Source organism: Tamandua tetradactyla, chromosome 18 (assembly GCF_023851605.1).
Source record: "Tamandua tetradactyla isolate mTamTet1 chromosome 18, mTamTet1.pri, whole genome shotgun sequence".
NCBI lineage: Eukaryota > Metazoa > Chordata > Mammalia > Pilosa > Myrmecophagidae > Tamandua > Tamandua tetradactyla.
Window position 1 is genome coordinate 120,505 of NC_135344.1, and position 72,089 is coordinate 192,593.

A 72,089-nucleotide genomic window follows, 5' to 3' on the forward strand; every position below is an offset into this window, starting at 1 on the left:
CACATGTCTGGGAGTTTGGTGATCAAGAGCCTAGTCACTTATTCAGGGATTAGTTTTATCTATAAGTCATTGGACAAGTCAAGACTTCTAGCTTCTGTTTTGTTCCCTGCATAATGAAGAAATTAGTCTTGATTTTCATGTTTTAATTTTATTATTTCTTAAACATTGAGGAAGAATAGGAACTTAGGAATCCATGATTTGAAGAGAAATTTCTCTGGGAAAATTAATAAAACATATTTGATATCAAATATGCTGCATTAGATAGAAAAACAATAAGGGGTTAGAGGGACTTAACAATAAAGACAGAAAAGAAAAATGTTATAAGCGTATTCATTTTCTATGCTTCATGTGTATCTGTGATAAATGAGTTTAAAAGTCACCATTCTTTGTTACTCACTGCAGAGATGGTATAATTGGTCATTGACTTATGCTAAACTTATCTCTTATGAACTGACAATGCTCAAGATCTGAAAGTGTTATATGATGTGTTCATTAAAAATTATCATCAAATAAGTTACAACTCATTTTCCTATACTTTTACATATTAAAAATAGGTAAAAAATTAAATAGTTCAGAACTAGTATTTGTATTACTTTAAGGAAAATAAAAAATGACTATGTTTTAAAATTGTAGACATTCAGCATGTTTTGGATAATAAAAACAGAGATTCTGAAAGATGAAAATGATTTGTCATCTTCTGGTATCAGCAAGAGATAGTTAACCAAGTTTCCTATGTGCTGGCCCTCTTTAATGTGTTTTTTTCTTTTATTTTCAGGACGAACATTTCAATTTCAACAAATAGAAAACATGCTATCATCAGAGGGAAATGAAAGTGGGGCCAAATTCACCCTCTTGGGCTTCTCAGACTATCCAGAACTGCAGGTTCCTCTCTTCTTGGTATTTCTGGCTATCTACAGTATTACCTTTGTAGGAAATCTTGGAATGATCATGATCATCAGAATTAACCCCAAACTGCACACACCCATGTACTTTTTCCTCAGTCATCTCTCATTTGTGGATTTCTGCTATTCCTCCGTCACTGCTCCTAAGATGCTGGTGAACCTAGTTGTAGAAGACAGATCCATTTCACTTTTAGGGTGTGTACTACAATTCTTTTTCTTTTGCACCTTTGTGGTGACTGAATCCTTTTTATTAGCTGTCATGGCCTATGACCGCTTTGTGGCTATCTGCAACCCTCTGCTATACACTGTTGCCATGTCCCAGAAACTCTGCGTCCTGCTGGTGGTTGGATCATATACGTGGGGTGTAGCATGTTCCTTGATACTTACATGCTCTGCTTTCAACTTATGTTTTCATGGTCTCAACACAATAAATCACTTTTTCTGTGAGTTCTCCTCCCTGCTTTCTCTCTCCTGTTCTGATACTTATCTCAACCAGTTGCTCCTTTTCATATTTGCCACATTCAATGAGGTGAGCACACTAATCATCATTCTTGCCACCTATGTCTTCATTGTTGTTACCATCCTGAAGATGCATTCAGCCAGTGGGCGCCACAAAGCCTTCTCTACCTGTGCAGCACACCTGACTGCCATCACCATCTTCCATGGTACCATCCTCTTCCTCTACTGTGTGCCTCACTCCAAAAACTCTAAGCACACAGTCAAAGTGGCTTCTGTGTTTTACACAGTGGTGATTCCCATGTTAAATCCCCTGATCTACAGTTTCAGAAATAAGGATGTCAAGGAAACGGTCTTTAAGATAATGGGCACTAAAGTATTTTCTCATTAAGCATATTATATTGTAATATTTGTTTCTGTCTCGTAAATATATTGTGTTCAAAAAAGTTGCTTTTAAGAATATCTGTAGACAGTGGAACTTTCAAAATAAGAATATAAAAGAATATCTGTAGAAATCAATAAAGAGTTAATGTTTTACAATTAACATTAATTTTAGTTTACCTAGACGTTACTTGACTCTCTTACTTGCTGGAGAAAATCAGTAAACTTAATTTCTATCATTTTTTACTTTTTCATCTACAAAATTAGAATAACATGACATTGTGAATAGTCTGATTGTGAAAATTAAAAGAAAATTAAAATGTCTTGTGGGGCACCTTGAATAATCTAAATAGAAATTCATTTATTCCTCTTCTTTGAAGGTGCTGTCAATATAGTTGTTTCTCCATAAACCCACAAATTTCTCTTATAAAAGTATAAATTGCTGTAAAAGTAATGCATAGTCCTTGCCTTCAAAGAATACAATACCAGTGGCAATTGTAGGTCATATGCGAAAGTGGTTATTGTTTAAAGTAGAAATAACAGTATCATGAGAAGGTTTAGGAGAAGGAAAATTTTAATACATTTAAGGACATTAGAATTATATCTTCCTAAGATATGCTTATTGACTTAGCCTAAGAGAATGGGCAAGATTTTGCGAGATAGATTTCAGTGAGGAAGGAGTTTTTTAAAAGAGAATAGCATGAACAAAATTAAGGAAGTGAGAAGATAATAGTGAATAAATGATACAAAAATTTTTATTGAGTGAATAATATGTAATTATGCACACATGTGTATGTGTGTGTGAAAGAGTTAGGAGTACAGGTTAGTTAAGCATAAATGTAATTTTTGCATTACAAAAGATATTGACTATATCCTGAATGTGTTTTACAAAAGAACTCCAGTGTACCAGTAAAATAAACTGTAATATTCAACACCAGAAGCATAGAAATGGTAGATTGGACCTCAAAAAATCTTGTATGTGGGTGCATGGGTGGTTCAGTGGTTGAATGCTCACCTTTCATTTGGGGGATCTGGGTTCATTTCCCAGGCCATGCACCCTGAAATAAAAATAATTCTTTCATGCATAAAGCAGGTGTGAGTGTTTGACTGAACATGGAACAAATTGAATGAACAATGACCTCAAAGGTGGAACCGTGGAAGCTAAGACCTGAACAGATGAGATCTCATCAGGTCAAGAATGTGCACTCACCTATGTGTGTGGGAAGTTGAGGTTCACCCCTGTGTTTGGAAGATCAGGCCATATGTCCTCATTTTGGGGGGGCAAGCCTTGTTCCCTACTTTTCATGGAGAGTGCTGCCACATCAATGCTTAGAGAAGATGGAGCCTGTGTTGCAATCTCAAGGATTAGAAAGAGTGGGGACTTCATGTTATTGTTCAAGGAGAACCTGGCCACTGTGTAAGCATTTACAAAGGCTAGAGATGCCTCTGCATCAGGCCCTGAGGACAGACATCAATTCTTTGATGATTCTCAGACCTTGAAATCTAATGGAGTTTGCCCCAAATTGTTTGGGACCTGTGATTCCCTCATTTTATCCCTCATTTTATCCTCTACCTTCCCCTTTGTTGTATATTGGAAGCAGATGGCTCATTTACTTGATTTTCAAGTTCACAGTCAGTGGAGAATTGTGCCCCAGAAGAGATGACACTCATAGGCAATATTGATGGCACTTTGCACTTAGCGTTGTTATTGAGATGACTCAAGGCTTTTGGGATATTATGATGGGGAGAATGTATTTTGCATGTGGAAAGAACATGCCTTTTAGAGTCCAGAGGTCAAACTGTGGTGGCTTGGGTTTATGTACCCCAGAAAAACATGTTCTTAAACTTAATCCATGGTTCATAGTGTGGACCATTTTAAATAAGACATATTCAAGGTATTACTTTACATAAAGTATAGCTCAAATGAATCAGGTGGGGCTTTAATCCAGATTATGGAAACTTTTATGGCCAGATTGAAAAACAAACAGAAAAAAAATTCACAGAGTTCAGTCAGAAACTGAAGATCAATGAAACCTGAAGAGGTTAAAGCCAAGAGAGGCCACTACAGTCTTCCTGATTTTGGACATCTCTTAACCTCAAAACCATGAGCCACTAAATTACTTTTGTTCCAGGCAATGCATTGCATGGTATCATGTTTAATGGCTAAGGAATTAAAACAGCAAATATAGTAAGTGCCCAATTTTTATTTGTGTTATCCTTCTGCCATCCACCCCTCAAGCCATTACAAATTATTAATCATTATGATGTTTTTTCCTAAACTTGTTATAATCTCTAAATCCTTCTCCATAGAACTCTTATCCAATATTTAAAAAAGTGATTGGAGTTTCCAAGGTTTTAAAGATTAATATCCTTCAAATATTTACTGAAAATTAAATTAAAAAAACAAGCAGTCATTAGCACCAACAAAATTTAAATTGAAAAAGTAAATATTGCTTTAGATATTGTCTAATAAAAGAATGTCTTTTCTATTGAATTAACTTGTTTCACCAGGTTTTTATAAATAATTTATATTTTATTACACATCTGATACTAATACAGTTTTTAGTTTGTTTGAAAATAGAAAACTGGTACTAACCCTGAGTTGAACTAATGACAGTAATCCTATCATTTACATCTATGTATGTGATTTATGTAGTGAAAACTACAGAGTAATTTCTCTTGCTTCTCTCCTGCTTTGGTAAATGAAGATCCCAATGTGTGATAGAATTAACATTAACTCCCACTTTGCTTTCACTCTTAGGAAATTGAAGCCCATACAATTTATGTTACTTTTTAATGGTGTAAAAGCAATTGGTAACAGAATGATGGTATTCATGTCAGACTCCAAATACATCAGCAAGCACATTTTACACTATGTGCTAACATCAATCTCTTCTTCTTTTATTTTCAAATTGTGATTTTCCAGATTCTTTATGATACATCCTTGGCTTCTATGTACAATGTGATTTATATTAGTAGTTTTTCAGGGATTGAATCATGTCATCCACAAAAAACATTCAAGTTCTAACCTCTAGTCCTATGGGTATGACACCATTTGTAAATAGGACCTTTGAAGATTCAATTATTAGGTAAGGTATGATCAAACTGAATGAGAGTGGCCCTTAGTTCAATATGACTGAATCAAAAGAAAGGAAATTGGATAGAGAAGTAGAGACCAGAAGGAAGAGAAGCCAGAGAAAGTGATCACTATGTGCCAGAGGACTGGACTTATCAGAAAATACAGTCTTTGGAGAAAACAGGGCCTTGCCTACACCTTGATATAAGACAGTCTCCAAAGATATGAGTGAATGTACTCCTGTTATCAAATACTCTATGGTATTTTTCATAGCAGTTCTGGTCAAATAAGACCACTTTCTTCAGATATTTGGCCATATGCCTATAACTGATTTTTGAAAGGGCATACACTCCAAAACTTATTTTGACACATACTGTATTTCATGTAAGCTTCAGATAGCATATATATAGCATGTGATTCCCAACACATACCATAATTCATTTTAATATAAACAAATAGCATAATTTAAATAGGCTGATTTATATTTTTCCTTCAATTCATATTTCAATTCCACTTCTCCAAATGATTTTATGACTCACACTCTTTATTTCTTATGACCAAATGCTTTCTTTTAGGGTTGTCATATTGCCACAGCACCATCTTATCAACAGCTGCTTCCAACATGAAAAATTTTAAGTGGACATAACCCAAATACCCCTAAAAAGTGGGAGGAAGATCAAAAGTGATGCTGGAGTTATACAGAGAAGTTAGGTTTAACAAATGATCATGATTGCTGAATCATTATATTGATATTCTTTTTAGTCTCCAATATCTGTAAAGCAGTAGGAGTAAAAAACCTAAACTTGTGGAATTGTGACCCATATCAAACTCTTAAATCTGTTCTATATCTAATTGTTGTGACATGCTTTGAAATTTATTGCTTTTTTGAATATATGTTATTTTTCACAAAAAAAGAAAGAAAATATTTCTTTTGGCCTCCAGTGTTTTAGAGCAGCTAGGAAGAAAAATCTGAAATAGTGGAATCATAACCAATAACAAACTCTGAAATCTGCTCTGTACCTACTTCTTGAAAGGTATTTTGAAAATCATTGCTTTTTCTTTCTTTTCTTTGTATATATATATGTTACATTTAACTATAAAAAAGTTTTTAAAATATTTTTCTTGTTTATTAAACTTGTATTGTAATGACACAATAATAAATACACTGCTAATTAAGAAATGTAATTTTATTGTACATTTTAATTAAAATATGAGTATCAAAATTTAAAAATAGATATAGGGATGTTTATTTTTGTTAGAATGGTGAGTTCATTTTTTTCAATTAATTAGCATATTCATGGTAGGAGATCACTGTATTAGGATTCTCTAGGGAAACAAAACCAATTATATATATACATAGTTATTAATATAGTTAATATTATGAAATTTCCTAAGAGTTGTCTCATGTGACTACAGAGATGGGCAGGTCCAAATCCCATAGGGCAGTCACAAATTAGGAAAACTAATGAAATGTTTCAATGAATTACCAACGAGACATTGGCTGGTAGAAGTACAGATGGATATTCTCTATTCTTACTGATGAAATCATTTTAAAGCCTTCAAATGATGTGATGAGATTCTTTCATTGTTGAAGGCAATGTCAGGATTTCTTGTAGATATAATCAGTCATAGATGCAACTGACTTACTGATGGTCTAAGTACATGAAATATTTCCCAGAAAAAATCAGGTCAGTACTCGTTTGGCCAAACAACAGGACACCAAAATTTGGTCAAGTTAACAAATGAACCTAACTATCACAGTCACTTAATGCTAGAAGACAATAAGGTTTTGTATCAATTTTATTTACACTTTTATATACTAATAAAATATTGATAAGATTTGACCATATTAAAAGTAAATAGAAACCATGCTGAAGATTGTATTGTTATAGCAATGTCATTTTTAACTCTCTCCAAGTTACGTGCCAATTACTCTCATTGATTTTCAACAAAATATTATTTTTATGAATGTGTTGAACTCAGTCTGCCTTTCAATATTGCTGAAAGCCCAAAATTTGGAAATGATTTTCAACAAATATTCAGTAGCCTGTGTGTTCATTTGCAAATATGTCCTAGATTGTTCACTCTTATTTTTATTCCTGACCTTTGTCGATGTGGCTTAGTAGCCCTACACATCATGTAGTGAATTCTGTTTCCCCACTCCCTGAATGTATGAAATTCTTGCAATTAGTTTTGGCTGAGAGAAAGCGACATTGTGCCAGTTCAAATCTTTTAGAACACTAATAACTTTTACATCCTCTTGTAATCTTAAAAACCTGCCATTTTAACAAACATGGAATAAACTGAGAGAATATGAGAGACTCATGAACCACATCATATAAGCTGTCAATTAGCCAAGCAACAGGCTTAAGACTAAAGCTTTCTAACCATGAGCTGATCTCATTCATATGAACAGCCCAAGCCAAGATCATCCATCCACAGGGTAGATTAACAAAACAACACAGCTGCATGCAAGGATGAGAAATACTAAGAGTTTGTTGTTTTTAACCAATATGTTTTCCAATGGTTTGTTATGCAATCATTGGAGTCACTCATTCTCAATTTCTGGCAAGGTTTCCAAAAATCCATTTCCAAGATTTAATGTATGACAATTAAGGGCATCTGTTATTTTTCTGCATAGAGGCAATTCATTTCAACAATACAATAAGAAAATTTGGAAATATCAAAATATTGTTGACTCATTGAAACTTGCATTAAACTTTTCATTAAAATTGTGTGAAAACCTGAAAATGTAGGATGGTAACACATATCAAATTTTGATATCTGCTCTGTAACTACTTGTTAAAATGTACTTTGAAAATTATTGCTTTTTGTATTTATGTTATATTTCACAATAAAAGCATTTAAAAAAATTATATTACCTTATGTGCATTACATACATTTGCATTTAAAGGATATGGTTTCATATTTTGATTATTCAATTTAAATATAATGAACTTGAAATCAACTCCACTCAAATTTCTTTTTAATTTGAATCCATCTTAAAAAAAAGACCTCATAACTATTTCAATTTAAATAAAGAGACAGGCATGGTAGCTTTGGTGTGATTGAATTGCCTTGATGATATAAGCCATCAATGCAAACAGTGATTTTTAGAGTTGTTCTTATAGTTTTTCCTCTCTTATAGTTTTTCCTCTCTCCTTCAGGATAGATTCAGCCTGTGGCAATAGTTCAGGGGTACACTAGAAAGAAAAGGATGGTAAACAAACATTAGCAGCATGGTATTATTTACCTGATTTGTAAACATCATCACATCTGCTAAAATGTATATCTAATGCCATTCTTTCCCCTGGAAAGTGTCTTAGTTTGTCATCAGTTAAAATAGCAAACATATCATGGGTTGGCTTAAGCAGGCAGAACATACTTGATCATGGTTTTGTAGCTAGAAGAAATTCAAAATCAAGACATGAGCAAAGCAATATCCTCTCCCCAAAGACTGTTTTATTTTGAGGCCAGCCATCAGCAACACTTGGCCCTGGGAATTTCTGTTAGTTTTCTCTTCTTTGTCAAATTTCCTCTGCTTACAAGGATTTCAGCCAGGTTGGATTTCAGCCACCCTTGTTCAGTTTGGCCATATCTCAACTAATAACATTGTGCCAGTTTGAAACTTATGTACCCCAATTGTAAATCCATGTTTTAATCCTGATTCAATCTTGTGATGACAGATCTGTTGCTTAGGGTGGGAAACTGGATTTTTCCATGGAGATGTGACATGCTCAGTTGTGGGTGTGGACTTTTACTTAGATACATCCATAGAGATGTGGCACACCCAAATGTGGGTTTGACTTTTTGATTTGCTGTAGATGCAACTCCACCCATTCAAGGTGGGTCCTGATTAGCTTACTAGAGTTCTTAAAAGGGGAAACATTTTGGAGCAACCTCAGATGCAGATGCTTTGAGAATAGTTGCTTCAAAGCTGATGGAGACACAAATGTTTGGAAATATTTGGAGTGCCAACAGAAAGAGCAGATGCCTAGACACAGGCAGAGCCCAACAGACATCCCCACGAGATGCTAAGTAAGCCAGAACCTTGCATTGTAGATTACAAGTCTCTTTAAAGTTGTGTTTGTTGCTTCTTGTTTCATCTCCATGTCTTCCTTTTACCACTCTCTCCTGAGGTAGGAGCAGCAGACTGGTGTTCCAGTGGAGTTGTATATTCTATGAGAGCTCTGGACACTGCTGAGGACTGAACCATCCTCAGGGCTCAGAAACCTTGAAAGCCAGGAGCCTTCCTCAAAGGACTTAGCAGCTTCCTGGAGATCTTCTTCCAAGCTCTGACATTCTGATAACAACACCTCTTCCCTTTGATCTCCCAATCAAAATTTTTACCCTCAGTTAATAATCCTTAAATTAACTTAGAGAACTCTCATTAGGCTGTTGCAGCCTTACAACACCTAAAATGTCATGTATAAAATCTTTTCAGGGATTTGTTTCAGTGAGTAGACCCTAAATGATACAATACTCATGAAAATGATAAACCAACTCACAATTCTTGAATATAAATATAGTGCTCTAAGTTCATATACTAAGTCTGATACACATGCCACTTATTGACCAATATTTTTTCATTCATCCATTTAATAAAATAAAATGAAGAAAAACTATAAAATGCTGATATTAGTGAAGGAGAAAATGATAAGTAGACTTCAACTATTTCACTTAAATAGTCCTTAACTAAATTCTACCTTTGGTCAGTGAATTGTCATATGTCAAATATGTTGTCAAAATTTAATTTCAATATAATGTTGCAAGGTTCTAAGTATTATCCAATATCTAAACAAAAGGTAATAGAGGATTGGAGAGTTTAAATTACTAATCAAATAAGAAAATCATGGTCAAAACACCAACCAATGATTTCCTGAACACAAGCTCGTTGAATTTCTCACATAATTATTGGTAGAAGGAGAGAATCTTCTTTTTATAAAAGTAAATGTAATGTAGAAACTGACGCAAGACAAAATAGAAGTAAAGTTAAACCATCAATTAGTCATATTAATTGTACTGAGTGGCCAGCTGCAGTTAAGGCATATTGATAAAGGGTGAAGGTAGGGTAGTTCAGCAAGAATAGACACTTGGAAAGAATATGAGCAATGGTAGGTGGCATACCTATAAGATTTAGGGAGAATTTAATACACTATGGGTAGGCCATAGATTAAGTATAAAGACTAGAATTAAAAGATACAGTGAAAAGAAAGTCAGAAATGTTGCTACTGATAATAATCCAAACAGGGGATCCTAGAAATAAAGTTTATAATGTATGATACGCTTCCTTAAGTTTTCCATTTAAGTAATGGAAAAAAAATACTTATGCAAGATTATTAGCCCACAAGTTTTCACTTTGAATTAGCATATAATAGGGTTTCAGAAAGAATTCCAATGCTGAGAATAAATCAGATAGGTGTCAACCTGAGAATTAGGCACAGAGAAAAAGAAAAATTTGACAAGTGGAAACACATTTCATTATTAATATGTTTTAAATTTTTCTCTGTGAAATTTCTGTTGAAGCACTTTGCCATTTTTCCACTCAGTATTAACGTTATCATAATGATTTCAAAGAATTTTATATTTGAAGAACAATAATGCCTAAAGAATACATTTGAAGAAATTATCACAGTTTGGTATATGCAATTTAATATTATGTATAAGGTAAACCAGTTGATGTATAGATTACTTCTTATGTATTTATATCATTTTTTAATGATTTAAAGAATAAATGGAATGAAAATAAATTCTGCCTTAGTCTACATCTTACATTAAATTTTTATACCTTTTTGAACTCAAACATTAATGTCTTAAACATTGATTTTTTACTTGATTTTGCATGTTTTCTGAGTGATTTTTTAACATGGATAGGCAATGGGAATCAAACCCATCACACCACCCCTTTTCGGTAAGTTTTGAAAGAATAGGTGGGAAGGAGAACTACTATAGCTCCTCAATGTTATTTTCACTCTCTTTGAAGATCAATTTTAGGAATGCATTACATGATAATCAAGAATATGTGAACTGCTTTACTTGAAACTACTTTTGTTCATGTACACCTTGAAAATACTTTGTTGATACCCAGCCATACACAGACATAAGTTGGAAGTGGCTGAGCTTTATTGATATTTTAAATAAGAACACATCTAGAACAGATATTTGAGGTGGTGTCATTTAATGCCTACCAGGATAGGGGAGATTAGTTAGGAAAAATGCAGCTCCAGCACTGGCCCCAGTCATATGACTGGAAAAAACAAAAGCTTGATGATTAGACTTCTGCTTTGACCAAGTTGTACCTTTCTATGCCTTAGTCATCTCCTATAGGTGGATAAATAATGAACAATGATATCGTGTTCATATGTTGTGATGATTAAACTACTTAATCTTGCATAATATTTAAGATCTTTGGGTGGGATATTAAGAATATTAAATGCGCAGATACTTGGATAATATTTAGGACAGATTCAAGCACATAAGTACCAATTGTGTAAGCTATTAATTTCTGACAAGGAGGCTAATTGAATTTCTGATATTTGCAGAAATTCTGCTGTAGTTTCAGACTCTATAGCCTGCAGGAAGATAGGAGATTTTGTAATACTATGAGAAAGAAGAAAGAAGAAGAAATAATTATGTAATTTAAGAATGGTAATATGGCAATATGAGCTGTGGGTCATATGCATAATACTGGAATGTAGACGTCTATAATGAATAATATACCAAGAATATAGAAGGTGGCATATGTGGTTTTTTTTGACATATGTGGTTTTAAACAATCATTTCCCAAGTTATACTTTAAAAAACAAATTCCTGATACTGTCATAGAGATTAATTGTTTGCATCTTGTACCCTCCATAGAGATAGTTTCATTTATAATTATTTACTTACAGAGAATAATAATTGTTTTGAGACTTTAACACACACAGTTCCCTGGAGTTTAATTATGGTATAAAGTTTTACCTTTTTTGTACACATCCTGGCATCTTCAGGACCAAGGGAAAATGTCTATACATCAAGTTGTTTACCTATGAGAAGCATTTGGTCACCTAGAAATGGAAATTAATATATTTTCTGAAAAAAATTATTTTTATTCAGTGGTACATTGCTCACCCTCCATGTGGGAGACTCAAGTTCAATTCCCAGGCCATGCACCACCCCCAAAATTATTTTTAAATGTATGTCAAATTCAGCTTTTTAACTGAGAAATTTTAACAGAAACCTTATTCTCATATACTTATGGCATTAAATAATCTTTTGGAATTTGCAATATTATCAGTGGGAATTGGGATAATTTAATCGGAACACCAAACATTGGATGACATCTTTTAGCATGAGAAAGAATACAGATTTTTAAAAGGGATATATATTTTCCTTATGTCTTCCCTCTTTCTTCCTCCTTTCCTCTTTCATTCACACCAGTTTCCTTCATGGAATCTTAAATGAACATAGAGATTTCTAAATGTCACCTTAATTCTGAAGGTTGAATCAATGTGAACCTAATCTGTTCATGGAAAGTTATGGACATGTTAACTATCTTGTTCAAAAAGGAAATATCTTCTTTTGATCTTTCTATTGTGTTACCACAAACTACTTCCCTACTATCTGCCTAGAATATTTGAATGAAAACTTTCCTCTTTAGCTCTGCGGCAAGCAAATAACCCACATTTATTATTTTCGATGAAGTAGAGCAGAAAACATAACTTCAGGAACACCCATTGTTCCCATTTATTTAAAATCAGTCCTAGATATGGAGAAAATTCTCGAAAGATGGGATCCATTTGTTAATGCCTTAATTTGGACATTTTCACAGCCTTGGAATTGTAACTTGTAACTTAATAAATCCTCTTAAAAATCCAATCCACTTCTGGTATATTTATTGGCAGCTTTAGTAAACTGACATGGGTATAATTTGTACTCATATTTTGGTTGCTATCTTCTTTTTCTACCTTTTCTTCTGCAATGTATAATTATCAAGTTTATAAATTTTCTCATATCTAAAATGGAGATAATATTCTAAATATCATAAAATTGTCATGACAATTAAACAGCTTGCATGGTAACTTATTAATGCTGCATATGGCTTATTGTAATTGATTAAATAATTATCTGTTATTATTACTATTGTTTTAAACTTTACTTTGTGTTCTGTATTTTACTTTCATTCCTGATTACCCGAATAAATGATGTATTTGGAGTATCTAGAATCTACACTGCCCTTGTCCTTAGGGCTTCAGGAAAACACAGTATCTCATTAGTGTGGATAACTACCTGTGTAGTGCAAAAACCAGGAATGAAGCTGCAGTCCTCCTGGAATGTTCCACGAAGTTAGAACATGCTGAGACTAAGGATCCATAGTTTTGGGAAGCAGGTTTTATTTGCTATGGTCATAGGGCTCAGTGAGTAACCTCTGAAAGTCTGAGCCCCGAACAAAAGGCAACCTTAGCTTTTATAGACTCTTTGACATGTTAAAGACAAGGTAAACCATTGGCTGATTTAAGTTGAGAATGGCCCAAAGCTGAACAATTAAGAGAGGGGTCCCCACCCCAGAATGTCTTATCTTGCCTACTTGCAGCTTCACCAGTCCCTGAAGGCTAGGGGAGGGAGTTTCTATCCCAGGAATGTGTCTTATCTCACTTGCCTGCAATTTTACCCATTCCTGAAGGTCAGGAGAGGGGGTTTGGGGATTTTCCATAGACAGCACAGCTGAACTAGAAAGAGGGGGAGGCCTTCCTGCTACACCTGCCTCTTGATCCTTCTGAGATATGGGAGTACTAAGTATAAAGACTCCTTATTCCATTATTATGGTCTTAGGAAAAAAAGACAGTGTGCATTACATTCTGCTTCACAAAAAGCTTTCAAATTTCTCTTCGTAGGTAAAGACTTTGCTTTCTTGAGAATATGAATGAGCACTGAGAATTTGTCAAAGAAGGAATACATCTGTTCCTTCTTGGGTTTTTTTTAATCATCATCACCCTTTCCTTACAAACTTTAGGGAACAATATGCATTTCCCATTTCATTACAAACAGAATCTCAGCTTTCCTGAAGGGACCTGCACCTCTCCCATTTTCACTACAGGGCTCTGTCTCTGCATTGACTCTGGGTTTGGTCAAGTATCAACAATTATCTCCAAGAGTCACAGTGATTGGTTTCTGACAGTACAATTAGGCTAGTGAGTCAATTAGCTCAATTTTTCTGGAAATATTTAAAAAGAAAATCTTTCTGCCAAGGCAGAATCCTCAGGAAAGACTACAGCAAAATCAACAGCTAAGAAGAGGAGAGAATCTGCCTGAGAATTAAGTCATCAAGGAAGAAATGATAGTAAGAGCCATTGAAAGACATGTGCTTGATTTTATACTTTCATACAATTGGATTCCATGTTAACTTTTATATGTCCAGAATTTTTAATTAGAGCAACAATAAATTCCCATTTTTGCTTAGGTTATTTAAAAAGGAAATTGGAACCATAAGATGACAAACACAACTAATTGTAAATATCTTCTTTATCAGTGAATAAAGTTCATGTCCCTTGAGTCTATTTTAGTCTAAAACAACTATGCCTTTTCAGCCATATATATATATAAATCCATTAGGCAATCTAGTCTCTCTAAATTTAATTTTCACATCTCCAAGTCTGACCTGTTGTTTTTCTGTCTCCATGTAATTAATTGTTTTTTTCTCCCTTTCTTTTATTCAGTATTCTGTACTTGAAAAATTAATCATATCTAGCTCACATTATCCAACTTTTTTTTATACTTAGGACAGGGTCTCACCAAATGTGAATGTCATATACATATTGGTTGAATGAAGATTCCTTGACCTGTTCTGACCTAAGGTTGCCATAAATCAATTTGAACACAGATAAAAATATATCATAGCACATAACAGTGTCTTTAGTTTCCATCACAGTTTGTTCCTTGTAAACAGGTTGAATACCAGGATCTTTTTCTCTCTCAATTTTTAGTTATATAACTTTCTTGTTTTCCCCCAGTTTATACCACCATCTCTTCATTTGGAATATTAAAAAATTTGCATACTCAATTGTTTTGAGATGGTTAAACCAAATTAGGTAACAAATATTATGATCCAATTAAGCCAAGATATATTTCTCTTGGGCATTCTCAAAATGTAGAAAAACACATTACATCTTTTCATTTTGTGTTTAATCAACCTCTGAATAGAACTTTTAATTGCTCACACATCTTTGCCCTTTGGGATTTGCATATCAGAGTTCAGGACCTCAAGATCTGATGTGGGATTATGGAGATACTCTCAACAATCTCAGAACAAAATATAAAAAGGTCTTGCATTTTCCTAAGGAACTACAGCCTTCCTATGGGAGGCAAAATTTCTTACATGAACACAGAATACATGCCCCAAATGATTTCTGATAAATTTTGCAATGAATTTATTTTTTAATTTTGACTCTCAGTGACAAATTTGATTGTCCAACTATAGCAGGAACTGAGGCTGTTGAAAGTGTAGTAAGAAAGTGGATGAAAGAAAGGTATTAAACTGGTAAGTAATGTGACAGAATCTTAGAATATTAGAGCTGGATTTCATTCTAATGGCTCATCTCCTCATATTCACTCATTTTACACAGAGGAAACTGATGTTCTGAAAGGAAGCATGCCTGGGCTAAGAAAAGCCATAAATTCTCAAGTTCTTTGTAACAAAAACAAGGAAAACAGAGAAGCATATTTAGCAAATTTTATTCATAGAGTGACTGTCAGAATTAATGGTCTCTGATTAGGAATCCAAATGCAAATGCCATTCTCTTTAGTTGTAAATAATACCATAAATGATATAATATTATTTGTTCTACCCCAAGGTAATGTATTAATACCAACAGGTGACACACAAGTAACTAGACTGGGGTTGAGGAGGGGGCCTGGCCTTAACAGAATAGAAAAAATATTTTAAAAGCAATGATAGGATTCAATATAGCAAACTTGCTGCAGAAATGTATCATCTTATTAACTGCTTTCAGAATTTCTCTTGCAAGCTGACAATTGCATAGGAGAGCATTAGTAGGCTTTTCCTTTGTTTCCTTTCATTGTTCTATTTGGCATCTCACAACTTTTCTGCATTCTGCTATATTCTTTCAGTCTTAAAGATTATAACTCCCTTGAAGATCATTCCAAGTACTCCTCAATATAAATTATCTAATTGATTTCTTCCCAGTGTTCAATTCTGTGATTAGCAATAAGACTTTAGTGGAAAGCCACCTTCAGGGGAGAGATGGCCTTGTCCCATGTCCCAGACCTCTCACTTATTTGAGTACTGGTGCTAAAGATGAGCCTTTTTCTTTGATATTTACTTTCTTGAGGGTTGTTCTTCACAGTTACAAAAATATAGAAGTGCACAACAAAAACGTATTTCTTTCTACCTTTCACTTTCTGAACACTGGATATAATTTTATTTCTCACCTTCACGGCAGTGGTCATTGGCCCACTCCTTCACCAGTTTACAGACTTTACTCCCATGTTTGTAGACAGAAACAAATGGACTGTTGACATTTTCTAAAGAGGAAATCATATATATTTCAAGAAAGCAGAAATCCAAAAGACTATGAGAGTTCAATCATGATTTCTTTCCCCAATTGGCCCTTTTTTTGGTATGCTGTATGGCAGGGTCACTTTTCATTATTTTTTTCCAAATGAGTGTCCCATTATTTCAGCATCATTCATTGAGTTTAATTTGTTTGTTTTTTTGTTTTGCTTATTTATTTATTTTTTTTTTGTGAAGTGCATGCACCAGGAATTGAAGCCGGTTCTTCCACATGGCAGGTGAGAATTCTACCATGGAACTAATTCCAATTACCCCCCCCCCCTTTTTAACAGAGATCAAATGGTGTACTGGTTGATACTAAAATAGTTAATAATGTCTAGTGAAGCTCAAACTTTGCCCAACTGTTCAATAATAACTAATATCTATTGATTTTTTGGTATGTGACAAGCATTCTTCAAAATAATTCATATGGAATAGTTCTTTTAATCCTGATCATGATGCTAAACCTAGAGTAATATACAATTTTCACATCCAAAAATGAGCAATAGTGCTATTAATGATTTGCTCAAAGTCACAAAGGTAGTGAGTGTACAACTGGGATGTAAATCCAAGTATTCTGTCTGTAGGGTCTATGCTTTTAATCAACACATTATAAGTCTCTGTTATTGTGTTGAAAGAACTAAACCTGCCTTTTCTTGCCCATATACCTTAAATGACAATTTAACTTAGTTTATACTAATATTTATATATCAAATGCAGTATGTTCAGCTTCTAGGAAATAAGGACACCTAATTAATCTTCTTTTTACATTCTGGTATCTCTGTCTCAGTTCTACATTCTGTGGAGGCAATGCTTATTGGAGATCATTATTATTCCAATAATATAGAATTTTTGTCTTTCCACCCTAGCTCTTTTATATCAGAGCTTTGCAACTCAATGCAATCATCTGGCCAACTCACCTAAAATTCACCAAATTTATCTAGCAGAAACAGAAAAAAGCTATAAAAATGAATTTTGAGAATTAAAAAATTCTTAATCATTAAATGTTGCAGTTTATTTCATTCTCTGTGCTCAGATAACAAATATTCATATACACCATTTACTCAAAATTTATAGACAATTTTAATAAGAACACTTAGATTTATTATAAGTCTGCAACAAATTGGGATAAGGGCATGATGCTAAGATTTGGTATTGTTAGACCAAGTTCTTGGATAACAATGACAGATAAAAATGGAACTAAATATAAATAAATGTCAAATTTATTTTAAATGTTAAATTTAAATTTAAATGGTATTTAAATTCTGAGCTTGGAGGAGACAGAATCATTGAAGTGGTTAAGAAGGTGACATAATAAAGAAATCTATTTTATACAGTTCTTACTTAGACAGTGGTACATGGATATATTTCGCTACATAAATGAAGATAGGGACTCCAGGGAATGAGAACAATTAAGAGCTTCAAATGAGGGAAAAAGCAAACAGATGTTAAATAAAAGAATGACAGTGATAGTAAAGAAAGTTTGGATAGTTGCCATATTTACAAGATTGAGTCAAAGGTTCTTGGCAAACTTTTATTAGGGGAAGTTAGTTGTTTGTATTGTAACTGAGAAATAAGGATTTGAAGGATGATTTTGATTACTGAATCATTATATAGTTGTTCCTTTTGCTTTCTGGGATATTGGAGTAGACAGAGGGGTATACCTGAAAGTCCTAAGCTATAATTGAGCTGTGTGGATATCTTAAAGGACTGTAAAAGCCCTTATCTCTTCTTGTCTGATGCCTTTGTGACTGTAGGAGCTGTTATGCCCCTTACCTGGTCATTTTCTTGTAGACTGTATGCTAATGAAGACAACCATTAACTAGCCTCAGCCCCTCACATTTGTAAACCATATTTACTAGGCTCTGCTATTGAAGGATGACTAGCTCTATAGGTCTGCCTCCCTTCCTTTCAATTTATGTTAATTTAAATTAACAATGTTTATTTTCTGTTCTGCTAAGCTCTGCTATTGAAAGACAGATAGCTCTGCCCCTCTTCCTTTCAACTTGTGTTAACATTGTTTAACAATGTTTTGCTTTCTGCCTTGAACTTCCTATTAATACTGTTTTCTTATCTGCTTTGAATTTACTATCTGAAGTGACCTCATCCCCCCCGTTTAGAATCCTTAAAAACCTCAAATCCTCTACTCTGGGAGATAGATTTTAGGCCATTAGGATGTCTGTTCTTCCACTACACATGTAGTAATTAACTCTTTCTCTCTTTGAAACCTTGGTGTCTCAGGAATTGGTTATTGAGTGCATTGGGCAAAAGAATCCATGCACATTGTCCGGTAATAATATCATCAATGTAGATGATAGAGACATATTTCAAAATAGGGATAGCAGAATAGAAAAAGTGTTAGGGAGTGGAGTCTTTCTACATGTTTAAATCTTATTTTGGACATGCTAAAATTTACATAGTACCTATTTGGCATCCAAATAGGTATTGTCACTTAGATATGTACTGACTCCCTATAGGGAATAAGTATGAGCTGGATGTCATGATTTTGGAATAGAAATATGAAAGTTTTCATTGTGCATTTGGTCATTTAAGAAAAGACAAAATCAACTAGAGATGTTGTATATGGTGAGAAGAGAAGCAAGCCAATAATGACTCTAAGAAAGTACAACAGTCCTTTGAGGTAGACTAGGGTCATATTGAACTGTGGGAGTTAAATCAAGAAAGGAGATTAGATGCCAAGAAAGGTGGGAATTTAAGACAAAAGGAGATGTCAAAACTATTATATTGAAAGGAAAAATCAAGTGAAGTGCACTGTTTATGAAATAATACTCTTTAGCTTTGACGGTTATGGAACAGTTTGAGGTGTTGAATAAAAATGGCTTTAATTAAATTGTCAAAACAAAAGTCATCTCTCAGTAGGCTGAAATGGGAAGGTGGAAAGCTGTGTATATCCCTCTGAGGGAACGTTGCAATAAAGTATTCCATTCAAAAGGAAAATAGAATACAGTAGATAAAGGGCAATATTTTTAAAGATAGAAATGACAAATATTGTTATGTGCTGAAAATATAATAAAGAGTAATAACATAAGTTTTTTAATTAAAGCAAATAGCTGGCATTGTATACACATTTGGGGGAATTATCCTCAGAGGATGGAGTAATATCTTTCCCCCCAAAAAAGCAAGCAGGTGGAAGGAAGGGTGTCACAGAGGAATTAACAAACTTTTAGTTGACTTGATTAGAAAGCCAAGGATGTACGTATTTGCCACCCTATTGTGTCATCTGTAACATAGAAATACATTTCTGAAAGTGAGACAAGACGATGAGTTCTTAAAAAGAATAGGGAGCATTAAAATAGCTGTTCAATAATTGAGGGAAATAACTATGAAGTATTAAAAAATAAATATGAGAGAGAAGAAAAGAGGTAAAATTTTAAAATGGTGACATGCAAATGTAAAACAAACAACATGTATCAACAATTGTACTGAATTCATTAATGAATTAAACTGTTACACCTGGTACCAAGGAGATTCAAAGATCAGGAATATACAAAAACATTTACAAATATTGGCTTTTTCCATAGGAGGGTGAGAAATCAGTTGTTCTCTACTGGGAAGGGTGTATGTTTATAGACAAGTATCATTTGCATTGCCATCAATTATACACAATTCACAGGGTCCTAAATACCAATGGATGGCTAGATGAACCAATTTCAAAGACCTATAATTTTTCACTACAGAGGGCATAGAAACATTCCTGAATATCACTGATGTATGATATGCTGGGTTGAATATAACAAATTGACAAGCATAAAGATTTCTCTAGTTATATCCACAGCATGGAAAAATAAAATACATATCTGGACTGATTCAAAATTACTATGTTGCCACTTTGGAACAGTTTGTGAGTATAAAGAACCTGTCCATAAGAGAAAGTACTATTGTTCTCATATTATAGATGAAGAAACTGAAATTTACAGATTAATTTTTATTTCACATATACTGAGTTTAATGACAAGATTCAGTTACTTGTCTATTCCATTCAAAATATTTGTTGTTGTTTTTTCTATTTTAATCAATGGATTTCAAAATATTCCAAAAAATTTCATTGTTCCTCAGATGCAAAGTCACATCTGACAGTGAGAAATACAGAACTTCTGGTCCTCAATCCGTGATACTTCACCTGATATTTAATTAGGGAAATGGGAAGCCATTAACCAAATACTTCCTTTTTTGAGCTGGCTGTTGCAAAAGCTGTGGTTTAAATTCCTGGACTAGTTGCTGCAGAAGCTGTAAATCAGCATTCTATTTTCATATATGATTTTGTCATTAATTATTCATATACACAGACTCAGTGTTTATATATCAGGGATTATAACTTAGTTCTTTAATTTTTACTAGTTGACAATCTACTATCATTTGACATTATACAAGGCATTGTTTATACAGTTATAGAAAATAAAATATGTCATTTATACTCTCACAAGTTCTACAGTCTAAGTAGGGAGACAAATAATAAACACATAACAGACCATAATAAAAGAATCACAAATTTAGTAAGTGCTATGTAGAGAATGTATAGGATATTCTGATAGAGAATAATGAAGAGATTACTTATAGTTTTATCAGTTAAGACTTCATTAAAAAGATAGTGCTTAAGCTGTTGTTTGAGAATAATGAAATTTGGAAGATGTTTTGTCAGAAGAAACTGCATATGCAAGGGCTCTGAGGGCCAAGGCTCATACAGCAGCACTCTGAAAAAGCAGCCGCTCTGGGAGACTGGTTGATAGCTCAAATTCTGTTGTGCTATGCTGGATGAGCTGTTCTCTTTAAAAGAGCTGAAACTAATTCATAAATGAAGCACCTTCTCCTTTGTACAAAGTCCTCTGCCTACTATCCAATCCCTAAACCTGTGAGGTTACTTAATTTCAGAGGTGGAAACTTTCCCTTAGCTCCAAAAGTGCTGATGGTGATAAGCTTTCAATGTGTTAGAGGGAGTTTGTGGGACTGTAGCATGGGAGGAGATGGCAAAATGAACTGTTTCCAATGAGATCGGACATGGGGAATATGGTAAAGATACTAGGACAACAGCCTAGGAATGAGGTGAAGGAGGTATCGACTAATGTGGTATTGGGAATGGTACAATTGGACAGAGATGGGATATTTTAATTGTGGAATTGTTGTTCATTAGATGTAATGAAAAAGAATGCTGAAAATTTATGGAGGACACCCAGTTTTAGAGTTCAGCAGCTGGCTTCATGATGGTGCCATTTACCATGAAAACCAATAGCTTTAAGGAATAGGGGATATTAAATTTAGCAGCTACTTTATAAATGAAGGATTCCACTGCTTAAATATTTGAAAACCTATGCAGTGTAGTATATTCCAATGTGCTATTAAGATGCCCAAATGAATTTTAGAACTACTGCTCTATTTCTTTTAACATTTTTTTTGTTTGTGTTCAGGTTATTAACTAATATCATCATCATCACTCTGTCATTACTCCATATATCTAGGAATATTGCAAAGAGATGGAGGAGGAGAATGCCACTGTGAAGACTGAATTTTTTCTTCTTGGATTTAGTGACCACCCGGAACTTCAGAGTCTTCTTTTTGCTGTGTTTTTTTCCATCTACTCTGTGACCTTGATGGGGAATCTTGGGATGATTTTTTTAATCATAACCAGTTCCTACTTGCACACACCTATGTATTTTTTCCTCTGCATACTGTCCTTCATAGATGCATGTTATTCTTCTGTCATTGCACCCAAATTACTTGTGGACTTGGTTTCTGATAAGAAAACCATTTCTTACAATGGGTGTGCTGCACAGTTATATTTTTTCTGTTCTTTGGTTGATACAGAGTCTTTCATTTTGGCTGTCATGGCTTATGACCAATACATAGCAATATGCAACCCACTGCTTTATACTGTTATTATGTCCAAAAGGATTTGTTGCCAGCTTGCAATTGGAGCATTTTTAGGGGGCACCATGAGCTCAGTTATTCACACTACTAACACCTTTCTTCTGTCTTTCTGCTCCAAAGAAGTTAACCACTTCTTTTGTGATATCTCTCCATTATTCTCTCTGTCCTGTACTGACACTTACATGCATGACATGGTTTTGGTAGTCTCTGCTAGTTTTGTTGAAGCTGTCTGTCTTCTAATGGTTCTTCTTTCTTATGTCTACATCATCACAGCTATCTTCAGGACAGGATCTACAGAGGGAAGAAGGAAAGGCTTCTCCACTTGTGCTTCCCACCTGATCATAGTCACTATATACCATGGTACCCTAATCTTCATTTATTTGCGCCCCAGCACAGATCACTCACTGGATATTGACAAAGTGACCTCTGTGTTCTATACATTGATTATACCTATGTTGAATCCTCTGATTTACAGTCTAAGGAATAAAGATGTCAAAAGTGCCCTTAGAAAAATGATTAGCCTGAAATTACTTTCTTAGGAAGGGATGAAATTGCATATGGTAACTTTTCAACAGTGTTCAATCCTTGTATGGTTAGAATTGATGGAAAAGTCAATTTAATGTGAATGTTTCCCACATCTGCAGATAATACGTCTTCAACAAAAGAATGGGGCCAGAGCCTAGTACCTGAGTCAGGTTACTCTCATATTATTTATATTATGTACATTTATTATTTTAATGTTGAAATTTTATGCACTTACTTCAGTGGCATATTCATCTTTAACTTTATCTCCTATATTTCATAACCTTGCATCCCAATATTGGATAAGCCATTGATATATTATAATCTTTTTTTGTGAAAGAAAATAAGTACAATTCACTGAGTTTTTTCTTTTTTTCTGTGTACATATGTGCACATTGTAGTTTAGTTTTTCAAATTTTGCTCACACAAAGAAGCATGGCTCAAATAGTAATGCTGCATGATTATACCTGGATTATCCTTCAATTTTCATGTGGTAACTCTGAACACCACTAGATATTTATATGTGCTTATTTTAAGACCCTCAGCAGGCTCTACCTTACCTTGTAGCACTTTGATACTGTGATTTATCCCTGTAATAGATTTACTCCTTAACATTCTATGCATTATATGATCCCTTCCTTCTTTATGAAAGGGAAAACTAAATTTGTAGAGTCTGCTCTGTTCAACTAACGTTGTCATTGCATGACCTTGGGAAAAATTGTTAAAACATGCACTCCAGCTGGAGGGGCTGGCTATCCTTCCAGAAGGAAATGCATTTTGATAAAGTTATCAGGGTACCAGGAAGCTCCTCTGGGTCCCTAGTAAGTTCTCAGAAGACCAAACTGGGCCCCGTCATGTAAGCTAATTGGAATTCAGCCACTATTGTGTAAAGATATCATATAAACTGCATGCAAGCTGTTAGACATAGAAGGAGGGAGAATCTCATCAGAATGAGAGAGTGGATCTCATCTAGGAAGAGAATGCTCTATTCTGGATTTTTATCAGCTAGACTCTGAATGCTGTCTCTGAGATTTCCCAGAGCTCCTCTCCAGGTGTTAATGCTATCTCTTCTGGAGATGTATCTATGTCTTATTTCTAATAGTCTTCTAATTGTTTTCCTAATAAATTCTGTTTTTACATCACTGAAGTCTGCATTGTCCATGAATCTGAGCCTATAAATTAAAATGCCACAAATATCACATTACCTATTGTGTAACACTTTATTATAGGATATCCCCAATATAGATAACTCAGAGAATTTATAAGAAATAAATGCAAATAAATTTATTACTAATTGTTTTTAACTTATATTTTGTACCTTCAGTAGGGAGAAACTATTTCTTTCTCTTGCAGTATTTTGGTTCATTTTCAAGTATGGCACTGTATACATAAACGTCTTAAAAGATGTTACCTACAATAGTGGCTTTTTAGACACCAATTTATAAATATTGACTAAATCAAAAATGGGTCCAAAGAATATTTCCTCAAGGATATATTCAATCTGGAATTTCTTCCTTGATAAGCAAAGAGCAAAATGTTCTATGTGGTGATGGGCTTTTGGAACCACAGATGGAAACTGGGACCTATGAATGGTGGGATATAATCTGGTCTACTGCTAGTCTGCTCTATGGCACATAAAAAAAAAGTGTGACTGGAATGTACAAAGAAAGTGATAAGCCTGAAAGTAGTGGGGAGATGAAAGCCTTCTGATTGTGAAAATTTATGGTAGGCTCTGACACCATACCACAGTTCTATTCACTACAGTAAGACCTATTCTCAAAAGAGGGGGTTTTCCTTGCAGATCAACGATGGCTCAGAGCTCCAGCTACTTTGTGCTTTCAACTGTGAAGAGTGGAGTGCATTGCATTCTGAAGATGATAACCATTTTCTAAATACTGAGCAGGAACTATTTTCTGTAATACATGGGTCGGTGACACTAGATAGCTACTGGTCCATTCCTTAATGCAATTTTATCGATATATGTTTACATACCATGCAGTCATCCAAAGTTTACCATTTTTGATTCACAGTATCATCATATGGTTGTGTTATCATCACCACAATACATTTTTGAAAATTTGATTACTCAAAAATGAATAAAATGAAGTATAAAATAAAAAAGAGGCAGTGTGATGGTGGCTCAGAGACATAATTCTCATCTGTCATGCTGGACACCTGGGTTGGATTCCCAGTGCCTGCCCATGCAAAAAAAAAATAATAATTAAAAAAAATACCGAAAACATCCCATACCACTTATCAGCTGTGTGCTGGTTTGAAACTGTTATGTATCCCAGAAAAGCCACATTCTTTTAACCTAATCCAGTGTTGTGGAGGCAGACCCACTGTAGGTTGGATTCCCTTGAGCAGGTAATTTCCATGTAGATGTGACCCTTCCTCTAAAGGTGGGTCCCAGTGAACTTACCTGAGTCCTTATAAGGGCTCACAGAGAGAGAAATTGCTCAGAGCAAATACAGAGATGAAACAAGGTGCAGAAGTTTAGAGATGCTTGGAGACAGAAACTCAGAGAAGAGACCACTGGAACCAGAAGCCCAAAGCAACGAAATCTTGGAGCAAAAGGTTAGCAGATGTCACCATGTGACTTTCAATATGACATAGAAAGCCTGGATGTGACCAGTCTTTCTTGAATGAAGGTGTCCTCTTTTACATGCCTTAATTCGGATATGTTCATTACTTTAGAACTGTGCACTTGTAACTTAGTTAGTCCCTTTCATAAAAGCCAATCCATTCCTTGGATATTGTATTCCAGCAGCTTTAGCAAACCAAAACACCTGCCTTATTATTTATTTATGTTTTGTCCTTATTTGTTTACTCAACTGTCCATATACTGAATAAAGGGAGTGTCAGAGAAGGTTTTCACAACCACACAGTCACACTGTAAAAGCTGTATAGTTTTATAATTGTTTTCAAGACTCAAGGCCACTGTACTACAGTTCAGTGGTTTCAATCATTTCCCACTACTTACTTCAATACACTGAAAAATGAAAAGGGACAGCTATATAATATATAAGAATAATCCTCTAGAATGAGCTCTTGACTCTATTTGCAATCTCATCCACTGAAAATTTATTTTTTTTCATTCTTTTCCCTCTTATGATCAAGAAGGATTCCTCAATTCCACAGTACTGGGTTCAGACTCACCCTGGGAGTCATGTCCCACATTGTTAGGGGAATTTACACTCCTGGGAGTAATTTCAACATGGGGGGAGGGCAGTAAGTTTACCTGCAGAGATGGCTTTGTGAGGGAGAGACCATATCTGAGCAACAAAAGAGGATCTCTGGTGATGATTTGTAAGCTTAATTATAAGTAGTCTTAGGTTCTCCTCCTCATGAATAAGTTTCATAATGGCGAGCCCCAATATCAAGGACTTGGCCTATTATATTAGTAGTCCCTAGTGCTTGCAAGAATATCTGGAATTCCGCAGGTGGGGATGTTTAATATTTCCACATTTTTCCGCAGTCCCTCAAGGGGGCTCTGTAAATATTTTTTATTCTCTGCATAAACTACTCTGGAATGTATCAGAGCATCACACCAGCCTGCATAAACCAACAAGATCTCACACCCTTTCCAAGGTTCCATGTAATATGATGTTCAAATAATAAATTGACCATACAAGTTAAATTAATTAGTGGGCTAACAAAATTTAAATTTGCCTCTAACCAACTGTCAGATTGAAACTAAAGCTCTCTAAACTGCCAGCTGGTCTCATATACAGGTCAAGCCAGGCCAAAGTCAGCAAGCATTGACTAGATTAGGACAAGCACCCAGTTTATCCTGCAAGAATGAGGAAAAGTAAATGGCTCTTCTTTTAAGCCAATATGCTTTCAAGTGGCTTGCTATTTAGCCATTAGGGTCAGCCTCTTTCTCAAGTTTTGGAAAGGTTACAAAAGTAATTGTTCTAGTTTGCTAGCTGTTGGAATGCAACATACCTGAAACAGAATGGCTTTTAAAAGGGGAATTTAATAAGTTGCTTGTTTGCAGTTCTAAGGCTGAAAAAATGTCCCAATTAAAATGAGTCCATAGAAATGTCCAATCTAAGGCATCCAGGGAAAGATACCTTGGTTCAAGAAGGCCAATGAAGTTCAGGGTTTCTCTCTCAAGTGAGAAGGCACATGGAGAACACGGTCACAGTTTCTCTCTTGGCTGGAAGGGTATATGGTGAGCAAGGCATCATCTGCTAGTGTTCTCTCCTGGCTTCCTGTTTCACGAAGCCCTTGGGAGGTGTTTTCCTTCTTCATCTCCAAAGGTCGCTGGCTGATGGGCTTTCTCATGGTTATGTCATTCTTCTCTGCTCTCTCTGAATCTCCATTCTTCAAAATGTTTCCTCTTTTATAGGACTTCAGAAACTTATCAAGACCCACCCAGTAGAGACACACCTCCACCTAATCCAGTTTAACAGCTACTCTTGATTGAATCACATTACCAGGGAGATGATCTAATTACAGTTTCAAAGATACAATGTGGAATAGGGATTAGAAGAAGAGGCTACCTTTACAAAATGGGATTAGGATTAAAACATGGCTTTTCTAGGGTCCATATGTCATTTCAAACCAGCACAGTAATTTTCCGAGGTTTATTATATGACAATTAAGGATATTTATGTTTTCACTTAAAGGCACTTTCTTAAACAATGCAGTGAATACATTTGGAAATGTCAAAATATTGTCAATTTCATTAAACATCACAAATATAACATTTTATTAAAATTGCATTTTCATTTGTGCTTTAATTACATTTTCATGGAAAACAGGGGGTTTCACATTTAAATTATTCAATTTAAGTGTAATAAGCATGGTATTGATTTCACTCAGGTTTTTTTTTTTTGCATGGGCAGGGATCAGAAATTGAAATTGGGCAGGTGAGAATTCTACCACTAAGCCACTGTGGCCCGCCCAAACTCACATTTCTTTTTTACTTGAATAAATCTTTATAAACACTCCAAAGTTCCTTAGGTCTAAAATAAATAGTAAGAGAGCTTGGGAGTGAGTGGGCTTCCTAGATGATGCAAGTTTGCAAACAATAGCTTTTAGAAATGTTCTTACAGTTTTTCTCTCTAGGAATGCTCTCCTCCAAGAGGGATGCATCATGTGGCCAATAGTTTGGAGATTAGCTCTATTTTATGTTTCCTTTCAAGACATTACCATATACATTAAAACATATGACTAATGCCATTCCTTTCCATGGACAATGTCTTAGTTTCTTGGCTGCTAAAATAAATACCATCCAATGGGTTAGCTTAAACAACAAGAATTTATTGGCTCATGGTTTTGAGGGTAAGTGAAGTCCAAAATCAAGATGTGAACAAGGCAATTACCTCTCCCTGAAGATTCTGTAATCCTTTGGCTGGTTGCCCTTTCTGTTGGCTTTTTCTTCTGTGTCCAATTTCCTTTGCTTAAAAATACTTAAGCCATATTGGACTAAGATCCACCCTCATTCACTTTGGTCATTATTTAATTGATAACATTTTCAAAGTTTCTATTACAAACTTGTTCACACCCACAGGACAAAGGGTTGATACTTGAACATGCTTTTTTGGTGGATCTAATTCAATCCCCAGCAGAAAAAAATATGAGAAATCCAGAAAGATTCCTAGTGGGAATTTTCAATACCAGAGGCTATTAAATGGGGATGCTCAATCTTCAGAATTAATTTAATAGTGATACATTACTTTTAAGTTTAATATCATAAGTAATGCTGTAGAGTGTTAGTAGGCATTTTTGTTATTCATTTCTTATTTGCATCTTTGGTCAGTTCTTGTGATAGAGTGAAAGAAATGAAATCAATTTATGAATTATCTAATTTTAGGGTTTCAGGGCCATTTTTACAAGAAAGGTTATGGGAGCAGTATAATATTTAACAGTATTCAATTCCTTAAACCCTGGCCAATATTCAAGAGAATAGTTAACAAAATCATTATGGTAATGTCTTCGAAAAATACCGATAGGGTGTAAAAAGTTACAGATATCAACACAAAATGAAAACTTCTGATTTAGTAATTTTAAAAATACATTTATCCCATTATTTCAAAGGAAAACTGAGGGAAGAGTATTTTATATTGTAAACTTTACTTTCTAGGATCCCAGGTTTGAATAATTATTTGAAGGACTTTTGGGGAAACATGAAATTTAAACCATGGCACAATAAAGCAAATTAAATACAATTTTACCTTCTTTCTAGTGATTTTATCCCAAAGATAATTTAAAGAGTCTCATAAGCTTCTGTAGCTATAATTGTTTTGTAATGATTTTTGTGAACTGTGAGCTTTGTTCATTTGTATTCCACTATTTCTGAATTACTCCTAAACTTCACAAAAGCCGTGTCCTATTTCTTTGTTGCCAAAATTATTTCATTTAATTATTCTCATATCTGAGTTTAGGAGAGAACAAAGTTGAATTTTTAATTCTATAATGGAGAAGGAATTTTAGTTTAGTTTTGTTTTCTTTTCTTTTTCCCAGTCCCAAATAAAGTGGGGACACAGCAGGGAAACTGCAGCACCATGTCAGACTTCATTCTCCTGGGATTATCAGACCTCCCTGAGTTGAGCATCTTCCTCTTTCTCATGTTCCTTCTGATCCATGGAGTCATACTGCAGCAACTGGGCATGACCACAGTGATCCATGACAGCTCTCAGCTTCACACCCCGATATATTTTTCCTTAGCCACTTATTCCCTGTGGATTTCTGAAACTCCATGATCACTGTGCCTAAGATGCTGGCCAATATCTTAGACAAAGCCAAGAACTATTTCCTTCCTGGGATGTACTTTACAGTTTTTCTCACTTTGGTCATGTGTAATCACTGAGGTCATGCTGCTTGCTGTGATAGCCTATGCCCATTTTGTGACCATCTATAATCCACTGTTGTACATGGTTGTCATGTTGCAGGAGCTCATGACAGTCTGGCATCTGCATGGAATAGTGTATTCTCTGCTTCACATGTATTTAGCTCTTCAGATCCCATGCTATAGATCAAATGTGATTAACCACTTCTGTGATTTGCCCCCTCTCTTATCTCTTGCCTGCTCTGCTGTGTCTAGGAATGAATAGATGCTCTTTATTGTGGCCACTTTCAATGAGATCAACACGATCATGATCATTCTCACCTCCTATTTGTTTATTCTCATTGCAATCCTGAAGATGCACTCTGTAGATAGAAGGTGCAAAGCCTTTTGCACCTGCCTCTCCCATCTTACAGCCATTGTTATCTTTCATGGAAAAATTCTTTTCATTTATTGCCAGACCAATTCTGTCTATAGTCTGGAAACTGATAAAGTGGTCAAAGTGTTCTATACTGCAGTGATTTCCATGCTGAATCACCTGATCTATAGCTTGAAGAAGAAGGTTGTGAAAGCAGCTCTCAGGAAAAATGGCAGTCTTCAAAATACCACTTTAGAGAAAATTTTTAACAGTAGCTAGATTTCCTGGTGGAGTGTGATGGAGGGCTGAGTAAGTGGATTGCAGTGTTGGAATTGAGTGAACAGTAAGTTGCTAGATAGTTCTGAATGAGTCTTTTTGATTCAGTTATTTTATGCTTTTTCAATTTTCAAGAGTTTCAGGACTCAGAAAAATAACTTCCCATATAAAAAGAACTTTTTTAACTAGGGGGACCTTCAGCTTCTTTTGCAGAACCAGATATGGCAGCAAGATCCCCAGGCATCCCACATGTTCATTCACATCGTTGCATGCCTCACAACTTTTTTCCTTTTTGTAGCAGCACAACCTTCATTCATAAGTATGTACCATCGTTCACAAATCTACTTCTCTGTGCATTCTTCAGCCACCTGCATTCATTGGGTGCCATGTATAGGGCTCAAAGTCCATAGTCCATAAAAACTCTGAATTTCAGATAATTTCATTGTTCCCAAGAGAAAGAAAACCAATAAACACACCTCACCAAATAGGATATCTAAACCTCCTCTTGTTGTTGCTGTGGTAGTGCTGATGGTTTCCTTTTGGACAAAGCCCATAGCATGCAATAGCAGTTTTCCCCCTGAACCCTGGACTTAAACATTCTTTGTACAGGAACTGTATCTTTGAAGTACCACTTGCAAAAACTAATTCATATTTCTGGTGTTAATCAGTGGGACATGTAGGCCTATACAAACCTTGTTCATCTTCAACGTGGTAATATTACTTATAGACCCACTAGGAAGCCACCTTCACTCCTGCCTATCCCTTACTTTGAAGTTCAGCCTCATTAGCTAAGGGCTCACCCATCTCCAGCTTCTATGTATCTCTAAGTTTTCTATATTCTGTATAGTAAGCCTCTGATAATGCTTTATGCTGGTCATAAAAGTTTTATCATACAGTGTCTATCCTTTTGTGTCTGGTTGGTTTCATTCAGCATTATGTCCTCAAGGCTCATCCACCTTGTCATGTGCTTTGGGACATCATTTTGTCTTGCTGCTGTATGGTGTTTTATCTTATGTGTGTACTGCATTTTGTTGATCGACTCATCTGTTGATGGGCATTTGGTTTGTTCCCATCTTTTGATGATTGTGAATAAAGCTGCTATGAACAAGAAAAAAAAGATCCCCAGGCATGCTGGTGTGGCACCCATCAGAAGGCACCACACCCATCAGAAATGACAAACAGTCATGTAGTCAAGACCTATCCCTGCATGATAACTCTCCCCTCCTAGCATGGTTTTTCATAAAAAACCACAGCTCTCAGAAAGAGAGCTGGGGCATTTCCTTCCTTTTCACTGGTAGGTTTCACTGACTCCACCTGCTTTCTTCCCTCAATAAATCTGTTAAGCTATCACTCACTGTCCTAAGTGGAATCCTTCATGACTCCATTCCTACAAAGAGTAGAACTGAGTGTATTTCAAAATGTTCATCCAATATTTTGTTTTTCCTTGATGTGTTTTGTCTAAGAGGAAAAGAGAAATGGCACTGCTAAGAAACAGGCATTTAATATGCTGCAAAACCTTTATGAATCTAATAAATAACCCATGATAACTACACTTTCTTTCTGTATCCACCATGGAAACTAGGATTCTTTTCAAAAGCATGCTCCTATTTTCCATGTTACATATTTGCATTCATTTGTATAATTATTATAATAAATTATTCATTTGTATAATTTGTATAATAAAAAACCCATGATAACTACACTTTCTTTCTGTATCCACCATGGAAACTAGGATTCTTTTCAAAAGCATGCTCCTATTTTCCATGTTACATATTTGCATTCATTTGTATAATTATTATTATCATTAACAATATTTCTGATTATCTTGTCACTTATTTTTTCTTCTGGTCTTCATAATTTCTATGATCTAGTCATAGTGGGTCAAATTACTCCTATAGCTCATAAATGGATGTCTTCTCTTCTGCATATACTCTTTGCAAGTATCTGCTTTTCCTCAACTCTCCTTTCTTCACCATTTCTCAACATGCCTAAATCACACCTCTCCATTCAGTCACTATTAATATGCATGAATTAACACTTTAATTGTTTTTCTGTTTCATGTCAGTTTCTACATTTCATTTACTTTTTGAAAAAAGAAAAGATTCTCTCCTTTTTTTTCATTCATCCAGTAATGATGTGAGAATTATATTGAGCTTGAGTCCATGAAACCATGATTTTGATCATGATTTTTTCTTTTGTTACATAATTTTTCACTTACAATTTCAGTTTCCTGAAGTTTATATGTTGGATAATACTGCCAACCTCACAGCATTATATTGAGATTATATTTTGAGAATGTATTTGACATATGACAGCTCACTGGACCAGAGGAGGTACTTACTTAATGTCTATTTAAATGAAGTCATTGTGGCCTGGGGTTATTTTCATTTTATTCTTTCACTACCATTAGCATATTATTGTTTTCTTTCATTTTTATTTTATTAAATGGTTAATGAATAAATACTGGTGAATAATGCTTTCCCTTCAATTCCTATAATATAAGCAGCCTTGTATGTTTCCTTGGTTGTTGATGTTCAGTCACCAAGGACAAGCTTTGTCGGGGAGGTTGTTTCAAAGAAAATTTTCCTCATCAATGGAATAAATGGTATATGTATCAGACAATGTATGAACTGGGGACACTATATTGACTTTCAAGGATTATGAATTGGCTTAAAATTGTCCACATCTTCATGAGTATTATATCATTTAGGATTCTCTCACTAAAACAAATCCTTAATGGGATTTAATACATGAAATTTTAGATGTAGAGAAGCTGAAACAGTACAAAGGAGATACTATGTATTAATTGAAGGATTATTACCTTCAAGAAACAGCTATTATACTTGACATTGGGAGACAAAAGAGAAAGAGATATTGTTGTCAGAATCTCAGCGCTTAGAGGAAGCTCTCCACTCAGCAGCTAACTCCTTGAGTAAGAGTCCTAGCTCTCAGGGTGTTTTAGGCCTCAGTAGTTTTCACACATCAGGTGGCATATCCCATAGGGACTTTGAACAACAAATTCTACTGTCCCAACCTCTGAAGAGAACAGTGAAGTAATAAAAAGCTGTTAGCCAAAACCACGTGTCTATTTCTGCTGGATTCACCTAAATGGTCATTGGAAAACTAAACAAATCCCATGCCTCTCTTTTCTCCACATCTTTACAGTCCTCTCTTTCTCTTATTTCCCACTCCCCACCTCCAATTCCTCCACTTAGCAAAATCTAACAGGAAGACAGATACCAAGATGTAAGGAGAACGAACTGTTTAGATTCCCTGAAACATTATCACTGACTGAAGAATGGAAAAGAAGACACAGAGATGAAACAATGGACACCAAAACAACTTTAGATTGCAAGACATCTAAATGCAAGGAAGAGATTCTTTTGCTACTTATTATCTCCCCAGAGTGAATAAATCTCTCTAGATCTGACTACTTAAATAAGCATCGAGATTCTTCAGCCTTTACCCATTATATTAATCATAGATACAATTGATACTTTGTAACATTTGTAAACCAGATATGATGGAGAAAATGGTGCTGTTGTTGATGGTCACCCTTTAAGATCTAGGTAAGTGAAGTTACATGGATCCATTTCAAAGTGTAAATCTAATGCTTTCCCTTCAATTCTTATAATATAAGCAGCCTTGTATGTTTCCTTGGTTGTTGATGTTCATAGTCACTAAGATGAAGTTCCATTGGGAAGGTTGATTCAAAGGAAATTTTCCTCATCAATGGAATATTCTCTTAGCAGTTGGTGACTTCAATGATATGACAGAATTGAAGGGATGCTTCAGCATTAGGAAGGGCATGAGGGAGAGACATACATGACTGAACTGTAAATCCCATTCACTATAATTGTGTACTTTCTCATTTTGTATATCCAGTTAAAGTGGTATATTTGAAGTGAGTCACCAAGAAAAATATATAAAGATCCATAATCAGTATAACAATATATTTTGAATAAAATAAGGCTTTGGAAAAATTCTAATGTTGATTTTACCCAAAAGAATAGATCATTTATGCGCTAACTTGAAAATTTGGAACAGAAGATAAAAAAATAAAAGGGCAAAATTTGAGAAATTGAAGCATTAACTTTTCAATTATATATATATATATTTGCATGGATAGGCACAAGAAATCAAGCTCAGGTGTCTGGCATGGTAAGTGAGAATTCTGTCTCCTGAGGCACTATGGCCTGCCCTCAATGATATTTTAAATTATTCTCTATGAGATTTGCCCTATTTCCACTTGGTATTAATGTTTTCTTTTTTTTTTTTTAACATGGGCAGGCACCGGGAATCGAACCCGGGTCCTCTGGCATGGCAGGCAAGCGTCCTTGCCTGCTGAGCCATCGTGGCCTGCCTGATATTAATATTTTCATAATGACTTGCAAGATATTTTATATTTTAAGAACACTGATCCTAAGGAATATAATGAGAAATTATAATAATTTGGCATTTGTCATTTAATGTTACATAGTATGCATACATCTTATTGCATAGTTTATTTTTTAAGTACTTATATTAATTTCTTTTGCAATGTAAAGAATAAAAGCAGTATAAATCATCTTACTATATTCTATGTTTCATCTTGAATTTTATGCTGTTTTTAAAAAATTAAATCTTTATGTCTTAAATTTATTGGTTTTTATGTAATTTTGCATTTTTGTTGACTGAATGTAAATAAAGAAATTGTTTAACTCCTCTTTTTGTGATAACAATTGTGTAGTAATTTTCAAAACCCTATTTATTTCCTTATCTACTGAAACTATATCATTGATTGGAGTCAATAATTTACCATTTGGAAATAGCGAATGCTTATATTTCTCCCCTAACTTGGCAAACGATGATTACATTTTTGTGAAGGAAGAGACAATGTCCTTTTTATTTTTTAACATGGGCAGGCATTGGGAATTGAACCCAGGTCTCTGGTATGGCAGGCAAGAACTCTGCCACTGAGCCACCATTGCCCACCCAACAATAACCTTTTAAATAGCATTCTGAGAAATGAAAATCCATATAGTTTAAATGCTCTGACCAATGTTTTAAAATTAGTAGATGACACTTTACTTATTTATTTTTGCATGGGCAGGAACTGGGAATCGAACCTGGGTTTCTGGTATGACAGGCAAAATCTCTGCCACTGAGTCATCATTGCCCACCCAGTAGGTAACATATTAAAGTCATCTTTATAATATGGCTTCAATCACACAGGCAAAAACACTTTTTCAATATTATTTCATTCTTCAGCTTTATTTTCAAATTACCTGTGGTATCTCCCATAGCAACTATGTAGGATATGATTTATATGAGTATTTTTCATCATAAGTTTAACTTGAAAAAGGAAAATCTTTAGCCACTTCCAGTGTATAACAGCTATCTGACATCCATCATGATACATTTGAAATACATGGATTGTTATATTTATCTCAATTTATCTTGTCCTTGAACTCCTATTTAAATTCCACTTATTACCTAGAGCTACATACCTATTAATCACAGTAGTGCATTCCTTTGCAACAATAATACAATTAAAACTAAAAACATGTAACTGACCTTTTGTTTCCTGTGGTAATACATTTCTATGTAATTTTTGTCTGAATGAATTATTATTTCAACCATCGTTACTATGGTCTCTATACAAAAATTTAAATATATTAAAATTTTTGGTCGCACATTCAGAGAAACTTACAAGACATCATTGGAACTGCATCTCAATGATATTGATAGGCCAGATTTATTTTTTCTTTATTAAAAGTAGTCAAGTTATCCATTTTCTTACTCCTAGAATAATACTGATTTCAGCATCCTTAAATTTGATCATGTTAACAAAGATGAAATTAGAATCATGTTGCCATTTGTAAATAACAATGTCACTCAGTTTTTTAATATAATCACCAGAATATGTCAGAATTTTCATGCTTAACCATTAGTGAATATTTTAATAATTAATTAAATGTGATTATGCATTTTATCCTATTTGGTTAAAAGCAAATCTGCCCATTTCCTTATCTTCAAATGGAATTTTTATGTAGTCATTTAGACACATTAACTGTTTTGTTCCCTAAGAAGTTTATAAAAAACAAGGAGGGCAAGCTTTAGTGAGATTTATTAAATGAAAATTTAAAAAGCTTGTTAAAATCTCAATTACTTAAATCTTTTTTAAAAGATAAAATCAGAGTTCCTCCTTCAATTTAGGAGGCAGATGTGTAGAAAGAGATTTTTTTCCCACTCTTACAGCACAAAACACTAGATATTCTGTGCACTGGTTTGAAAGGGTGTACGGACCCTAGGAAAGCCATGTTTTAATCAAAATCCCATTTTGTAAAGGCAGAATAATCCCTATTCACTATTGTATGTTTGAAATTGTGATCAGATCATCTCCCTGAAGATGTAACACAGTCAAGCATGGTTGCTAAACTGGATTGGGGGAAATGCAAATCCACCCATTTGGGTGGGTGTTGATTAGTTTCTGGAGTCCTATAAAAGAGGGAACACTTTGGAGAATAAGTAATTCAGGGAGAGCAAAGCAGAATGACATAGCCACAAGAAGCAGAGTCCACCAGTCAGTGTCCTTTGGAGATGAAGAAGGAAAATGCCTCCCAGGGAGCTTCATGAAACAGGAAGCCAGGAGAAGAACCTAGCAGGTGACACCATGTTCACCATGTGCCCTTTCAGATGAGACAGGAAGGCTGACCGTGTTCACCATGTGCTTTTCCAGATGAGAGAGAAACTCTGACTGTGTTCACCATGTGCCCTTCCACTTGGGAGAGAAACTCTGAACTTTATCGGCCTTCTTGAACCAAGGTATCTTTCCCTGGATGCATTTCTATAGACTTGTTTTAATTGGTACATTTACTCGGCCTTAGGACTTATTAAATTTCCCTTTTTATAAGCCACTCTGTTCCTGGTATATTGCATTCCAGCAGCTAGGAAACTAGAGCATTCTGAAAAATCACAATTTTTTCTGGGTTCCATTACATACCAGGGGACACTGGACAACTGAACAACACAAGCTTTGAGTAACAAATAATAGCATCTACTTCTAGGACAGGAAGAAGAATCTTGGGAGATATCCTCTCATAGGTTCAGGTGCAAAATGAAAACCTAAAGTTTAGGAGAGATTAGACATTATGAATCTTTAACAAACAAGAGAGTATCTTAGGACAAGAACTTAAAGTTTATTGACACACTTTTGTCTAAAAGTAATGCATATATCAGTCCAAAAAGGCAAAAATCCTAGCCATGATTTAAGGTGCCTTGATTGAAGAATTGAAAATGAAAGCAGGCTTCATGAAGAACAATATATCCAAGTTACCCTTTGTTTTGGTCCACAGGTTGTTATTTATGGAGGATGGAGGTTATCAATATATTTAGGCTGGTTATATCTTTTTTCTTTTTGGACATTTTGAAATGGAAGGTGGAAAGGAGAGCCAGAATATTTCCACATTGTTGGTTGCATTCTTTTTGCAGATCAATTATTGGAATGCATTACATGATAGTCGAGAATAGGAAAACTGCTGTACCTGAAATTGCCTTTATTCATGTACACTGAAAAGACTTTGGCTGCACCCAGGGACACACAGACATAAGTTTGGAACACTGTGGGCAAGATTTACATTATAAATAAGTGCGCACTTAAGACAAATACTTGAGATGGTCTCATTTAGTGGCTGCCAGCATTGGGGTTGCATTAGGGAGAATGCAGCCCCAACACTGGCTCAAAGCCATATAATTGGGAAAACAAAGCAGCATGATGATTAGACTTCAACTTTGGCCAAATTGCACCCCCCTGTGCTTCAGCAATTGCTGATAAATTGATTAAGAAAGAACTGATATCTTGTTCAGATTATTATGATGATTAAACTACATAGTTTTGCATAACATTTAAGACCTTTGAGTGGGATTATAAAAACAGTACATGAGTGGATACTTGTATAATGTTGAGGACAGGTTCTTGCACATAAGTGCTCTGTTGTGTAAGCTATTCATATAATTTCCTGACCTGAATACTAATTTTCTTTCTGGTATGTGTAGTAATTCTGCTGTGGCTTAGATCCTATGGCTTGCATGAAGATAGGAGAGTTTGTCATACTGTAAGACAACATGTCATATCGTAAGACAATGAGAAAGGGAAAGTTTCTAAGAAATATTCATGTAATTTCAGAATGGAAAAATGAGCTGTGGCTCACATACACAATACTGGAATGCAAAATTCCATAATGCACTAAGAGATTTGTTAGGAAGCACCAGTGGTTTTAAATAATTGTTTCTCAAATTAGGATTAAGAAAAAAAAATCCTTATGATATGCCATAGAGATTAATTGTCTCTTGTAGTGTCCATAGAATTAGTATTATTTATTTGTTTTTTACTTATTTATTCCTTAGAGAATAATTATTATTTTCAAAAATTATGGTATCTAGTTCCCAGGAGCTCAATTATAGTATGATGTTTTAGCTCTATTACATACACACTCTGAAATTTTCAGGACCAGAGTGGAAATGCCTGTCCATCAGTTTTGTTAGCTAAAACTAGACTCAAGTTACAGAAAATTTTCTGAGCAAAAGTTATTCTAAAAGTAGGTCGAATTCAGCCCTTCTGATTAGAGAACTTTTAACAGAGCCCATCGTCTGGTGTAACTTATGGCTGGAAATACTTTTTTTACATTGAGGTATTTGATGGGAAATTGGGAGAATTATCATCTGAACATAAATATAGGATAACATCTACTAGTGTGAGAAAGAACATAGACTTAAAAAATGGTATATCATTTCCTTATTCTTTCCCTCTTTCTGCCCCTGCCCTCTTTATTTAATATCAGTGTCCTTTGTGGAATCTGGTCAAAGTGACTGTGGAGAGGCTCCCTAAATGTCACCTTAATTCTGAAAATTGAAGTAGTGTGTCCATCAGCAGGCCAGGGAGAGTCAGGGATATATGAACCATCTCTGTTGAAGAAAGAAAATATATTCTTTTGAAGTATCTATTGCATTTACCACAACCTAATTTCCTACTACTGGCCGAGTAAATTTGGGAGAATAGTTTCCAAGTTCATATTCCTCTTTTAACTTGGGCATGTAAATAATTCACATATTTTTGATTAAGTATAGAAGAAAGCCTAACCCAGGACCACGTTCTTTAAATTTAATCCAAGATATGGAAAAAAATTCCAGGTTGCATGACTTCTTCACACAATTTTCATTGCACACAGTGTGAAGTCAGTTATGCACTCCTCCTGCAACCTCAGATCTCACAGTCCCAAATAACGGGATTGCAGAAAAACTCATCTGGGTAAAATTATGTTACTGACAGAATGAACTAAAACAAAGTGTATACTATATACTAATCACAAGAGGTGAAGCACTGATTGAACAGAGCTTATTAAGTTTATCAGGAAACAGGTGTCAATTTCCAAATGGCCATAAATCATGTCATTGAATCTATTTCATATTCATCAAACCCACCTAACATAATAGAACATCTCAATTAAATTCTATTGTGGTAATGAGTGTGGTAATAAACCTGTGGAACAAGAACATGAAAGCAGTACTCATGAAAATGTAGAGATTCAAATTATCCCTTCAGTAGCTTATTCCTTAGCTGAAATTAGGATTTCAAATGGAAATGTTAGAGAGAAGCTTGTATTTGGGTAGATAAGGATGAAATGGTAAGGAGAGATGGATTTTTGGAGTTAGGTTTTGTGTATCCTCCTCTATTGTCCACTCACCTTGATCCTTATTTTAAAATACCAAATATGGACAGAGCATAATTTAAATGCATCTGTCAGCTTTACTGCTCTTTTCCAATCCCTAAGTGACTGAGTAGGTATCTGGGATGTTTTCTAAAGTCTCCATTTTTGGGATCTAAGCAACACCAATTCTAACAAAGAGAAACTAGGAAGACATGTCTTTACAACAATGTTAAGCTATATGTGCCCCTTCTTATTGAACTGACTTCACTTATCTTCCAGAAAATTTTTATATGCAACTTATTTCATATTATTTGCATTTCCTGGAAAACTCTGGGCTGTTTCCCATGGGTTTATGTGCATTTGGATTATTTTTAATTATATTTTATTTATCTTCTTTTTATTATCTTTTCTGCTGCAAGGGTATATATTAATTTCAGAAATTTTTCATATCTAAAGTGGATATAATATTCTAAATATCAAAATAATTATGATGATTAAATAAATATTACATGTACATTATTAGAGCTACATAACATATATTCCAATTGTTTAAACAGGTATCTGATATTGTTACTATTGTTTTTACCTTTATATTTTGCTTACCATGACACTTTAGTTCTTCATTAGCTAAATAAATCAGGTATTTAGAGTATCCAGAATCTAGAGTGCACTTGTCATTAGGGCTTCAGGGACACATAGTTTCTCAGTAGTGTGGATGATTACCTGCCTTTTTCTCCTTCATAGATATCAGTGCCATGAGTATAATGACTCATTATTATGTTTTTAACACAAGGCAGCCTGTATTAGATTCAGCTTCAAAAATTTTTCAAATATCAGGTTTCACTTCTGTGCTCCTTATAAGACCCTTAGCACTTTTACCTTACATTGTACCTCTTTGAGTCCCTTATCTATCCCTCTAAAAAACTTGTACATTAACTACTTATTCATTATTTGATCCCTTGCTTCTTTATCACAGAATCCTCCTCAGTGGAGATACTAAGTGAATTTCTATGAAATGAATGTACATTTACTATTGATTGTTTCTAACCTAGATTATTTGCCTCTAATAGAAACTATTTCTTTCTCTTGTAGTATTTTGGTCCATTCTCAAGTGTGGCAATGTATACATAAGTGATTTAAAAGATATTGCCTAATATAGTGGCTTTTTTACACACCAATTTGCAAATACTGACTAAATCAAAGACCGTGTTCTAGTTTGCTAGCTGCTGGAATGCAATATACCAGAATAAGAATGGCTTTTAAAAAGGGAAATTTAATAAGCTGCTAGTTTACAGTTCTAAAACTGAGAAAATGTCACAATTTGAACAAGTCAATAGAAATGTCCAATCAAAGGTATCCATCCAGGGAAAGATATCTTGGATCAAGAAAGTGGATAAAGTTCAGGGTTTCTCTCTCAAATTAGAAAGCACATGGCAAACACGGCATCCATCTGCTAGCTTTCTCTCCTGGCTTCTGGTTTCATGAAGCTCCCCGGGAGGTGCTTTCCTTCTTCATCTCTAAAGGTTGCTGGCTCATGTACTCTGCTTTGTGCTGATGCAGCATTCTCTGCTCTCTCCACATCTCCCATTCTCCAAAACATTTCCTCTTTTATAGGACTGTAATAAACCAATCAAGACCCACCCAAATGGGTGGAAACATGTCATCACCTAATCCAGTTTAACACCCACTCTTGACTAAATCACATCATCCAGGGAGATGATCTAATTACAGTTTCAAACACATAGTATTGAATAGAGATTATTCTACCTTCACAAAATGATATTTTGATTAAAACATGGCTTTTCTGGGGGGGCATACATCCTTTTAAACCAGCACAGACCAGTTCGAAGAATATTCTCCCAAGAATATTATCAGTCTGAAATCTCTTTCTCAGAGTAAACAAACAGCTAAATATTCTATGGGGTGAGAGTGTCTTGGAGCCAGAGATGGAAACTGGAACCTATGAATGGTGGGACATATTCTGGTTTATTGTTAGTCTGCTCTATGGCACATAAAGAAAGTGTGGCTGGAAAGTTGAATGAGCTAAACCCAAAGAGGAAGGAATGAAGATAAACTAGAGAGGAAAGCCTTCTGACTGTGAAAATCTTTGCTGGGCTCTAATTCCATACCACAGTGCCACTCACTGCAATAGGACCTATTTTCACAAAAGAAGATGCAGCTCAATAAAGGGGCCAGTTTGTGTTTTTTGTTGTCAAAATTGGACTGTATTGCCATCTGAGGATGATAAAAAATCAAGTCTTTCTTCCTAAATACTCCTAAGGAAATACTCTTTGAAGTGCATAGATCAGTTATAATAGATAACTACTGGCCCATTTTTAGCTAAATGTGCCATTTTGTTCATGGATCTATGGTTAGTGTCACATGGGATAACATAAAATCAGGTACAAATGGGTTAATTATTTAAACTCACTTGTTGGGTATGTAAAATTTCAGATTCAGATAAGGAATGTGGTTCCTGGTATTGGTCATGGCACAGACATAGCAATGTGGGACCAGCATCAGTAGCCATGGAGAAACAAGTACTGAGTTTAACCAGCAGTGAAGGCAGAGTCAGGAAGAACAAGTACTAATGCAGCTGAGCAGAAGGCTAGAATCTATAATGGGTGTTTGCAGACTTGATGAGCAGGAGTCTGCAAGCTTGGTGAGCACAAGTCTGTAGACTCAGTGAGTTTTAAAAAGGATAGTAGAGGGAGCCTGGAGGCTTCCTTTCATGAGACAATTTTGTGGAACATATACCTTTTTGCCAGCTCTGGGTTTACAGTCCCTGGGTAGGTAGTTCATTGTTAGGAGCTCTGTATAATCTTGGAAGCTCTCTTTGAAATATTTGTTCCTGTGATAATAACCAACATTGTACCAGTTTGAAAGGATGTATGTACACTAGAAAAGCCATGTTTTAATCCTAATCCCATTTTGTAAAGGCAACCATTTCTTCTAATCCCTATACAACACTATATACTTGGAACTTTAATTAAATTATCTCCCGGAGATGTGACTCAATTAGGAATGGCTGTTAAACTGCATTAGGTAGAGATGTGTCTCCACCCATTCCAGGTCAGTCTTGATCAGTTTTACTGGAATCCTTTAAAAAAGAAGCACTTTGGAAAAAGTTAGAATAACAAGAGAGAAAGCCTTGAGATTCTGAGAGAACAGAGAATGCCACAGCACCACAAAGTAGAAAATCCACCAGCCAGTGACTTTTGGAGATGAAGAAGAAAAATGCTTGCCAGGGAGCTGGAGAGGAAGCTAACAGATGATGCTGTGTTTCCCTTGTGCCCTTCCAGCTGAGAGAGAAACCATGAGTGTGTTTGCCATGTGCCTTTCCAATTGAGAGAGAAAATCTGAACTTCATCAGCCTTCTTGAATCAAGGTATCTTTCCCTGGATACCTTAGACTGGAGACTTCTATAAACTTGCTTTAATTGGGGTATATTCATGGTCTAAAAACTGTTAACTTGAAACTTATTAAATTCCCCTTTTGAAAAGCTATTCCATTTCTTTCATATTGTATTCTGGCAGCTAGCAGTGGGGAGTTCATTGTTAGGTGCTCTGTATAATCTTGGAAGCTGTCTTTGAAATATTTGTTCCTGTGATAATAACCAGCATTTTTTGAGCTTTTAAATAATGTCACATACCCTGAAGAGTTAAATGTGTGTGTATATATACAAAGTTTTTTTTGCATAGGCAGGCACTGGGAATTGAACCCATGTCCTTGGCAGAGCAGGTGAGAATTCTTCCATTGATCCACCATGGCCCACTTTAGATACATTTTTAATCTCTTAAATAGAAGAGGAAACTAAGGTCTAATAAGGCTAATTATCTTGAGGACATACAATTAACAGGTCATTGGTAGCATACAAGATGTTAACTGGGATTTGTTTCAATTGGAAGTTCAAGTTATCTTCAAATCTCTCCCATTTTTTTTCTGTTTCTTAAAGCCAAAACAATAAAAAACTAACAAGTAAGGCAATTTATGAGTTCCCGCTCATGTGTAAAGACCATTGAGGATCCTCAAAAGAAAAGGCAGAAAAAATGCAAAGAATGTATTTTTTCCTGCACATATATGTGAAAGATGGGCAGTGGTGTCAATTTCAGATAACATGAGTATGTTTAATTTGTATACTCATGAATATATTTAATAATTTCTTCTAATAGAGTACACTGAATTGGGAAAGGATTTGAACAGTCATTGAGATGTTCTATATATAATATAAATTATTCTATTGAAACTTGAGGTATTTGAGGTTATAGAAGAAAATAACATCATCTCTAGTCAAGCAACATTTATTATTTCTCCTTCACCAATCTCAATATAGGTATTGTTTAAATTCCATATTACAAATGCACTCATACACATATACATGTTCCAATTAAATCAATTGAGACAACACAGGAAGTTTTTTATATAGATAGACAAATCTACCATTAGTTAAATTTCCTAGAGATAACCATGCTTTCTAATACATGCTATCAGATTTAAAATTTTTAACCAACAGGTGAAAATAAAACACACACATGTATAAAATATTATGAATAGAGGCATTGTATTCCTGTCTATTGAATGCATGTAATTTACTTCATCCATGCTATGGTGTATGTACAATGCTTCATATTATAAACAAGACTGATGAGTAAAATTATACATATATAATTTATTGTTTCTAGGTGTATCTTTAAAATAAGCCCTTATAAAATGGACTTAAGTAGATACCAAATTGGAGTCCATAACAAATGTTAGGTATTTCTCACATATTTTCTAATATATCTCCAGAGTCTATTCTACATTTCATATATTATTTCATATATTCAGATTTTTATTAACACCGTGATTATACCAATATAGTTGGCAATGTTTATAATCCTACAGGCATGAAATGTTTGAGGAAAGCAAAGCAGTTGCTTTCAATAAATTCCTGTATACACATTCTACATTAAAAAGTAATTCTCTTTTTTCTTTACACATGAGCAGGAACTCATAAATTGCCTTACTTGTTAGTTTTTTATTGTTTTGGTTTTAAGAAACAGATAAAAAATGGTAGAGATTTTAAGATAAGAACGTGAACTTCCAAATTGAAACAGAGTTAAAAAAAGTAATTCACTTTTCAAATGTGAGGGTAATATCAGTTTACATTAAATTATTGCTTGGGAATTCAAAATTAGTGTTCCACAGATTTTTGGATTTCTAAGTGAACAAAAAGTCACCTAAGTAGCATGTTTAAACCAAGGCAATAAAGGTGATACAGGGTAGAGAGAAGCAAATAGGGAGGCTGTTATATTGGAAGTAAATCTTTAATTTATTTTAGCTGATACTGAAACATTATTAAAATTGGTATGAAGACTAAGTGATGTGGATGACTACTAAATTACAACATTCCAGGGAGCAAATGGAAAATAAGGAAGATGGTATCCTCTGAAGATGGTATCTTTCCTCTCCCTTAAGAAGAAATCCCTTAGGGGAGATACAGAGGGTATAATGTAGTGTAGAGGGTATACCGACCTTTGTATTGTTCAAATTTAGTGTGGTATTTTATAATGTGGAATCATTCCCTTTTAGCCACAAGCAAGGATTGCTATGTGTTCATTAAACATCTAGTCTAGACTTACATTTTGAGATAATATACAAAAGCCAAGCACACACCTTGTAAAATCTATCTTAATGCAGCTGATTTAAATGCCACTAAACCAATCAATGCAAAATTTACATGTAAACAAACAGTCACAACAATTAAGGTATTACACATATGCAATTTTATGCACACTGACACTGAAGATCATTTCCTGTTTCTTTCAAAATATGACTTTGGAGTAAAGAGAAACATGGTTTTGTTATTGTAATTGCTTATTGTGCTCTCTATAATGCTAGGAAACTTATCAGACTAAAATCTGTGAAATTAGTATAATTTTACTTTTGAGATAGTGATTTAGGTGACAATTTTAATGCATTTTCACATTTCATTGCCATTCTTTGTTTAATGATCCTGGTACTAAATTGCCAAATATATACCTGTGGGAAATAGTGTTGAGGCAAAACTCAAACTACTTGAGTACTTGGTAAATAATTGTCCAGTGGCAACCACAAGAAATTGATATGTTTGCATTACCCAACTGCTTTACTTCCATTATGCACTTCTCTAGTGTATGTTTGGAGGAAGTGCAGTTACCCTTGTTCACCCTCTGATTCTTTTCCAATCTCATTTCCCTTTAGGTGCTTCTCCTTCTCCAGGGATGGTAAATCCCTTCACGGTACGCTCTATTCTGGACCAAGACCAAGCTTCTTAAACACAACTGCCCTTAAGAACACATTGTCTCACTTCCCTCTAGCTCTCCTCATTAAAACCCGTGCTTGCATAGTTACATCATGTTTACAAACTGGATACCATAATTGGCTTACTGAAGATTGGAACTCTCATAATTGAAATCAGTGTATTTAGGAGCAATTTAGACATCAAGGCAAGTACATGAGAAACATATGTCTAGGTTTAAGGCTTTCTGGGTGACCCTATGGCTCCTAAAAGAACATTATGTATTCAACTGTCTATATACAAGACCACCTTATTCAGAGAATTGTTTTCTGTCCCTAAGGTGTGGACTGTTATGAAACAGTGTTCACTGCATGACACTAGTGACAAACTACTTTTAGTCTCACTGATAATGATGAATCTGTAGAAGTGACCATGTGTTGATGAAAACATTATTGGTCTACAAGACAGGACATTTTGAATAAAATAAAGAATGAGCATTGGTTGATATATTCTATGAAATTTGTATTCTACATCAAATTTACAAATATATTTGAATACTTGTTACATATAAGAATCTACCACACATTGAAAAAATATTAATGAAAGGAAACAGCTGTTTGAATATGATAATGAATAGTCTTTGATTTTGGAAACATTTTAGAAAATAATCATATAATTAGTATGTATTAAGTGATTTTGCAGAAATTAAAATTCTGTGCACCCATAACCCACAGCATAAGATAGGACATCACTAAGCATCTCAGAAATCATCTGCACACCCATCACAAGTTGACATCCAATTTAAGTCATTTGTTTGTATATTTTTAACCTTGTGGTGAAATCATTGTTTTATATACAATTATATCTAGCTTCTTTCATTAAAGCTTATGTTTGTGGAATTTCTCTATGTCACTGTTTGTTGTCATCATTTTTCATTCTCACTGCTGTATAGTAGTCCAATAAGCCACATCAATCATTATGTTTTATATAGAACAGTGATTTGTAAATATCACCCATAAAAATTTATGAGAACACATTTGTTCCCAATTCATTTAATATTGCTTTTGGTTGTTGCAATGCAGGAAGAAACATGAATGCTTGTGACAGAAAAGTTATTGCCTGCAAATTCTAAAATAGTATTAACAACATGCAAAAAATCCCAACTCTGATCTAATTTGTTGATAAAAACTTGAGTTGTTTTCAGATTTATATTATTGTAAATAACTCTATCATGAATTTTTTGTACATGCATATTTTATAGACATATTCCTACATGTATTCCTTGAATCTTGTCACTGAAATTCCTACACATAAGAACGGTGTATTAGAGAAAAAATGGTGTATTGGGCCATAGTGGCTCAGCAGGCAGAGTTCTCATCTGCCATGCTTGAGACCCAGGTTCAGTTCTTGTTCCCTGCCCATGTAGAAAAAAGAATGGTGCACTAATGGAGAACTGAGAAGAAATCACTTAAGGGAGATAAAGTTGCTGCTTCTGGCTTTAATGTATATCTCCTACTTACAGGGTCATTGAACATTAGTACTTCTCAATTGTCACTAATGAAGTCAAGCAGGGTAATCAATACTAGGTGTCTTTCTATTTGATGTTTTATACACATACTCAAATCCTTTAGAGAAAACACATTCAAAGTAATCAATTCCATTTATGGTCAAACATTTATAGGGCTTAAAATATCTCTCCCCTTATTTTATACACACGAGGTGTATAAAGGAGCCAGTCTGCAGATCAAATTGACCTTTAGAAGTGGTAATATATAATGTCATAGGAAGCAAAATGAATTAATTAGATGTCATGTTTAAATATTCCAAAATATTGTCAATCTTCTCACATCTTCCACTGTTTGAACTTCAATTTCTCAATTTCAAACACAGTTTTCTGCCATGAGGCTGCTCATAATAACAATTTCAACAGAGCATCAGTTAACTGAGAAAATATGGTGGAGGAAGAACCCTTTAAAGCTTTTTCTGAACCAATAATTTCCATAGGCCTTTTCTACTTCTGTGCTTTCTCCTAACATGTCCAAGTGTTTCACAAAGAAATGCTGATTTGTAAAACACAGGAAGTCCTTGGGCTTTACTCCTATACTAGACTGTTTTCACACAGGTCATTTTATAATGTTAGCTATCAAGTTTAAGACATTCAATGACTTTAGCTTGTACAATTATAGCTATCTAAGTAGGAGTGTCCTTGAGTGTTGCTAGAACTGAAGCAGAAAAAGTAGATGAGTATCAAGAAAGTGCATCAATGAATGTTCCTTTTTCCTAAATTGTATGCATGTATTTGTTTATACATTTATTACTTCTAGTAATCATGAAATACATGTACTTACAAGCTACAATATATATTTAGTTTTGACTAACATTTAATCAGCACTTAACATTAACATTTTGATTTTAGTACTTATCTGATTTCCCACTTTGTATCAAAAACATGAAGCAGATTATTTGTATATTGGGAATGAAAAACTTAATTATTAAGCCCCAAATATTCACATATTGGAGAAAATGATTTAATAAAAAAATAACATTGTAAAAATGTCTTGAGGAGATCATTGCTTATGAATACAAAATGTAGCATTTAACATGGATTGAGAAAGAGGAAGAGAAAGAAAGCTTTTTGCCAGAAGTGATGGAAGAGTTAAGAATTACTATTCAAGGATTACTTTCCTCCAGCTCTTGCTTTTATTCTTTCTAAGGAAACATTCTAAGCATGTTGGACTTCTTTCAGGCAACTTGTTGTCCTCCTCAAGTCCTCTCTAACTGCTATTTCTTCTGCACATAATCCTGTCATTTCCTTAATGTACATCTTTGCTTATCTTTTAGACCTGTAACAAAATTACTCCATTGAGGGAAATCTTTCTCTGCATACCAAAGTCAGCATTATGTTTTGGATTTTCGCTGGTGTTTTTATTTTGTGATGATTTGCAATTTCTGAATTTTTGAAAGCTAAATTAATTGCTGCTTGCTTTTCCATGAGATTATTCATTAGTATAAGGACAGCTGGATTCATCATAATACTAAGCACCTAAATGTAGAAAAGAGATTTAATAAACATGCATTACATTTTAAAATAATTGAGATAGCACCCAAATGAAAGTTTGAACAAATAAAATTTGACAAAACAAGAAGTGTCAGGCAAGTTTTATTCAATGAGATACTTATATATATAAATTCAGGACTTATAATGAAACATAACCATTTAATGAAATGCAAAATTTTGATTATTGCAATTTGGTACACTCTTTCAAAAATTAGTATATGAAGCAACTCATTTCTTACATATTTTCACATGATTTTATGAAAACAACAAGCGCAAATGCACACACATCTGTTCACATACATACATGTTTAATATCATATTTAATATCACCTTTTATTTTTCAGCCTTTCCAAAACCTCTTTCACATTTTTATTCTGCAAGTTATAAATGAAGGGATTTAACATGGGAATCACAAGGATGTGAAACAAAGAAGTTATTTTGTCTTGATTTAAGGAGTAGGAAGAACTGGGCTGGAAATACATGAAGACCACTGTTCCATGGAAAATTGCAACAACAGTCAAGTGGGAAGTGCAGGTAGAGAAAGCTTTGAATCTTCCCTCAACAGATTGGATCTTGAAAACTGATAGGATGATATAACAATAGGATGCTAGAACACCTGAATTGGTACTCAGTTTAATGAAGCCAAACATGGTGAATAATACCAGTTCACTGACCTGTGTATCAGACCATGAAAGGAGGTAAAAGGGAAGTAAATCACAGAAGAAATGATTAATCTCATTTGACCCACAGAAACATAAGTGGAATGCTAAATTTGTATGTGTCAGACCATCCATCCTTCCCATCAGGTAAACCCCAGCCATGAGCATGGAGCACATCCTGCTGGACATGTAGCATCTTGGGCCCAATTGCTGTGAAATAACAGAGGTCACAGAAGGTGAGGTGGCTGAGAAAAGGTACATTGGCGTATGAAGCTGAGAATCCATTCTAATTAAAATGATCAGTCCATGGTTTGCCAGAATATCAATGAGATAAACAGCCATGAGGATGGTGAATAGGGTCCCTTTGATCTCAGAGTTAGTAGCTATTCCCAAGAAAAGAAATTCAGTCAAGGAGGAGCAATTTTACTTGTCCATTCTTTTTTGTTGCTAACCAAATTGTGGCAAAGATAATCAAGAAAATGGTATATGCAAGTTTAACTCTCTGGACATCCACAAACTATTACCTTTAAATCAAGAAATTACTTGTTCCTGTGAATTTTCTTCTTTGTCTTCAGACTGTTATCCAGACAAGGGTTAGTCTCCAAAGAAGCATTCTTAGCTATTTCACACTTATGAGTTATCTGTGATCAGAATTGAGAACCTTTGACCTATATGTGGATGTCTTTCATGTGCTATGCAACTCCTCATATTCTCAATTTCTCTTGGCCTTCACTTTTTTACATTAGTGAGTCTAATTGGATTAATTGTAATCTCATTCCATTATCAAAATATTTTGGTAAAGACACCCACGTTAGAGAGACAAAGCTCAAAGATGTGAGATCAATGATCTGACATGCTTGAAAGTATTCACATTGTCAAAAAACCATGATCACATTTATTCTGTGCCTAAAAAATCACAATTGCATTAAAATACCTACATGAGAGTTCTAGAAAAAGTGATTGTTTTATTATTATTATTATTTATCATTCAGACAATAATAAAAATATACAATGTAACTGTTTGGTGTCTATGCTGTCTTTACTACTTAGTGAGATATGAAGTATATTATATTGAACTTTTCTATATGAAGGTATTACTGCTTTGCCACAATATTCATCACCTATTTGTAAAAGTGGTCTAGTGCAGGGTGGGTCATGGTGGCTCAGCAGGCAGGGATGCCTGCCCATGTAAAAAAAAAGTAGTCTAGTGCAAAAGGACAAATTTCCTAACCAGTGAAAGAGAAGTGCTGAAAAAAACATAGAAACAGTGAAATTCTACATATGCATTTGCATTCTTTTGGGTTTTACATTGACATTTCCATTTTAAAAAGATACAGGAAATGAGATAAGTGTTTCTGAAATATGTAAGGTTCCATTTCTTTTGTAAGTGTGTATTTACGTTAATGTGTGTGCTGTGATTGTGTATGTGTGTACAATCTCTCTGTTGATATGAGATTTAGAATGCACATGATGATTTTGTTTTAGCTTTATACCTAAGTAAATATGGCATGTGATCCATATGGAATTGAATTTTCACAAGGTGATATTTGTAATATGCACCTCAATTACTTTTGAGATAAAACTGAAAACAAAATCTAAAAGTCAGATATACACTTGTACAATGATAAAAGCCGTAAAGTTTTCTTATGAATCTAAATTAAATAAAATAATGCAAATCAAGACTACAATGACATGCAACCTCACACATATTATTAGAATGGCTGTTATTAAGCAAATAGGAAACTACAAATGTTGAAGAGGATGTGGAGAAACTGGGACACACACACTGCTGGTGGGAAGGTATAATGGTACAGCTGCTATGGAAGGTCAGTCTGGCAGTTCCTCAGAAAAATAAATATCAAGTTACCCTTTGACTCAGCAATACCACTACTCATTATATACAAAGAAGAGCTGAAAGTGTTGACACAAACATTTGCATACCTATGTTCATAGCAGATGAGTGATTAACAAAATGTGGTATATAAATACAATGGAATATTTAGGCAGCAGTAAGACGAAATGATGCCCTGAAGCACATAACAAGATGGAAGGACCTTGAAAATATAATGCTGGATGAAGTAAGACAGACACAAAAACATAGATACTGTATGATTTAAATGTTATGCCTGTGGTAAAGGTAAAATCAGAGGCTTATGTTACAGATTATAGGGGACCTAGAGAAGCTAGAGATGGGTGAATGGTTTGCTAATGAGGTTGAACTTAATTGTAAGAGAAGAATAGATGTGATAGAAGTGAAGGTGGTTCACTAGTGGGTCTATAAATAATATTGCATATTGAAGGTGGACATAATTGAGAGGGGTTGTATAGACTCATGTGTCCCATTGATTAACACTGCAAATATAGATAAGATCTTGCATGAACTACTGCAAAAGTATGAATCTTGTAGAAAGTGTATAATTTGAGGGTATGGGGAAAACTGCTGTTACATGCTATAGGTTATGTTCAACAGAAAAACATCATCAATACCACATTAATACCAGGGGTAGATGGTGCAGGGAGGGACAAGAGTTAAGGGGAGATTTGGATCTTCTGTTTGGTCAGGGTGTGTTCTTGGTTGTCTTTTCTGTTGAGAACAACGCATTTGTGTAAAATTGAGAATGTCAATGGACAGCAGACTTTGGGTGTTATACATGAGGCCCAACAGATGGCAATGGCTGAAAGATGTATTGACTGATAAGTATATTGGCAAATGATAGCGTATATGTATGATATTGACTTTGGACATTCAATCACCAATAGAAGGAGGTGATTGAAAAATGCACTGACTGAGAAATATATGGGTGAACAAGAGTGTATACATATGATCAAATACTGTGCTTGGATTTGAAACTACAAAAGGATTGAAGTTGTGAGGGATGCAACATTGTGAATGAACCTGTGGGGCATTTGGTGAAGCAAAATAAGCCAGAAACAAAAGAGAAAAAATATTGTATGGTCTCATCTAGAAAATACATATAAGTTAACTAGGGCTTTGATTGTAAGCCCTTATTTAGTCCAGAGTGATAATTATTTTTTAGTTCAGAGTCCTAATTGTTATTTCTGGATTTTGAAAAGCTGTTTTGCATATGTTTAACCTGATGTTTAGAGAAAAGAATGAAGTAGATCAGGTTGAGATTAAAGTATTTCAGAATGCAGGGGTAAGGTAGACACTGTATTTTAGAACTTCATCTATTATTTAAGACCAAAGGAGGGAAAATTTATTTTGTCCAGAACCTATAGTTTCTATAGCACTTGATCTAACTCAATCTGTCTGAATAAATCAATTAAAAAATCCAAACACAGGGAGCCCAAAATAAGAATGAAAGCTTTTAATCCTCTATAGCTTAATATAATGCCTGGATATATCCCAGAGTATATTAAGCAGATCTTCAAAAAGTATTGGCAAAATCCCTTGAGGGATGGAAGAAAAATATGGAACTATTAAACTTTACCACTGGGGAAGCTTCAGATACTGTGTCAAACATTAGGGACACCCAAGTCAATAAGCCATGTGGCTTGCTGTTGTAAAACTTATGTTTGTAGTAGATGAGCCTAGCCTACCTATAAATATACCTAAGAGTTACTAATAGAGAACTTCTTTTGTGCTCAGATGTAGTGTCTCTCTCTAAGCACAACCCACAAATCATTGTCTACCCCATTATGTGGGACATGATATCTAGGGGTGAAATTCTCCTTGGTGGCATGGAAGATGACTCCCAAGGATGAGCATGGCCCTGACACCATGGAATCAACAATACCATCCTGACCAAAAGGAGGAAAAGAAGTGTAACAAATATTGTATCAGTGACTGAGAGTCCAAAGAGAATCAAGAGGCTATTCTTGTGGTCATTCTTATGTAAGCTTAAGTTAGACATCGCTACCTATCATAACTTTCCAACCCAAGCCAAACCATTCTTAAAGAACACCCAGGGTGACATATAAGATTCTACAAAGGTACCATGAACTAGAACAACTTTCTGGAAACCTACAACCTCCCAATTCATCCTTAGACTAGCTAAATTCTAAAATAAAGAGGACCAACTCTCCAGAATATCAACTAGTTCCATCCTCTTATCACATATTACTGACAGCCTCTTCCAACATGAAAAAATCATAATGGGCATAGCCCAAATATCCCTAAAGAGTAGGAGAAAGATCAAAAGTGATGGTGGATTTATGCAGGGAAGGTAGTGTTCAGCAAATGAGTGATTGCTGAATCATTACATTGATATTCCTTTTAATCTCCAGTGTCTTGGAGATGCTCATAGTAAAAAGCTAAAAATGTGAAATTGTGTACCATTCCAAACTCTGGAATTTGTTATACAGCTAATTGTTGTTATGTGCTTTGAAATTTACTGCTTTTATGTACATGTTACTTTTCATGAAAAAGAAAAACAAAGTTGATTGTGATGATAAATTAAAAAAACAAATTAAAAATGCTATGTGTGTGTATGGATAGTAATGTGATCAATGAAATTGTTTCACCTTTAAGTAGAAAATATTTTGGGGGCCTGTAGTTTGCAGATTTTATTATTTTATACCCAAGAAAGGAAGAATAAAATGACTCATTTCCAAATCTCTTATATATTTTTACAAAATATATTTTTCCAAAAATATGTTTCCATTATTTTATCTAAATTGGTAACTCATCAACCTATCTGAGTTGTACAGGTGTTTCTGTCCTTGTCTCTGGAAGGAGACGACATTTTATTTTGCTCATTACACTTGGGACTTAAAAATCTCTCAGGCTCCTGCCCTCACACTTCTGTGTAATGAAAACATGAGATTAATTAGATTTGGCTCTGTTCTTTTCCCATGAATACTGCAATAATTTCAAAACACTGAGCTTTTAATTCTTCACTCTTGTCACCAAATAGGTCATTACCAGGAAAGGTACATGCAAATTATTTTCGATTAATATATTTTTTTGTTAGAGAATTGTAGGTTTGCAGAAATAACATGCATAAAATACATAAAACACAGAGCTCCTATGTACCATCTCATCATTAAAACCTTGTATTAGTGTGGGACATGTGTTCTAATTTGTGTACATTTGTTATAATTTATTTAAGAACATTTCTATAATTGTACTATTAACTATAGTCCATCATTGCAGTAAAATCCTCTGTTTTGCTCCTATGCTTTTACATTTCATTTTTATTCTAACATCTAAAATATAAAATTTTCCTTTTAACCACATTCACATATATAATTCAGTGCTGTTAATTCTATTCATTATATTTTGGTATCATTGCCACCATCAATTACTGAAACTTTACAATGAACTCATATAGAAATTCTGTGCGATTTAAGAATTAACTCCCCAATCCCTAGCCCCTATCTAGCCACCAGAAACATACATTCTTGATTAAGATTCTATGGGCTTACTTATTCCAATTATTTCATATCAATGGCATCATACAATATCTGTCTTTTTGTGTCTGGCTTATTTCACTCAATATGACATCACATAAATCGGAACTTCATTTCTTTTTAACTTGAAATTGATTTTAATGTTATGCTTTACAGCAACCCTACATAAATACCTTCCTTCTCCGGTCAGACCTACATATATGCCTTTCTTCTCCAGTGAAACTCAAAGAGAACAGCTGCTTATACTTATACCTCCAACTCCTTCCTACTGTTCATTTTCTTTCTCCCATTTATGAAACATTTTCATTCACCTCTTTATTTAGAAATGCCACTGCACTTTAATGGTAATTTAAAAACTTTTTTGAGGTAAAAAATATATTATAAGATTCAGACTTTAAAATATGTATCTTTTAGTATTTTAGAATATTCACAAGTTTGGGCAGCCATTATCATTATATATGAACACTTTCATCACTCCCAAAAGAAGCCCCATACACCCTAGCAGTCAATTTCCAACCTGATTTCCCCCATCCCCAGTCCTTACCATCCACTAATCTGCTTTCTGGCTATTTTTATCTCTATTTTCTGAATATTTAAAAGAAATGGAATCATAATATGTGGACTTTTGTGTCAGACATCTTTAACTTTCCATGTTTCCAAGCTTCATCCATGTTGTAACATGCATCAGTACTTCATTTCTTTATATAGCCAAATAATATCCCATTGTATGGACATATGAATTTCATTTACCCATTCATCAGTTGATGGACAGTTGAGTTTATATTTATACATTTTGTCAGTTTTGATTAATGCTGCTGACATTGACAATGGTAATTTAAAGTGCCATTATCTTTATCAAGCTATCACAATGCCTTTCTTCTAGTAAGCACTCAATTAATATTAGTTGATGAATGAATAAAGTAACCAAATAAATAAGTTTATGTTATAGTTATATGACTTACTTACTCTATATGACCTCTCACTGATAAAATATAATTAGTAAACAACAATAACTGCTGTATATTTTAGGCTAGCATAATTTGGAGTTTTAGTTATGAAAATCATATCAAACACTGTTTCTGGGGTCTCAAAATATTTCTAGAAGTAAAAGGAATTTGAACTTGACTTTAAAAGTACAAAGATTTTGAACTTGACTTTGAAAAATGTCTTGGAAATATGCAAAACAAAGCATCCAATGAATTATATTAGTGTTGCAAAAGAGATCCAGAAATAGAATTTTTAAAATTGGGGTTCACTCTCTTATTTATGTATTGAATACTAAGGTAGTAATAATCCTAAGAACTCTATATCTTGTTCTATTTAAATCATTAAAACCCTCTAGACATGGGTACAAGGAAATTTATTGTGTATTAGAAGAGTTAATCACATTTTCAATGTTCTGTCTTCTGTTCTTGCCTGAGAAAGTGTGAATGAGATACAGTAAAACCAGGACAAGAGATAATTTACCTAATTTTGCTGTTTCCTTTATATTTAGAAAAGATAAGTACTTTGCTTTAGACTTGAAAAAAATTGGTAGGAATTGCATCTTGGTCACAAGTGGGCTGTTTGATCTTGGAATATTAAGCATAAATTCTCTTATCTCTAATATAAGAATGACAACAAAAATCCATTGTTGAATGGATTAAATGAGGGAAATATCTATCATCTATCTGATCATCTTATCTACCCACCTACTTACCTATATATCCATCCATATAGTGACTCTTTATAGAGAATAACAGAAGTAGCTAAACAACAAAAAATAGTTTCAATTGTCACACTGTTATTCACTACTCTCACCTTATCAACAGTGCTATGAATAAGGTTGCACTAATAATGGCTAATATTTATGTAATGCTTCTCATGTGCAAGACAATAGTCTAAGCACTTTACATATAACTTACATAATCATCACAATAAAACTAAGAAACTTTTGATGTAAAGTACTATCACTTTTGTTTATTTATAGAAACAGGATTAGAATACAAGCTCCTGACTTTAAAGCCTTGTGATACCTTGTGTCTTTAGGAGGTACACTGTCTTTACCAACTCCCTAATTTGGATGAAAAAATTGAGGCTTAATGTAGTTGCATAATTTTATGTACTCAGAGCTGCAACTCAAATTCAGCTGTGTTCAAAGCCAAAAGCCGACGCTATTAGCCATGAGGGTAAGTAGAATATTAAGGTGGCCATTGTGAGGCATATTGAGGGATATAAAGCAGTTGGAGGAAGAGAGAAACAGCTCATGTATTTACTGAAACAACAGGGCATGTACTCTTAGAAACTCTACATTGATGACTTCTGATATTCTAAGAATTCCAGATTTAGAAAGATGAGATAGAAGGGAAAAGACATCAAAGGTAAAAGTAGCATAATACAGAGATCCTGGGATTCTTCCTCTAAAATATTATGATGTAATCACATGCCATGATTCATTAAATTCTTCCCATCTGTAATAACATGTTCATAGGATAGAAAATAAAACCATCGGAAAGCCAATCATATTTCAGTTCTCTTAACTGTAATAGAAACTTATTTCAACAAAATATATTTAGAGTCCCAGAAAATCTACATCAGAAAGACTGATAAAAAATTAGATTACTTTGTAAGTGCATAATTGAATAATGAAAGTGCTTCCACAACTGTTTGTACATAGATCAATGATTCTTGCTTTCAGAACCAAAAAAGCCAATTTATATACCATTAAGCCAGTCTAATAACAACAGAAGCTACTTACCCAGAAGGAGCTATTTCCAATCACGTATGTGAATAATTTCACCAATACAGCAAAGCATTTTTACATGCATTCTTATGACAACGAGGACCTAATAATTGAAGGATTCTAAACATGGTGATTTTGAAAGTGTACCTAAGGAATAATTTGTAGGATACTGACATTACACATTTTTTCTCTAAAATAAATTTTATGTAATTACAAGAGAAATACTTTATTGTTAATTAGAATAAGAACTTTCCTTTCAGTAATGTTTGGGTTGCTTTTGTTGATACCTGGAGTGAGTGCTAAAAAAGACCCCCCATTTCTGTGGAAGATGTTTGCAAATAATTCAAATGTTTAAAAATGTTAACTGCTGCCAATTAAGTTATCAAAAAATCTCAGAAGCTCAAATTTTTTACCTATTATAATCAATACTGGAAATTGATAAATAATATTTTCTGGCAGAAATGGGTGAGTGAAGTGGAGGCTTCTGTGGAATGTGGTATCAGCAGCTGTTTTCTGAGAAGTTGACAAGATGTAAAGATAAGTGTCTTATGCCAAAGAGCATCAAGAGTCTTGAACAACATTCTTTGTTAATACATGTCTTATCATACACTTAATTACTATGTTCCATTAAAAATTCACAGTAAAAGGCTAGCTATAATTAGTAGAACTTTTTAATTGTATTATAAGGTCTAAAAACTGCATTATAATATGGATTTCATAATTCACACTATATCTACTGAGTCTTAGTGGCTGTCTAGTTAAAATTTCTCAGGATATGGAAATGTTCTCATATAGTTTGTGGTGGTCAATGCATAACTATATGATTATGCCAGGAGCCATTGATAGTACACCTAGAATTATTTTATGGTATGTGGATAAAACTGTTTAAAACAATAAATAGAAACTACAAGAGCTGGAGGATATGTGGAGAAAGAGGCACACCTATTCACTACTCACAGGGAAGTAGAACTGTGCAGCCCCTCTGGAAGGCAGTGTGGTGGTTCCTCAGGAATCAAGTATAGAATTGCCATTGTATCTAGCAACCATATTACTAAGTATGTACTCAGAACAACTGAAGGCAGAGACATGAATAGACATTTGTGCAACAATGTGTGTGGTGGTATTATTCATGATTGTCAATGTATGGGGGTGGTCCAAGGATCCAGAGATTGATGAGTGGAAGAGCAAGTTGTGATGTCTACATACAATGGATTACTGTTTGGCTCCATGTATCAATAAAAACAACCCAAATGTTACTGATTGAAAGTGTCAGGCATGAAATAATATGGATGAATCTAGAGGACATTATGCTAGGTAAAATAAGCCAGAAACAGAAGGATAGATATAGTGTGGTCTTACTCATATGAACTAATTTTAATGAGCAGAGGTTATCAGGAGATACATGAGGGCAGAGATTAGGCAATTGATGCTTAAGGAATAAAGAGTGTTCAATAAGGTTGATTGTTAAGGCTCAGAAATGAATAGCAAAATACTATGTGATGACAGCACAATACTGTAAGTGTAATTAACAAAGCTGTTTATGAGTATGATTGAAAGAGAAAGGCTAGAGTAATGTATTAGAAAGGCTAGAGTAATGTCATCAGAAGGAAACCTAGAGGATAAAAACTGGGACTGTATAATTTAGCAAAACCTAGAGTAGGCAATGGTGGTAGTTTGCTATATAAATATTAGAAAACTAGAAGAAATGCATGCCACAATTATAAGGTGTTGATAAGGTAGTATATTGGAAAATATACAGTTAGTGTAAATTAATATCTGGAGTTAATAGTAATATTGAAATTTTCTTGCATTAGTGGTAGCAAAAGCACTATGGCAAAGGTAAATGTCAATAATAGGGGAATATAAGGTGTATGGGATATTTTTCTTCATAATAAAAGAGAATGTTTTCATATTAACTGTAGTGGTGAATGCATAACTATGTGATTATACTAGGAGTCATTGGTTGTACACTTAGGATGGATTTAATGGTGTGTGAGGAAAATTATAAAAAATTAATAGGGGAGGATAAGAGTGTGCCAGTTGGAATCTGTTGTGTTCCTTAGAAAAGCCAAGTTCTTTAATCCTTATTCAATATTACTAAGTAGGAATATTTTGATTGTGTCATAGAGATGTGACCCACCCAATTGTGGGTGGTGACTTTTGATTAGATGGTTTCCATGGAGATGCATCTGTACTCATTCAAGATGGGGTTGCTTACTGGAGCTGCTTAAGATGGAAGCATTTTGGAAAAAGCTGTAGAGCCCATGCAGCCAGTGACCCTTGGAGATGAAGAAGAAAAATGCCCCTGGGGTATTTATGACACAAGAAGCCTAGAGCAAAACCTAGCAAATGTCACCATGTTCACCACGTGCCTCTCCAGCTGAGAAAGAAACCCTGAACATCATCAGCCTTCTTGAACCAAGTTATCTTTCCCTGGATGACTTTGACTAGACATTTTCATAGCCTTGCTTTAATTTGGATATTTTCACAGCCTGAGAACTTCAAGCTTGCAACTTAATAAATTCCCATCTTAAAAAACTGTTCCATTTCTGGTATACTGCATTCTGGCAGCCTGAAAACTTAGAACAGATTTTGGTACTGAGAGTGAGGTATGGTGACAATTTCAAATACCAAACATGTTGGAATAGTTTATTAAATGGATAATGGGAAGATTCTGGTAGAGTGACAAACTTGATAGTTAAGGCTTAGAATTCCTTGAAGAGACTCTTGATAGAAATATGGACTCTAAAAAGACTTCTGATAAGGCTTTAGACTGAAATGATGAATGTATTGTTCCAAACTGGAAGGAAGGTGACCCTTGTTTTAAAATGCTAGATAATCTGGCAGAATTCACTAGTTGTTTTGGCTGGAAGGCAAATCTTAAAAGCCATGAACTTGGGTATTTAGCAGAAGAAATTTCCAAAGTAAATGTGGAAAATGCAGCCTGGTTTCTCCTTGCAGCTTATTGTGAAATGTGACAGCAAAGAGATAAGCTGAGAACTGTAATCTTGGGTACAAAGAAATGAGAAATTTATATTCTGGAAAATTCTGACTTTCCAGAAAGTAAGACCCCCCAAAATAGTGCTGCATGTGAGGATTTAACCAAAACTGGAACCAGTCAGCCATTTCAGAAAAAAACAGGACTGAAAATAGAGTTATCCAGGTAGGATTTGTGGAAACTCCTTTAGTCTGATGGGCATGATTCTTGCCTACTACATAAAAAGACAACAAGAGTGTTGTGGGATATGTATAAATGGAACTGCTGCCAATATGGACTAAAAGACTCAGCAAAGGGACAAACTGAAGGTAAAATGTCCTCAGAGGTGGAACTATCAAATCTAAGGCCTGAAGTCAAGAAATCTCAGGCCAAGAGAGCAGACTCAGGTAAGCACTCAGAGATGGTGAGCTTGCCCTGAAGGCAGAGGGCATATCTTCCACCTCATTGCAGTGGAAGAGTTCTGCCACCTCAGGCCTTGGAAAGGGTAGAGCATATTCCTTGGGGATTGGATAGAGCCTGGCTGTTACCCCATTGTTTTGTAGAGGTTGAGATTGTGTCCCAGAAATGTCAGAGAGCCCAGGTGTGGTCCCAATGCTTGGAAAGGGTGGAGCTGAGTAAAAGGTGGTTTCCCCAGTGTTCCCCAAGATTTCATTCAGAAATGGCAAGCCACTGTGTAGGCTCTAAGAAAGGGTGGGCTTCCACTTTCTAAAGCCCCAAAGATAAATGACTCTCAGACTTTGAAATCTAATGGAGTTTGCCCTGCAAATTTTCAAACTGCTTGACTCTGGTGACCTTGTGTTCTTTCCAATTTCTCCTAATGGGAATGGGAATATTTATCCTATGACTGTTCCCCCTTAATATGTTGGCACCAAAAAACTTGTTATAGTTTTACAGATCCAGAGCCAGAGGAAAATTTTACCTTAGGATAAACCATGACTGTAGTTGGCTTTAATGAGATTCTGAACTGTTTCTGTCTTTGTATTCTATTTGTATGTTACTGAAATGGTTTAAAGATTTCTGATATTGTTATGGAATGAATGTATTTTGTATTTGGAAAGAACATTTCTTTTTGGGATCCAAAGGGTAGAATGTGCTGGTTTGAATCTTTTAGTATGCCCCATAAAAGTGAAGTTCTTTGATTCTCATTCAATATTGCTGGGTGAGAGCTTTTTCATTGTGTCATGGAGATGTGACCCACCTAATTGTGGGTTGTAACTTCTGATTAGATAGTTTCCATGGAGATGTGTCATCACTCATCCAAAGTGGGGTTGCTAACTGGAGCTCTTTAAGAAGAAACCATTTTAGGAAAAGCTTTAGAGCCCATGCAGCCACAGAACTTCGGAGATGAAGAAGGAGAATGCCGCTGGGGGTGCTTCATGACACAAGAAGCCTAGAGAGAAAACTAGCAGACATCACCACTTTTGCCATTGTGCCTTCCAAGTTGAGAGAGAAACCCTGAACATCATCATCTTAATTGAACAAAGGTATATTTCCTTGGATGCCTTAGATTGGACATTTGCATAGCCTTGCCTTGCCTTAATATGGACATTTTCACAGCCTCAGAACTGCAAACTTGCAACTTAATAAACTCTGCTTTTAAAAGCTGTTCTGTTTCAGGAATATCACATTCTAGCAGCTTGCAAACAAGGACAAGGGGTCTGAGATATATTGTTTTTAATTTTTGTTTCTTTTTTTGAGTAATGAAAACATTCTATAATTGTGATATGCATGCACAAATATGTGATGATAATATGAGCCATTGATTGCATATTTTGGATGGATTATACAGTGTATAAATATATCTCAATAAAATTGTATTAAAAGGAATAAAGTGATAAAAATAACTAATATGTGTAAGTGCTTGTTATAATCCCTCTAAAGCATTTTACTTGCATTAACCTATAAAGCATTTTATCTACGTAAACATCCTTTAATCCTAACAACATCTAGTGATTTAAGTAGTGCTATTATTATTTCAATTTTAAAGATATGGAGGCTGAAACATCTAGAAGATAAATGCTTGCCCTAGATTATTCAATTGAGCCAGGATTTGAATATGGACAAATTAACTCTCCAGATTAAGGAAAAAGCACTATTACCAGTCAAAGAAATGAGTCTGGTTAAGAACTTGCACATAGCTAGATGATCAATAAAGAGATTTTGAATCCAGACTTAGCTCTGAAGAACTTCACCTTTCTCCATATAATTGTAAGCTATTTCATGTTCTTGGACCTGGAGGTAATACCACAAACTGATATTTTATAAAGATTTATTGAACAAACTTTTTTAAAGAGAGATGGATTTTTGGAAGAGGTACTAGAGTGAAAGAAATATGAATTAATTGACTGAAGAGAGACTGAGAACACATTGAGATGACAAGTCAAAATAGCTGAGGTCTAAGATACAACAGCAGAAAACCAGGAAATGGCTAGGAGTGAAAATGAAGAGAAATATTTTCAAGAAGAAGGTGAAAGTCAGTTGAACCTTATCTTTTGGCTAAAATAAGTATTCATTTCTTACTAATATAATTTTTAGCCTTCAGAAAATAACTCATATTCTCATCTTCAAAAATAATTTCTTGGGACATCTTGGTGATCGGTTTGGAGAACTATAAGTTAAACTTTTAATCAAAAGTTAGACTTTTCAGCATAATATGGACAAACAAATAATTTAATATTTTTGTTTACTGTGAAGATAATAACAGCAATTGACATTGGAAGGTTATAATAATTTGCTGCATAAAACTATTTTTTGAGCAAGCATCCTTTAAAGTTTTATACATCAATTTTTTTAATGAAATAAATTAGGATTTCACATAATAAGGCATAAACATACTCATTTCTTTTCCCGAATTCGTCACTTCAGCCTAGGTGGCGATTACTTAACACTCTAATATTTGATTGATCCATTAGAACTTTGTGCCACTCTTTATTGTGACTCTAAATTTTTCTGACAGCATATCTGAGAGATAGAAGGGAGGGAATGTTAAAGGAGATGTATTTTAAATCATTAAGTTAAGTGGGAGTCAAACATTCTAGAAAAGCACAGTTCTTGGGCACAGAGTTGAGACTTAATTTTTTGTAGGAGTACATGATGGATGGTGGAGAATGTTGTGATAAGGGATCTGCTTTCCTAAAGGTCAAAATCAGGCCAGGCCAAGGACATGGATTACTGAAGGAAGTCTTTATGACTTGGCAGCAAAGATTGTTGTGTGCATGAATAGTCTCAAGGAAATTGAGAGGGGTGCTTTCAATAAACCTTGCACTAAATGTTCCCAAAAATAAGGACCAATAAGCTTTCCAGACTCTGTGTCCATAAGATGTAAATGTAAGATCATTGTTTTGCTTAAGGCCATCACTCATGGGAAAGTCTGGTATTGCCTGTGTGAGTAAAAGCCTTCTCTCTGAAGCACTCAAGGCTATTCTAACAAAAGAGTTGTCCCCTGTTCACACATATCCTCTTGTGTTTGGGTATTTCTTTCACTATGAGTGAGTGTGTCAGCATAACCTCTGACACATTTTTAACATCACATCTGATGGAAAATCATAAGCATATTTGCATTAATTTTAGGTATGAGTTTGTAAAGAAGACCCTTTAAATGATTTTGTTATGCTACACCAGCTTTTGTTTCTTAATATAAACAAACTACATTGGACCAGCTTTGACTTTGTAGACAACTGACTAGGTTTTTCCCTTTGGTGGAAAATAATAATACACAAAATACATACTAAGATCCTTTGAATCCCTACTGCTACTCCTTGCCTTGCTGATTCCAACAATCCTTTGCTTTGAAATACTTGCCTTTATCCAAACTTTCCATCCTTAATAAATTCTGACCTTTCCTTCCTCATTCTGAGTTACTGTATAGATGTTGAGAGACAATATTATCTCAAAGGTAAACAGTAAATTCTGATATTTTCTTAATAATTAGTGAGGTTTGTGATATTAGAAGAGTCAGCTTTCACATCACCCATGTTTTCAAAAGTAGATTAGACTAAGTATAATTCAAGAGAGAGTAAAACTGTTTACAGGTGGGCAGAAGACTTGAAGATGTCTCTAGAGGTATTGACCAATTGTATGAGAGGGTGAGAGGCTGAGTGTATAGGTTTGTCAGAGTTTTGGGTAGTCATATAGCTCTGGAATGATAACTGGAGATATGACAAACCTCAAACTAATGGCAGATTTCCTTCACAAGATATTTTCTGACTTCTAAAGCTTCATATTCAGTAATCTAAAGGCACCAAAAAAACTTGAAAGGTAAAGTGGAATAAACCCAATTTCTGGGTGTTCAGGAAATACCTGTTTGATATTTCATTCTGAGAATAAAACACAAGAGTGGAAACCTCTGAAAATGAATTATCATTTGAGAATGATAACCTATAACCACACTTCTGTGAAAATACTTGCTGATCAAAGCACAGCACAGGTGGAGGCTAATAGTAGGAGAAGACTGCATCTAGGGACAAGAAAACTGGCAAGAGCACAGAAATGGAATATCAACATCAGACATTTTGGGGGTCCTTAGATGCACAGTGATCATTCTTTTGAAACATTTACCAAATTCTACAACTGCTTGAGAGGAATAATCTAAGTAAAAGAAATTTGAAACAAGGAATACAAATTCTTGCATTCTCTTTATGCTTCAGAATAAAAGAAAGCCAATGTTCTTAAAGAAAGGCCCTGGATGCTCTTGCTTTAGGAATAGGAATAAACTGAAGGTTTAGTGCACATTTCCCAAATACTAAGGAAAATACAAATAATATCACTCTCTTATTGTATTGAGTTTATTAGCTTTTACACCCTTAAAGGAAGGATTGAATTCTCTTTGATAGAAGGTTCATCTAGAGAGTCTTTCTTTACAGTTAATAAATGGCATGTAGGAAACAAATAAATTACTAAACATGGGGATAGAAAATATATTATTGAAAGAGGTTAGAATAAGAACTCTGGGGACAGGGTCAGTTTAGTCACAGAGCTAATGGTTTGGCTCCTTTAGGACTGCAGAAAAATAAGAAAAGAGCTAGAGCACAAGATAAATGGCCTAAATGTAAAGAAACAAACATTAGAAACTGGAGAATTCCACCCCCTCACTTCTCAGAAATGACTGAAACAAGCAAAAAGAGGAAGAAAGGAAGACTAGAGCAATAAGGGAGATTTGGAATTTTCTATACTTAGTGTGCCAATTTGAATCATTACGCACCCCAGAAAAGTCATGTTTTAATTCTGACCCAATCTTGTGAGGGATTATTTATTCTAATCCTAATTCAACAATGTAGGGCAGAAACATTTGACTAGATTATTCCTGCAAGTATGGAGCATGCCCAATTGTGGTGTTGACCTTTTGATTACATGGAGTTGTGACTCCACTCATTCAAATTGGGTTTTAACTAGTTTACTGGAGTCTTTTAAAAGGAAAAACATTTTGAAAAAACATCACAGCTCACAGAAAGAGAGTGCTGACAAAGACTTAGAGGGCAAAGACACAAATGTCTGGAGATAATTCAACCCAGGAGACATCCCCATAAGATGTTAAGCAAGCTAGAACCTGTAAATAACCAATGGAAGCCAAGAGACAAAACCCAGCCTGGAAGAGGCAAAGTGAGGAATCCATACAGTAACAGAGGTTGAAAGGAACATATTCTAGAAGCAAGGGACCAGCAGATTTTAGCCATGTGACTATCCAGCTGACATAGCTGTTCCTGACCCTTCAGCTTTCCTTGAATTAAGGTAGCTTTCCTGGATGCCTTAGATTGGACATTTTTATAGACTTATAACTGTAAATTATTAAATTTGCTTTATAAAAGCCATTCCAAGCGTGGTATATTGTATTCTGGCAGCTTCCAAACTAATGCAGATTTCAGTAGCAGATAAGTGGGGTGCTGCTGTGGTTTAAAATACCAAACATGTTGGAACAGTTTTTTAAATGGAAAAAGGGAAGATTCTGGAAGAGTTGTGAAGACCTTGACATAGAACCCTAAAATATTTTGAAGAGACTGTTAGTAGAAATATGGACTCTAAAGATACCTGTAATGAGGCCTGTGCTGGTTTGAAATGATGCATACACCCTAGAAAAGCCATGTTTTAATTTTAATCCCATTTTGTAAAGACATTCATTTCTCTAATCCCTATTCAGCATTGTGTGTTTGAAACTGTAATTAGATCCTCTCCCTGGAGGTGTGATGTAATCAAGAGTGGTTGTTAAACTGGACTAGGTGATGACATGTCTCCACCCATTTGGGTCAGTCTTGGTTGTGGAGGGCCAGGAGTAATCAATCAGGCCCAAGAAGGAACAATCAATCAGGCCCAAGCAGGGAGAGTCCCCACAACATTGGGGCAGAATGTCCCAAAGACTTAAACAATAGCCAATGTTAGGAAACTGAGGGAATGGGATGTGTTTTGGCAACAGCTAATGGCATTCTTCTGCTTCTACAATCACACTTGCTTGCTAGCAACTGCAAAACCACAACATGATTTTAGCCTTTATAAGCACACCTTGAAAACCTCTGGGGGCTGCTCTCTGAATCCTCCTTCTTGGAGGTTTCTGAGGCAGTCACTGGCCAGCTAATAAAGATTCCAAATTGACTTGCAGTTTTGAATTGTGTGGTCTCTCTTTGGGTGCACCCCACAACATTGATTAGTTTATGAAGTCCTGTAAAAGAGGAAACATTTTGGAGAATGAGAGATTGAGTGAGAGCAGAGCAGAATGACATAACCATGAGAAGAAGAGTCCACCAGTCAGTGACCTTTGGAGATGAAGAAGGAAAATGCCTCCCAGAGAGCTTCATGAAACAGGAAGCCAGGAGAAGAAACTAGTAGATGATGCCTTACTCACCGTGTACCCTTCCATCTGGGAGAGAAACTGTGACTGTGTTCACCATGTGCCTTCTCACTTGAGAAAGAAACCCTGAACTTCATTGACTTTCTTGAACCAAGGTATCTTTCTCTGGATGCCTTAGATTGGGCATTTCTATAGATTTGCTTTAATTGGGACATTTTCTTGCCCTTACAACTGTAACCTAGCAACTTATTAAATTCCCTTTCTTAAAAGCCATTCTGTTTCTGACATGTTGCATTCTGGCAGTTAGCAAACTAGAACAAGGTCTTAGAAATGACATATGTATTATCATGCACTGGAAAGAAGGTAATCTCTTTTTTTAAGTGGCAAAGAATCTGGCACAGCAGACTCATAGTGAATGGAAGGTAGATTTTAAAAGACATGAACTTGGAAATTTAGCAGAAAAGATTTCCAAATTAAATGTGGAAAGTGCAGCCTGGTTTTTCCTTGAAGTTTATAGTGAAATGTGACAGGAAAGAGATAACCTGACAACTGAACTCTTGGTATAAAGAAATCAGAAATTGATGGTCTAGGAAATTCTGAGCTTCCAGAAAGGGACAACCCATGAAATAGTGCCCATGTGAGTATTTAACCAAACGTGGAAACATACAGCCATTTCAGAAATACCAAGGATTGGAACTGGAGTTATCCAGAAAGGATGTGTGGAAAGTCCTATTGTTTGATGGGTATTATCCCAGAAAACTAGCAAGAGTACTGCCAGTCTGGACTGAAAGGGACAGAAAAGGGACAAATTGGAGGAAAAATAAGTTCAGAGACAGAGCCATGGAAGCTAAGATCTAAAGTCAATACATCTCGAGCCAGGAGATCAGATCCACTCAATCACTTGGAGAGTGTGAGATTGCCCTGAAAGCAGAGGGTGTTTTCCACCTCCTTGCTCAGAAAGAGTTGCACTGCCTCAGGCTCTGGAGAGTATGGAGCACATTCCTTGGGGATCTGGAGAGCCTGGCAGCTGCAGCATTGTCCTGGAGGAGTTGAGCATGTGCCCAGAAATAACTGAGAGCCTGGGTACAGCCCCAATGTTTGGAGAGGGTGGAACCAAGAAAGAGGTGTTCTCCCCAATGTCCCCTAAGGTTGCATTTGGAGAGAGTTGGGCCACTGCATTAGCCCAAGGAAAGGGTAGGACAGCTACTTTCTAAAGCCCTGAGATAAATTAATCTCAGACCTTGAAACCCAAATGGAGTTTTCCCTGCAGGTTTTTGGAAACTGAGTCTAGTGGCCTCTGTTTTCCATTTAATTTTTCCCTATGGCAATGGAAACATGGGACCTATGACAGGCCATCATTTGTATATTGGCAGCAGGTAACTTGTTCTTAGTTTTACAGGTCTAGAGACAGAGGAGACATTTTTTCCCTTAGAATCAACCATACCTGTAAATAACTTTCATGAGATTTTGTACAGCTTTTAATCTTGTATTGTATTGTTGCTGAAATAGTTTAAGACTTTTGTGATATTGTAATGAATGAATGTATTTTGCATTTAGAAAGAACATGAAGTTTTAGTATCTGAAGGGTGGAATGTGCCAGTTTGAATCTATAACATGACTTAGAAAAGGACAAGTTTTAACCCTGGCCCAGTCTTGTTAGGGCAGCTGTTTCTTTTAATCCTAAGTCAGTACTGTAGGACAGAAACTTTTGATTAGATAACATCTACAGAAATTTGGTATGCCCAGTCATAGGTGTAGCCTCTTGATTAGATGGAGAATATGACTCCACACATTCAGAGTCTTTTAAAAGGGAGACATTGTGAAGAAACCTCAGAGCCAACAGAGATAAGTTTGACACAGGTGTTTGGAGATGTTTCGAGCCCAGCAGATGTTGCTATAAACAAGCCAGAACCTGGAGAGGTCAAGGGAGCCCAAGAGATGAAAATGTGTCCTGGAGAATAAAGTGAAGAACTTCCACAGGAACAGAAGCTGAAAGCAATGAAATTCAAGAACAAGGGATCAGCAGATGCTAGCCACATGAGTACCCAGCTGACAGAGATGTTCCTGACACATTGGCCTTCCTTGAATTAAGTTATCTCTCCTTGGATTCCTTAGTTTGGACATTTTTATAGTCTTGTAACTGTGAACTTGTAATTTATTGAATTCCCTTTGTAAAGCCATTTCAATTCTTGTATATTGCATTCCAGCAACTTACAAACTAATACACCCAGCTTTAGCTTAACAACGTATAAAACAGCAAAAAAAAAATCTAGGTTAATACAGGATACAGCTCTATCTAGAGCATACCTGTGGTGATCTTTCTTAACCATCTACTAGCCTTTGATTAAAATCTTTGCTGTTTCTACTGTTTGTCTTTGGACTGAGGCTGGACTGAGCCTCAGCTTGGACCAGGGCTGAGCCTCACTATCAACTCAGGCAGGCAGAATTCCAGCAACATATTTTGGTAAGCTAGCTATAAGATTTTCATGAGTTGTGAGCCCTAAGTGAGATGCCATCCAGCTTAATCTATGCTCTGTAAGTCATGTCTCTTCACATTGATTCCTGCCAGACTGCCTGGCCATTTCCCCTTTCTTTCCTCCTAGCCACTTCTAAACTTACTCTCATCATTCTTGTTATCCTTTGTGTTCCACTCTTCCTTATCATATGCTTTGACTGTCCTTGGTTTCATGGCTTCTGACCCCAGGCAAAGTTGGAGCAAGAGACTCAACACTCTCTATCCTTCCTTTCTCACTCCAACCCCTCTACTGCTCTCTCTTTCTTTTCTCCCCATTTTCTGTTGTTTGTTACAAGACTATAAACTTATTCTAGGCTGGAAAAGGGAGAGATTTGTGGGGACTACCCTTACAGATCCTCAAGAGCTGTTCATGCCTGTCTCTGTCCCCTCCTTTTCCCTTCCTCCTCCCCAGAAAAAAGAATTCCTCTAGGGCATCCTTTGTTATCTACTCCATCTCACCTGGCTTTACAACTATTCTAGAAAAGACCCCTTGGCCACTCTCTATGACACAGAACTCCTTCTCCATGAGAAAGTAGCAGGAGCTAGTCAATTAGGTCCTCTGTCCCTTCAAGTCCTCTTCTTATGGTGGGTTTTTAGATAAAGTAATGGTCAATGGTTATCTAAAAAACATTTTCTCCATGCTTGGAAAATGAGCAGATGTCTAGCTCACAGTTGCAGGGTTGAGATGTCTGGATCAAACACCCTTTGAGCCTAGCTCAGGAGTTAGAGGGAAGTTTCAGACCACCCATTTCCAGAGTCTCAGTTAGAGATGCCTAGGGACAAAAGATGTTGATAGAGGGTCACCTCAGCTGATGGACAAATGGAATGATGAGCCTTAGTGAGTGGGTATTCTCATGTCTCACTTCTTCCATAATATGGGCACTGCATCCAATATCCCAACTAACAATCCTCTGGAATGTCTCTTAAAAAATTAGAATGACCTACCAACCACCAACCTGGAAAAGAAAAAGCTTATCTTCTATTGTAATGCTGCTTAGCTTCAGTGTAAGTTAGAAGGCAGGGAGAAGTGATCTCAAAATGCCACTCTTGGCTTTAACACCATTATCTAATTAGATCTTTTGCAATTTGTAAGATTTGCCATCTTAAAGAAAAGAAAACCTCCTTTCTAGGCCAGTCACACAGAGACATGAGGAGGGGTTCACAAAAAATTCCTTCAAGGTCACAAGCAACTGTAAATGACATTATAATCATTGCTTTTTCTGTCTTTAGCAACCAGGATGGAACAACAGAGGAGAGAGCAAGGGGAGACTAGAATAAGGCAAGTATTATAGGTCTAAATATAAATGATAAACAGCCACCTCAGGGAGACTCTGAGCAGAAACCACCTGGAATCTGCCATCAGTATGGACCATTGAGGGGGTCTGAAAATGCATCAAATCCCCTAAGCAGAGTGATGTCTCCCCAAAGTTACTGTTGACTTCCCCAAAACTGGACTGAAGGGACCAGTGACCAGTGGCTCCCTAGACCTTGCTGAAGATCACTGATCTCAACAAGCCCAAGGTGACTCTTGATGTGGTGTGTTAATTTTTTCAGTTGATAAGGGAGCCACACATTAAGTTTTAATCTCTCACTCTTGTCCTCTCCCCTCAAAGACACATCCCATAGTAGGAATAGAAAAAGTCTCAGACCCAAGACTTCACCCCAACTTCCCTACTGAATTGGTAACATTCTTTTATGCCATCAGTTATAATAATATCCAAGTCCCCCATCCTGCTGCTAGGAAGGAATCTACATAATTTTACACTCAGATTTCTTGTGGTCAAAGTTAGGCAAGGTTTAATAAGTCTATCTACAAAAATTCTTAAAGCTTTAGTGTCAA

At 35.1% G+C, this 72,089-nt stretch overlaps 2 protein-coding genes and 2 pseudogenes across 4 annotated transcripts in view; 3 read left to right on the forward strand and 1 right to left on the reverse strand.

Moving 5' to 3' along the window:
- Positions 1-2,761, forward strand: part of LOC143661899 (olfactory receptor 5D18) — a 41,467-nt gene extending 38,706 nt beyond the window's left edge. For all 3 annotated transcript variants that reach the window (XM_077135141.1, XM_077135142.1, XM_077135143.1), the window contains one exon: positions 776-2,761. In XM_077135141.1, the coding sequence (XP_076991256.1) occupies positions 808-1,749 (942 nt within the window). In that variant the 5' untranslated portion in view covers positions 776-807 and the 3' untranslated portion in view covers positions 1,750-2,761. The remainder of the gene's footprint in view (positions 1-775) is intronic.
- A 19,091-nt stretch (positions 2,762-21,852) lies between these two features.
- LOC143662466 (olfactory receptor 5I1-like) lies at positions 21,853-22,785 on the forward strand. The gene has a single exon (XM_077136100.1). The coding sequence runs from the start codon at positions 21,853-21,855 to the stop codon at positions 22,783-22,785; it is 933 nt and encodes a 310-aa protein (XP_076992215.1).
- Positions 22,786-26,131: 3,346 nt separating this feature from the next.
- Positions 26,132-30,201, forward strand: LOC143662786 (olfactory receptor 5L2-like; annotated as a pseudogene).
- A 19,329-nt stretch (positions 30,202-49,530) lies between these two features.
- On the reverse strand, positions 49,531-50,301 carry LOC143662467 (olfactory receptor 5W2-like; annotated as a pseudogene).
- Between the last annotated feature and the right edge of the window lie 21,788 nt (positions 50,302-72,089).

Coding starts and splice junctions, on each gene's coding strand:
- LOC143662466 (XM_077136100.1), top strand. CDS start 21,853: ATGGAGGAGGAGAATGCCACTGTGAAGACTGAATTTTTTCTTCTTGGA.